The sequence below is a fragment of the Eucalyptus grandis genome, chromosome 2 (genome assembly GCF_016545825.1).
Source record: "Eucalyptus grandis isolate ANBG69807.140 chromosome 2, ASM1654582v1, whole genome shotgun sequence".
Lineage (NCBI taxonomy): Eukaryota > Viridiplantae > Streptophyta > Magnoliopsida > Myrtales > Myrtaceae > Eucalyptus > Eucalyptus grandis.
Genome location: NC_052613.1, coordinates 51209434 through 51279046, shown reverse-complemented (window position 1 = coordinate 51279046; position 69613 = coordinate 51209434). Strand labels below are relative to the sequence as shown.

Below are 69613 nucleotides of genomic sequence, written 5' to 3'. Positions count from 1 at the left end.
CCATGTCGTCGGCGTCCTCCGAGTCCTCCTTTCCCATAAATAGAGAGACACAAATTGAAGGTCAGGTTGAAAGATGAGAATTCTTCTCAAAAATGGAACTTCTGCAGCAAAAGTTCAGGAGAAGTTTTAAATAAGTCATAAATCTTTTGCTTTTGTGCCAATTTAATCATAAATCTTTTTATTTTATACTAATTCAATCTTTTCGACCAAATTTGGCCGGATTTTGCTGATTAAGCGACGGCAGGCTAACGTGGACAACTTTTAATAATATTTTAATATTTTTGATTTTTATTTTGATTTTGATTTTCTTTTTTTCTTTTTTCCTTCTCCTCCTCCTTCCTCCAGCCAATGAGGTCGAGGTCGACCTGACCAGCCACCTCGCTAGTGGCCTCACGCTAGGCAGCAACGCTAGCTCGAGGCCGCGAGGCTCGACCCTCGCTAGATTCAATGAGGGTGATCCTCGCTGCCTAACGCAAAGCCAGCTCGAGGGCGACCTCGCGCTCACGGCCACTGGCGAGGTGGCCGGTGAGGCTCACTAGTCACCAACAAGGTTGATCCTGACCTCGTCGGCCAGAGGAAGGAGGAGGAGAAGTAAAAAAAAAAGAAAAAAAAAAAAAATAAAAATATATATATATATATATTATTAAAAATTGTCCACATTACTAATCGGGCCACGTCAGCCGGCCAATGTCCAATCAGCAAAATCCAAACAAAATTAGGCGGAAAGACTGAATTGGCATAAAGTAAAAAGGTTTATGACTAAATTAACACAAATGCAAAATGTTTATGATTTTTTTAACACTTCTCCCGCAAAAATCCATTCCCTTGTCATGAGTATTTGCTCGAGACACAAAGTATAACCTCTATCAGAGATGGAGAATCCACACATACCAGGGATATTCAGCTTCAAATTCAGCAAAATTTTTCTCCTTTAACGTTTTTATGCCCAGCAGGCAGCAAGGAAGATAGTTCAAAGTACTCTTGAAACATATGGTTGTAGTCAATATCGGGATCCCAAACGCAGAGTTAAGAAACATGAATGTGAACAAAAGTAAGTCATCATGATCTGTAAAATGAGTTCAACTTAAACCAAAATATCAGACTCCGACTCAGCAAGAACTTCTCAGTATTTGTGCTCGAGCAGGTCCCCAGACATGCTGGGAATTTAATGTCCACACAAAGTCACCACATCCTCTAGAGGAAACTTTACATAGGAAAAAAACAAACCAAACCGAAACAAAACTGAGAGATAAAAGCATCAATAAAAATTGATCAGCGATCTGACTATATCTTCCTTTTTTTTGTGGCCTTGTGGTTTGGTTATAAGACAACCAAACCTCAAGGTTAAAGGTCGAAGTATAGTTTAGGACTTGATTGTACTTTGTAATAAGTTTTGAAATTTCTAATGCACTTATCTCGATATAAAACTATGTTTTATCTAATAGTTCAAATTTTTAGAATAATTAATAGCGGTCCCATAAAATTCTCACATAAGATCAAAGCATGAGGTTCTTTACATCTTTTCAAATCCCCATTTGCTTACCCAATTACATATTTCCAACTCCTCAACTACATATTTTCATGCTTTGGATTTAAGCCAAAATCCAGCCTATGTGTGAAAGGGAGTATAAAAATATTTAAATATTAAACCCCACAGTCCAATAAAAAATAAATTTCGGTGCCACTGCATCAAATTCACATGAAAAAGCCTTAAGTTATGATATTGATACATAATGCTATTAATAGTAAAGATCATTTGGACTATACGCAGCTAATGAAAAAATTGACAACTAAGCGTCAAATTAATGCATTTGGCTTCACCAAGCTTTATGCATTGAAAGGAGGCATCGCTTTTGGCATTTCAGCCTTGGAAACTTTACAAGATGCGATTATAAGTGATCTTATGGTAAATGAAGAAAGGCACGTGCTGAATCTTTTGCGTCATGGTAGGCAATTTGCACCAATCAAAGACTTCTTTTGAGGCCATCTTTGCACTCGTTTTTGAAATGGCATCTAACGATTTTATTCCTGATAGTGGAATCATATCCCTAACTGGACCGGCCTGGATTATGGTTTTATATGACACACGAGGTGGACTAAGAATTAGTGGATTCCTCTGTTTTTCTGGTACACGTGTTTCGTTTGGTGGTGTTGTACAAGGTTGACTGAAGCAACTCGAAACAAAATCAAAGCACGCTTTTGCTCCTACTGGGAGAACGAACAAATAGCCAATCTGTTGGGGAAATTTTAATCCACGTCTGGAAAAAAATAAAGTCAAATTTTGATGCATGACAACAATCATTTTAAAGAAATTATTTGCCTCATAACATCATTAATAATTATTGACAAAAATCCTTCAAGATATGATAAAGTCTCAATAAGAATACTAGCTAACAATTATGGTATTTTGTCAGAACTCTTAAAAGAAAATAATTAGAAACTATGGTTATATATCTTTAAAAAGAAAATGGAATTGGAAGAAGAAGATGATTATTGAACAAACACGTCTAGTAATTAATAGCAAAAAATATGGAGATATATTTGAATAGACACAACATTTCAAAGTTAAAAAGTTATGTTTAAACATATATGACCTTTGAAATAATCGCAATCGAAAAAATAAAATTCGGAATTAAATAAAACAAAAGTAAAAAATAATCGTAACTCCTTTGTAAATAATCATACTATTTCTATAGGATACCATGATTAATATTTATTATTTAAATCTGAATTTAAATAAAAAAATGTTGATTTGTGGGAAATGTAGCCTATATGCCTACTCACATCTTTTTGATATGGGATAAGGCACCTCTTAATTCGTCTTATAATTACATCAAAAATTTCCATTAAAGAAAGATGTAAATCCATTGGAAAATCAAAACTACGCATGTCGGATGAAATGGTTATTGCTATCTGCTCCAATAACGAATCATTGGTTGGGCTTTTTTGGTACAAAATGAGCCACTTCAAATAGGTTCATTGCTAAAGCTAAAGTTCCATTAAAGAGCGTTTCAAACTACTAAGAACATCTTGGGCCGGTTCTTGCTGAATATTAGGATTATGATTCTTTAGTCCCCATGTTTCTTGTGAAATTCGATGGGAGATTAGTTATTAGTTCTTTTTCAGATAATAATAACAATAATGAATAGAGAACAGAATTAGTTAATTTCTTGTGTTTGGGGTACAGAACAAAGTTGGAATCGGCCATAAAGAAGTATATATTGGCAATGGGGGCCTATCTTGCAGACTAGCCTGCTCATCTATATCTATATGACTACATCGTTAGACTATAGATCTTATTTGTTCTCCTCAATAGTTGTCGCGGGGATTGTTAAAAACTCACGAATCTGCGTAGAGAGGATTTCTAGAGTTCCCCCTATTTTATGCAATTTTCTTAATCGCATCAAAGAACTCCATACGATGGGGGTGAGCGTATGGTCCCTCGTGGGCAAAATGCTTTTGCAATCTCTATAGGGTCCTCCTTATGTTATTTAGCTTTCTGGGTGAGCATATGGTTCCCCGTGGGTACAAAGCTTTTGCAATCTCTATAGAGTCCTCCTTATGTTATGTAGTTTTCTGAGACGTACTCTCTCTCTCTCTCTCTCTCTCTCTCTCTCTAGTCGGCATGTCACTAGGTTTGGACAGATTCCATCGCAAGATAGCAGCAACTCTCCATCAATTCCGGCACTGATGACAACAAGGGGGAGGCGGGGCCATTGGCGACCACTACGTAGAACAACGGTTAATCATTTTCACGCTCATCTTTGCACATTAGAAGAAAGGACGGACAGCATACATTCGAAGTGTAACCAGAGAGCACATTTCATGACCTAAATAAAAGAACTTCGACTTCCGGTTGAAATATATCAATAAGCAGCATGTATTAATTTGCATAACATTCCATTTAACTAGGCCCGCTCTTTGATTGGCTGCGGAAACATCAACACCTTGTACATGCAATCATTTGATAGCCATAAAGTGGACAAACTTTTTATGTGGAGCTAAGCCGGAAGTAGCTCTAACCCGATTCGAATGTAGCCGGCGGGAATGACTGCCTCAAGATCCTTGAATTACATGTTTAAACTCTCTATTTTCATAGGTATCTATTCTCTACAGCTTTCCTTTTTTCAAAAAAAAAAATTATCATCATCATCAATTTTCCCCTCAACTACAGTTGTACCATATATGCACTTTGCGGAAAGTGTGCGCGTCCATTTTAAAGCTGTCTAGTGCTGTGTTTTCTGCATGAATCTTCGTGCCTATATCAAGCTGGATAATGCCGTGTTGATTGCCAATCAAATGTCATTATTACCAAGTGACTATATAGAATGCACGAGAGCTGAAGAGACATTATGGTTAGAATCTGAATGATGTAATATCTCAGGCTAAAAGCATCCTTTGTCGTGTGGAAACGATCAATAAAAGGAAACGTCGTATGGGTTGAGTTGATGCTGTCAAATTGGTTGCAATCTATGCGTGATTAATTTGTTTGAGATTATAAAAAACCCTGAATGCAATAACATTGTTACACCTAAGACGAAAGGATACATATACATACATACCCATACATACATATATGTGTGAATAGAAATATTCTAATTCTCTAAATATAGATGGTAAATTTACATGTTTTAAAGTGTTCCTCCTTGAGTGGACATATCAGCAACACAAATGACAGATTGTATTAACATGTATCGTCAAACAAAATATTTTAACTATATAAAAAGAGCGTTGCTAGTATAATGGTTCTGTTAGTGGCCTATTGCCAACTAGTAACGGTACAAGTTGGATCGTACATTCTATTTTCTATAGGATGGGCAACAGGAGCACAATATCTGTGAGTTAGTTTCAAAATTTCATATTCATGTCGATTTTATATAATTTTGGGGTTTACACCAAGAGATACTTTAATCGGCGACATTGTTCAAGCCAAAAAAAAAGCATTCCATAGGAAATTCTATAGTAAATTTTAGGTGATATTGCCAAAAAAATGGAAAAGAATAATAAAATTTACGAATTAGTAAATGCCAAAAAGTAGATATCTTATTGATACGTCTAAACCATTTCTTCCTAATTTGTTTTCGATATGGAGTTCCTTTTACAGTGATTGGATTGATGAAAATATTTACAAGATTGGATAAGACAAATTATTCAATTAAAGATGCTAACAAAGAAGATATCACTACAATAAGGAGTAAGGAATCTGTCTTATCCATAAATAGGTATAGAGTTCAACTCTTATCATGTCACAAATTTGATAATATCTATGCCAGAAAGCTATATTTGGCATTAGAGTTTTAAACTCGTACATACGGAAAAATCAACTTAAAACGTATTTGTAAGAATTAGATCAAGCGTAACCCCAAAATTAGTTACACATGAAACACGTGATAGATGGATATAACTACATTAAATAGATAATCAGCAGCAAAAAAACAGACATAACGTCAAGAGTAACGAACCCAAATACATGGAAAAGATAGTCGGGATTCGGACTCATTAACGTAGCCAGAAACCCCTGTCAAACAAGCAGTTTCTAAAAGTTCGGCTACCAAGAAATCAAGAACAAAATGAATGCCGACTTGACATTGGGGTATATGTTTGTTTGGAGGAAAACTTCATGATAGAATTACTTTTTGAGAAATCATTTGTCGGGAAAAATATTTTTTGCTTTTCAGGTTAGAGAATTTTTTTCCTAACTTTGAGAATGCAATTTCTTTATTCATAAATGATTTTCCATTAATAGATCATTTCAGCAAACCAAACGCAAGAAAATCCAGAAAACGAATTCACAAAAAATTCTTTGACTCAAATAAACACACCCTCAATTCGATATGAGAACACGTACCCAAGGATGTCAAGCACGATAAGATGAAAATCAGGTATTAAACACTGGTATCATATATAAATCTAGAGTGTAGAAACAAAATAAATACCTAATAAACGCTAAAACACCAGCAATTACAGCTTGGACATGTGCTGAAGTTAATCGTTGAATCCATAAGAGATACAAAAACAAATCCAACTTTCATTTCCATAGTATTCTCGTTCTTCTGTTGCGTTTGAGATCAAACAATACATACTACAGTCCCTAGACATACCGTTTGAAGTCAGAGAATCACAATACGCAATCTAGGAGGAAAAACACACACCAAGTTCTCGCATTCTCTCGCTCACATAGTTCAGAAGGCCACATAATAACGATTCAAAACATAATTGACATACCTTAGTAAGTTGACGCACCTTCTTTAACAACCACCTAATTAAACCACCTCAGACATGATTCAAATTTAAAGATAATATTAGATCCGTAAATATAAGGAGAAGCTCCAACTTAATAGATGTAGCTTTGCTTCGTACAAGACAACAAACTAATCGATCGGACCGTGATGCTTCGATTCCCCGGATAGAGAGAAGAGAAGATGACTAGAGAATATGAACTGAAGTTCCTTGATCTGGAAGAAGCAAAGTCCTTCCACTCACAAAAGACAGGGTTTCTTCTTCTTCAGCGTACCCATCGTCATCTCCTATCAAACCTCGTTCGAATCTGATCCTTTCTCTCTTCCTAGTTCTGGAATTTGGAGTGAATGATGATGATGATGACTTTTGTGGGTTTGGTGGAGGTTGAGAGATGGTGCTTGGCTGACTAATGTGAGGGATTAATGATGAGAGAAAGGAGGAGGAAGAGGAGGAGGAGAAGCTGGAGGACATGATGATGATGATTGCTTCAGGCTGTGTTTTGCCTTTGAATAGATGAGATATGGGTGGATATACGAGAAAGAAATGCCTTTTTTCTTTGGCGTACTAATATTGTCAAGGCTTTTGATGCCAACACATGGAGGTAATTATCTCTCTCTCGGGTCAAACAGCCCTTTTACCTGGAGAGAGATATCACATTACTTTAATCTCTTTTAATCAAAAGGAACAAAGGAACTCATGTGTGTTTTGTTGGCAAACAAAAGAAAAACCCATAAATTTTTTTGAAGAAATAATTCATTATATATTCCTTTTTCCATCGATTTTAATTAATTTGAATGCATCTCTTAAAGTATGAATTGAGACTCCATTCATGCTGCGTCTTGAAAACTTTCTCGATTTAACCTAACTCATTTGTCTAGTACGGTTTTCCTTTTAAGGTGGCACTGATTGAAAATGGCGTTTCTTCTCTGAAAGTCTACGGTAGAAACGGAATGATCTTGCTGAACTAATTGCTTAGGTCCTTAGGATTTTCTTTTTAAGTTTTGTCATGTATCCACCATTTGTGTTGCAGTAGAGATCGTAACAAGTTGTGAGAATCTTGATTTGTATGGGCGAGTAGGGTAGTGTCCGTGGAGATGTAGAGGCTCGCGGCTGAATCACTGGTCTCTTTCTTTTCAATTTGTCTAGCGTTCTTCACTTTTGATTTGTTGCGTCATTTTGCCCAATAAACGGAACCAGGTGCTTTGTACATGTGTATCCTGACCTGAATTTTCAGAACTACTTAATGTTTTGATAAAACCCTAGTCTCGTGCTATTATCGTTTTGCATTCGAATCGCTTCAGTCTCCTTTTGCCAAAGATGTGCGCGTGTTAATTGTAGAGATTTCATGCGAGTTGGTCGTATTAGTCAATCTGCATTTCTGGGGAGGAGCAAATCGATGAATCTCTGTAGAGAATCACTTCCTCCACAGATAGTCTGAGGTCAGCGCTAGCCCTAACTTGCGAGATCTCAGAAGTAAACATTACATACAGTGAAATGAGACTAACACGTTTCAATCCCCAACTAACCTTTAGAGTTGACCCTTTACAAAGTTGCCGTTTTCACCGGCTTTTATTATCTATCTGCTTGATTCTTAGGACTCTCTGGCGTGCCTCTTCGCTCTTAACTTTAAGCAACAGGTTGATCATTGTTGGCTTGGCCCTACAAGATTAAAAGGACAATAAAGACGTCAAATGATCAAACGGCGGGTAGTAAGCTGGTACCATGAGTCGCATCTTGGACTGGAAAAAGGGAGTCACGGAAATGTTTAACAAGATCGCTCGAGATAGATCGTATACTTACGGATCGTGAAGGTCATGAGGCAACAAGCTCACATGTGAAAAGAGTCGAGTCCTTGGTATGTTCATATAAAAAGAAACATTAACGACATGGGTTCTAAGCTTTCCATTCACACGCAGAAGTTCTTTTTCAAGGTGAGCTTTAAAATCAACCTATTTCACACATCACAAGTATTAACGATCAAAATACCTTGCAGGGCTCATCTGAAACAACCGATTTGGCATAACTGGTGCACTAAATATATTTCACTAAATATGATTAAGGAGCGTTTCAGATCATTCGTTAACAAGGGAATTTATGCAACGTCGACGGAGAGGTATGTGTCCCATGTCAAACCCACTTTGTCACTTGCGAAGGCAATGATGATGCCTCCATGTTCTGGGGCAAACAAGAAAAGGTGACAGGAATGTAGCTTTTGGGGTGGTGGGAGAGGTGAAAAATGATTGATGTTTCGGGCTCGTGAGGAGCCATGAGGCATTTGAGGCTTCACTTCCCCAATCATGGTGTCTTGCGCTTCCACCAAGCTTATTGTTCCTAAACTCGATGCTGTGTTGTTCCTTGGAATATTTGGCTCCCATTTCAAGCAAGAGCGATTTATAGGATGAGGAAAAAGATGCCTCTCTCTCTGTGTGACCCCTTTGAAATTATGGTTGGTTTCTGTGACCCCTTTGAAATTATGGTTTTTTCGTAGATTTATTATTTTGACTCTTTGACGGATTTGTCGAGTCAAATTACCTTGACACTTGCTATGGTTTAATAAAGATATATTGACACATAGCTTTTATCAAATTCAAAATTCTTGCCTCGAATGAAAACATGTTGCATTCATAAAATTACAAAGGTTTTTAGGTTTAAGTGACACTGAAATAGTCACTCCAACATGTTCACGTATTATTTGTCTTTTGTCGTTGAACAACCTATGAAAAATGTTGCAATTCCCCTCGACATACTTCATTTCTTAATTTTTATTTGACAGTGTAAATATTATTTTGTGATAGTGTTCAAGTGGGTTTTCTTTTTCCTCTTTCCTTGTATCGTACGTTATTTTCAACTTTCACATATTTTGAGTAATTTTCATTCATCTGTGCTTCATATTGGCATTTTCGACACAAAGTGAAAGAGAACTCATACATTTATTGAAAAAATTCAATTGGCAAGAAGCTTCACAGCTGTCCATGTACAGCAATTTTCACCATTGAGAATATTACCTCCATAAAGAAATAATGTTTCGTGACTCATTTCATGAGTTATGTCGTCAATAGGCAATGTAGAAATAATACAACACTTCGTATTCTACTCTAATGAATTTCAGTTGCAAATTTTCTACTTCAATATAGGATTGACTTGTTTTAGCAAAGATGAGTCGAGATAATACCTTGAAAAGAATCAGCAGAAATCTCTATCGCCGAGGGATTGTCAGCTGGACTCCTTTTCGATATGGCCATACTGGGTTCTTGCTTTCGCAACAATAAGAATGTTGGGTTAAAGTGGGGAAAATGATTGCGGGTTAGACTCAAAGGGCTTTTTGAGAGAGAGAGAGCGAGAGAACTTGATGAGCACGGACGAAAAGTTAGAAACGCCATCGTTGACTTGAATGCTGCGCATTTCCTTTTTCTTTTTTTTTTTGTCAGCTTCTGGAAAATTTTCAAATCTTACAATTGTTAGAAATCTGTGCAGAGGAGCCCTCCGAACATAGTTCCTAATGCTTGAAACAGTTGAAATGCCTCATGTTGGTGAGGGATGATATGATGTGGTGACTGGCGATTCTAAAACGAGGACATAAGATGAAGATTTTTCTGCCAACGCATGTGACAATTTTGTTCCCTAATTGCAATAATAAGAAAATTTTAATTGAGCTGATGAGATAACTATAACTTTGCATCTTAAGTAAAAACGCAGCTCGAAATGAATATCTACTTGACGTGATATCTATAAATTGCGTCCCAAACCTAAACTTTCCAAAGTTGTCTTGTAACATACAAGAGGACAAGAAATTCGTTGGTTATTTGACATTTCATTATTCTAGAGAAAGTAGTCTAAAATATGAATACCAAGAGAGAAACAATAAAATCTTCTGAGGAAATACTTAATCGGAAGAGTCATGGAAAGTACCAAAAAATTTTGCAATTAGTAATTTGTAACATCGGAACTCATTACCACCGCCAGTGGCGCGATGGTTTAGCAGCTCTTTCCCACTCACGAAGGGGAGGAGTTCGAATCCCCTCACATCGCTCTCTAGGTTTACTCGCCGGGTCTTGAGTGGGACGCCCCTTCCTAGGTCACAAAAAAATAAAATAAATAAGAACTCATTAAAACTATTTTTTTTTGGTTGATTATATTAAACGTGCTTTAAATGAAGCAAGCTTACGATCTTAATTAGCAGCAAAAGAAGCGTTCATTACAAGGAGTATAATCGACCTTTCGCTATCGACCTTTCGCTATCTAGAGTTTTACGTATCGATTTCAAAGACAACCCTTTGTGAAGGTCAGGTCTCGTCATGTATTTGTGCATATAGCTTTTGTCTTCCGCCTTGCTCGGTGACCACATGTGCATGAGCATCATTAGCTTCCTAATTTTGAACTCCAGCAACTCCACCGGAATGTGCGTTTGCTGGAGCTATTTGGTGAAAGGTAGCATAACTCCCTCTATTGATATTTCTCACCTTACCCAGAGGATTTTAGGTGAGGCTCCATAAATGCATACCGATTTGTCAAACGATATTGTCAAAAAGCAATATTTTCCATTTACCCTAATTGATATAAACTCTTTTGGATCGTACCTCTAGCTATTTGATTTCAAGTTATATGAATATCCCCCAGATACAATGTAAGGGCGGTGTCCATGCTTATGACCACCCAATCAAAGACGTGATTGGAGTGGATTTTCTCAGACTATGGTTTGAAGGGAAAAAAGAAAACGGCCCTAGAATTTTTGTGCAATGTCTTAATGCCCATAAAATTCGATAAATAATTATAGCCATACCACGAAAAATGCAGAGAAAATCATCTCCATTTATTTTGCCGAAATAAAATATTTAAAAGACATTTTCTTAAAAACGGCCATTTCTATAACTAACAAAAATGAATGAATAACAAATATATTCATTATTCACAAATATTTTTAGATATAAATTGTTATCGATAATAAAAACATTTTCTGTAGACTCACTTTTAAGTCAAATTATTTATTTTTCGCAAAATAAAATGATGATTATGTCATTAGCTTTGTATTATCACAGCAGCTCGCCATTCGTGTTTAGTTGCTAGTGGATTTGAACGGGGGCTGTCACATATTCAATGGAACACGCACGTTTTATATTCAAATGAAGAATCCATACGAGTTGTAGGGCCTTATGGGCCTTATGGGCCAAGAAGACAGGTTCGAGGCCGGCTGTTCTGGGCCGACCTTCGCGGAACGGGCTCAGACCTGTCCGACCCGACCGCATTCTTGCCTAATTACTGATTTAAAAATAGTAGTTGTTAAAAGCTGATCATAAGACCTCGTTCCCTTAAAATCAACGTCATGCTTGTGACTCGAGTGAACGAGCCTTATGGAGTATCTTAGTACGGAATGCTTGTTATTTTATACAACTAATCTTGGTGTCTTACACGTGTATAAATATTATAATTCTATTGATGAGGATGAAGCGAGACCTAACATGACAAATCATCGAAAGTCCGTGTCCACTTTGAATACATTTTATGCTTCCAAAGTTGACATGACAAATCCAACAAATTTAATTTAAGACCGTGCGAAAAATCATTCCTGCCTCTCGAGCTCTGGTATATTTTTTGAAGTGTTTATTTTCAGTTGATTCTATGTTGATTTTGAAAATGGCCTCTTGCAAGTAACAACGGGCCGAGGTGGGGGTTGGCAAGAGGAGCCACTGCCTCCCTCTCAGATTTCTTGGTGTTTGGTACAGTTTCTTACAAATATATTCTATCATGTGAAATTAAAATGAATTTTCTTGATATCGATCTCTTTGTCAAAAATTTTATATCCATCATTATTTGTAAACATCAACGACGACCTTTTGACAAGGATCAACCGGCATCGTCCACGTGCCCAAGATATAAATATTACGTGGACGCTTGCAAACGTCAGATAGTTTCTTTTTTTTTTTGGGTCGGAAACATTAGATAGCTCATTGATATGATATTGAACAGAAAAAGAAAGCCGGGATAACCTCAAAGTCCCTTTAACATATCCCTTGTTGTCTCTTCGCCATATATGCTCCAAACTTTAAGTGATCGTGTTTGAAAAGAAGGAAGAGAATTGATTGCTTGTCTGGTAAAGAGAGATCTGAAGTTCCTCCAACAAAATTCGATAGTACAAGAAAATATGAAGAGAGACAAAAAGAAAATCGAAAAAAAATATGATGCTCCATATCACACTCAAATATGTGAAAAGCAGATGCAAATCTTCCCCAAGATGATGGACGGCCCCCTAAACAATTTCAACCTTTTCCTCCTCACCCCTCGTTCCAACTTTTTCTTAACAAAAGAAGAAAGGAAGAAAGAATACGGCTTTGGTGAGCTAATATAGCTAAGCTTGTCAACTCGCGAAGATCCTCTCCAAGTTTTCATATCCTTTGGAAAGAAAAATGGGGTCTCTTTTGATCTATACAGTTGGTTCAGTTGGTCGGCCATACATCCAACTCTCACATAGGCCTCCCATAGGCCCACACATCACATTATGCACACATCCAATAATTAAATTATATCTTGGGGCCTCTTAAGAAATAAAGGCCAAGATAAATAATTCTCAAATCTTACGTGGTGGTGATCTATAGAACCGCCATGGATCCAAGCAGGTGAACCGGATCCTATGTTACCTCTCTCTCTCTCTCCCCCCCTCTCTGTGGTTGGAGAGGCCCCCACGAGATTTCGATTGGGTGAATTTGATAATCATGGAAAAAGCAAACGGGACAGTATAAATCAGTGGGGATTGAGAGAGATTCTGTTTGACTTGAGAGAGAGGGAGAGAGAGGTGGGTTTTCTTTTTATTTAATCTTTGGTAGAGCAATTGCGATGAGCTTTGATTGATCGGTCGGGTTTACATTTGCTTTTTCACGGATTAAAAGTCAAAACTAATTGTTAATGCCCTCGATGATTGATCTTCTGCTCGTGATGTGGCGCGATAGATTTGGCGGACTGTGCAGTCGGCCGTATAATGAAATCTAAGACGTACTATGAGGTCAAAATGCATGCGCCTCTCCGAAACATTAAAGCTTCGAATTTCTTGTTTGAAAGCTTGACACTTCTCGATGGCGTGTGATATGGGCTGTCTTCTAAAGTACTTTCTGGATAGAAAGCGACCCAACACACTCGAGCCATGGCACTTGAGTTTGGACTCCGATTGGTTAAGGGAATTAATGCGGGTCTGTCTTCCCCCTATGCTGCACGGTGAATGGTCAACAATTCTCTCTTTTAGTACAGCAATAAACTAATTGAAAAAGACTAAGGAGACCTAGAAAGGAGGAAATAACCTTAATCTTTGGGCTCCGAAAACCCCGCGAAAAAAGAACAATATCATATAAATTTGTTTTACGGGTGACACAGACATTCACAACAACACGAGGAATGTGTTTGTGTTTTTAGGGAACCTATTTAGATTCTTTGTCCTTTTGGATATAATTTGTTTGATTTGGTGAAATGAATATATATTATAGTAAGATTCATTTGATGTCTCGTGATGATGTGATCAAGTTCTTAGTAGGGATTCTCATAACACATGATCGATAATTCTCGTCATAAAATTCACCAACATTAATAAACCCTATTCTCTCTCCCTCTATCTCCCTCTCCTCGCCCTTTGGAGCCCTTATTCCCTACCCCTACAGAGCTGCTGTCGTTGCAACGGTGAAATCCCTCCTGGAGCATCCAAATCAACCTGCCATCGGAAGTGATGGGAACAGGTTTGCTTTAAACAAGGTTCTTGTCTTAAGCGTGTTCTGAGTATTTTAGAGGAGGCGGAATTGAGATTTTATTCCCATATCCGCATGGTTTGGGGACGGGATGTGGGGTGGCAATCAAGAGTCATTTGGACGGGTATCGGGTGACGTTAACTGTCCTAAACTTGTTCCACTTCCATTCCTAATCATCATGTGCTCTCGTCACACCCCCCCCCCCTCTCTCTCTCTCTCTCTCTCACTCTCAATTGGCATGTGACCATCGTACCGGGTCGCCCCCGCGCTTACCGTCCACGAGAGAAAAAGATAGGAATGGTCTCCTATCTTTTTAGGCATACCCATCGTCTGCCACTAGACAAATCGAGTTAGAATTCTGCGTGCATCACTGAAACAAATCTAGAAAATCAATGACACCGCAGGCAGGCCAAAGAGACGAAGACGAGACATTTCAGAGCCCATACATGTCAAGAGAGAGAGGGATCGAAATGGTCTCCTCGGCGAAATTAAGGTTAGCTAGTTTAGAAATCTGAACTAAGGGCGATAATTTTTTACGCAATAGAATAACACGGCAAGAGGTGAGTAGGATCGGATCGAGGCTAGTTTTGTTCGGGTCAATTTTGGGACAAATTTGTGATCACGATTAATAATCTATTTTTTAGATATATTCACCGGTTAGATTATAAATCAATGACATTTTATTTATTATGCATATTTTACTAATATGACTTAATTTTTTTATTAAGTTAATGCGATTCTTATTTTCTAAAAAAATTGAGCATATTTTTGTGTGGGGTTTATGTAGATTGATCTCCCGTCATATCAAGTTATTCAATCATGTCTATGTTAAGTATTTCAGCACTATTAATAACTCTTGTGATTTTATTTGGTTATCCACATGACACATGACTTGCGAGTACAAGTTATTAAGCTTTTAATGGGGAAATTGTCCAAAAAATCATAAGTATATTAATTTTTTGGCAATTCAATTAATTAAATTTCATAATTTTTTCACTTTTTACCATTTGAATTTATCCAGTCAACTTTGGTTGAAAATTGCTAATATAGACGTTAACCGTGTTATATAGCATAACCAACTTTAACGTGGATAATCATCAATAATATTTTAATTTTTTATGAAATTTATTTTTTATTTTTTCCTCTTCTTTTCTGACTCAAGGTAGTTGCTAGGTTTGGCGATGGTCGACGATCGACTTATCTTGAGATGAGGACCGAGGTCAACCTCAACAGACGTGATGTTTAACTCTTTGACAATTTTCTCGCCTCCTATTTGATAGAAGGGGCTGAGCACTTACTAGCCTGTAATAAGAAATTTTGCGGATAAATTTTGTAATTAGAAGTAGCAAATAGAGATGGAGTCACGGAGTTCCGACGTGACGTTTAGCTCTTTCGGGATAAACATCCCATGAAAAACGCGAGAGAAAGAAGGGGTGAAATCAATCTGGGGAGGACTGTACAAGCGATCTCCCAAAAGATTTGATCCGCTAGAAGGCAAAAAAGTCCAACGCCCACATCCAAAAGAAAGAGGCGATGCCCTGGACCCCACTTCCAGATCGCTTTGTCTCTAAGGAATACTTATTAAAGAATAACTCCTAATGAAGATTAATTATGAATTTTTTTTCCTCCGTTTGACCGACCACTCCGGATTAGACGAGCTTGAGGTGAGTTCGATTAAAAATAGCATTGGATTCTCGTAGCATTTTTACTCTTTGCTCTCACTCAAAGTTTACAAATAATTATTGAGAATTACTCAATCAATTCCTTCATAAGTACATGGCAGAAACTCGTCAACGAAACTCATTTTTTTTGTGATTTGTATTTTGTCTTTTAAAAGTTTCTGAGCTAAAGGGAAAAGAATGAGAGAGAGGAAGAAATAGACCCGAGCCTGTTCGCGCTGTTGTCCTGTCCACCACGGCGGCCAAGACAACGCGTGTTAGGCACTGACAGTGTGGAAAATTTGGGTACAATCGCAGAGATCGCGTCAAGATCCTGTCTGTCCCCCTTCCCCTGTCCTAAACCCACGGGCGAATCTCATCTGTTCACACGGTTCGAGTATGAATGCTTCAAAAAAGCGTGAAATTACAGTACGATCCCATGTGGGGGCGAGAGGAGAAATAAATTCGAGAAAAATGGAAATTCGCGACTCCTTTGTCAATGCCGCCGATCAGGAAACCGGGTTGCTTGTCTCCGACTCCCTTGATTTGACGGCGGTGGTCCTTGCCCTTTGATTTTGGAAGATCTCGCCGAACCCCCAAAAGAGGGAAGCTGGATTTCGGAATCCCAGGACCATTATTTAATCGAAACCTAACTTCCGAGAAAATGAATAAAATAAAGAAGAGGGAGATTTGAGATTTCCCCTGAAAGCGAAAGAATCGGGGAGATCTTGGATTTCGGCCTTCTCTTTCCACGATCTTGTCTGTAAAGAAAGATGCGAGACGCTGACGCGCTGTTATTGCAATGACAACTCTCGACAGGGTATATAAAGCGAGGTCACGACTGTGTCCTTAGGCCGTGCTTCGAAGAGAAGGGTAATCGAAAGGGAGACGGAAAATAACAGCAAAAGGAAGAGCACGAGTTTCGCTTCAGCTCTTTCTACCGGCGCTTCTTCAGCAAGTGGTATGGCGAGCAACGGCTTGGTCTCGCCGCGGAGGAGGTCGTCGGACCAGTTTGACGGCAGCGACCCGTCTCCGTGCGGTTCCGAGGAGGTCCACGTCCTCGCCGTCGACGACAGCCTCGTCGATCGGAAAGTCATCGAGCGCTTGCTTAAGATCACTTCCTGCAAAGGTACCGCTCGTGCACGAATTTGCTAAAGACGATGTCGATTCCTTTTGAGTTCTTCTAAGTAAAGCTCGTTCTGTTTTCATGGAATCCGCAGTGACAGCAGTGGATAGTGGACTCAGAGCCCTTCGATATCTTGGTCTGGATGAGGAGAAAACGGCTGGAGATTTTAACGTGAGCTCAAATTTCCATTCTTTTTTCTGGTTAAAGATTTCAGTTGTGAAGCTTAGTACAGGTATTCTGAACCGGAATACGATGATAACTCCTGTGTGCTCTGCTTCGAAACAGGGGTTGAAGGTGGATATGATAATTACCGACTATTGTATGCCCGGAATGACTGGTTACGAGCTCCTCAAGAAAATCAAGGTAATGAAAACTTCTTTTTTCTACCGCAAATCGCCTCTACATATATCGAGAAAGAGAACAAATCATGGGATAATTGTTTGCTAAATTATGGGTCATTTGTTGTTGAGCAGGAGTCCTCTGCTCTGAGGGAAATTCCGGTGGTGATCATGTCGTCCGAGAACGTCTTGGCGCGAATCGACAGGTAAATATTTTCTTTTTGTTTAGACTTCTCTACTCTTCTCAATCGTTATGATAATTTCACGGGTCAAATTTCGAATTTTCGGTCAAAAATTGATCTTTTTTGGGGATTTAACATATGAATCCAGGTGTATGGAGGAAGGTGCGGAGGATTTCATCGTGAAGCCGGTGAAGCTGTCGGACGTGAAGCGGTTGAGGGATTTCATGACGAGAGACGTCGGAGATGGAACGAGCAGCGACGGGGGAGGCACGACCCACAAGAGGAAGCTGCGAGAGAGCTTCCACGAGTCTCCACCCTCGTCGACCGTCTCTTGCGCGTCGTCTTCGGCCCCGGCGGCATCCACCACGCGGTCTCGGTCACCGTCACCGTCACCGTCGGTTTCTTCGTCCAAGCCAGTAACTGCAACGACTGATTTCGATTTCATGGGCTTCTTTTCCATAAGGGGGAAGAGCAACAACGGTCGCCACGTTGAGGACAGTGATCAACATTTGAATTGTCTGAAAGAAGAAACGGTTGCTTGAAGGAGACCAACAATAAACCAGCGCCAAGTAAATTTTCTGGATTTTGTTGCCAAAGACGAGTAACTTGCAATTTGCAATAGCAAAGACCATCGACATAACTTAGGGTCAGAAGAGGGGAAAGCTCTAAATCGGAGAGAGAGATTCCTTAGACCCAAACATTCCTCGGAGATGAAGTCCTCGTGAATTGAAAGATTTTCTCGTGGAGGATGAGGAAAACAGCGATGAAAAACTAGGGACCGTGCATGGATCTGAAACATGATCCAGGAATGTTAACCTGGTCGGGGTCTTCGTTGGTTTTAGGCTGCAACGGAAAGATTCGAGCTTGAAAGAGACACTGGAAGGAAGGAAAACACTTGAGCAAGAGTAGCGAGGAAGACGAAGGTGAAAAGGCGCGGTTTTTGGCACAGTATATGGGGTAATATTATTCAAAGGACGAGACGGTTCGCAGGACGTGCGATGTCGTGGACACGTGGTGACTTTCTAAAGGGGGAAAAACGAAAACCTCATGTGCGCTGATGCCCGTCTCTGCAAATTGTTGGAAGCAATGATGTTCCTTTTTAAATATTTTATAGAATTGAAAAATCAATAAAAATTATGCAATCCTTGGTAAAGGACATTGGGAGAATCGATGACTCCAAAATATGATTATCGCTTTAGGGCGAAGGATGATAAAAAAAGATCATGACTTGACAACATAGCTTCTGTAAATTTTGCCAAGTGCTCGACGTGGAAAGGAAGGGAATGTTTGAATTATGAATTTCTAGTGGAGGCTTCTTTCCAGGTGGCATTTTTCCACGCGGCATTGGAAGTTATAACTTTCATGATCAATGTAAGAAGAGCGTAATATGTCCTGGAGAATGTATAGCGGTGATGGTATTTAGAGTAACAACTGCTTGTTTGAAATCATGGTTAGTGGCCTATAAATACCGACGGCCTATCGTAAAAAAGGACAAGCCGCGCTTTTTATATTTCTCATTTTACTTAAACTCCTCTCCCTTTTTGGTATTTTGATTATGTTTTCCTTTATATGACCCACGACTTCTAGATGGTTTTCTTTTTTTCTTTGGTCGATTCTTTCTATTTTACTTCTATTCTCAGGTCCCACTTTCCTTCCTCCTCTCTTGTTTCAATGCCTTTAACAATCTCAGTTCTCTGGCTCTTGCAAATTATTACTCTGTTCTCTCTTCTTTTGATGGTCATTGTCTTCTTTCTTCACCCCTCCCCCTCCCCCAAACAAACTTCTTCTCATCTCCAATCCCCAAAAGAATTGCTCTCTCTCTCTCTTTATTCCAAGTGGTTTTGATTTCCATATTGGAGGTTTTGTTTTGTAGTCTATGAGTAGGTTGCTTTACTTTTCCACACTTTTACCTGAAATTCAAAGCTTAAGCTTGTTGCTTGCCGATAAAGAGTTGGTGATGATCTCATTTAAGAAAAGAAAAACATTGAAATATGTGTAGAACCACAATGGACATCTTAAAGAGAAAGCAAAGATCTAATGACCTATAACTTCTTGATTTGGTCGGCAAAAGCCAAAAGTCCTGATTAAGTCATGTTACCAATGGAAAAATCTTTTATTGCGCCACTCCTCTGGATGATAGGATGCGAAGTTCCAGTTGAAGGAGGGCCTGTGGTTGAAAGAAGTCGGAATAGCAGAGGAGTGTGATATGGATAGGGAGTAAAAAAGGGATAATGACACAAATAATTCATGAATTTTGCCCAAATATTTAATCCCTAAAATTTTAGTAAATATTCAAATATAGTTTATGATAAAAATATTTAATATAATCCTTCCATTAACTCAACACGAAGCACAATATTAAATATTTTCATATAATCTAGAAACGAAATTGAACATATGCAAAAGTTCACGAATGACATTGTACATTAGACTAAAATTCGGGAATCATATTGAATAAATTAAAAATTCATAAATCACATTACACATCGAGCCAAAGTTGAGAGAATGCTTTTGTTGAAACTATGTCAAATGCCTAATCGCTTTGTAGTCTGTAGCATCCTTGCGTCCTATAGACTTTTGTTCCCTTTACAATCACTTCCTTAAGTTCGTCATCATTAGTTTTAGGATGTTATCATTGCTTCTCATTAATTGATTTGGTCAGCAAAAGCGAAAAATGGCTTGCAAGACAGAAGATAGAGAGACAATCTATAAGAGTCGAGAATTGAGACGTCAAAGGCGTGGTAAGAAAGAAAAAGAAAGAAAGTGGGACACGTAAGAAAAAGAAGAAGAAGAAGAAAAAAAAGAAGAGTTTGTATGGTAAAGCAAATCGAAGCAAAGCAACGATTAGAATAATACAAAACAAAGCCAAATCTAGAAAACAAAGAGAATTAACAAAGCATCGGCAAGGTTAAGCATACACTTGTTCCAAAAGAATGGATTTGTCAAGCAAAATATTTGGTGGTCAATCATTGGATCTCGTATCATCATCAATGATGAGCACATGCTAGAAGGCTTCATTTACACTATTAGTGTACGGAAACAACCAAAATAGATTGAATAAATACATATCTAACCTTTGGAAACGCAAATCTTCATAATTTAAGAAGATGTTAGAGTTCTTATGATCATCATTAAAACTGAAGGCATATGACTTGTACAGGACAGAGCATGAGGGTACCAAATCCCCGAAAACATTATTAAACTCCCAGATCTAAATTGGGAAAGAAAAATTCCTAGGTCTAGAACTAGACTTGGAGAGTTCAAACTCTCAAATTCAAAGGCAACTGATTCGCCAAGGAGGTGGACAACTTCATATGGAGCATGGAGCAATACTTTGGCACCGTCAACATTTAAGACAAGTTGATCTAGGTAAGAATAGCTTCAATGTTCTTCACTAATATTGCAATGCTTTGGTGGCGCAATAGGTGTGACGAGACCAAGTGTGGCATCGATCCCGTGGACACATGTGATGATTTCATGAAGGACTTATGAGACTACTTCTTCCCCAAGTTTGCTAAACAAGAAGCCAGTAGCAAGCTCCATTACCTCGAACAAAGAGGGATGATATGAGAGTACATGAAAGGATTCATCGAGCTCAAGCTTCAAATCCGCAATCTAAGAGAGGAGGAGGCTCTCGAAACATTTATGGATGGACTCAAGCTGTGGGTGCAACTCGAACTTAAACATCGAGATGTGAAGAGTATCGCGAGGGCGTTAAGTGTAGCCGAGTCCCTCGTTAACGTCACCAAAGCCGACTCATCGAAGGACCGAGCAAGGGATTATAGGTCGAATCAACACTCCGAGGACGAAGGTGGTGACACTCCCCAAACGTCGAAAGATCAAGGTGGCCGAGTCAAGTCATGGGGAGAAGGAACGTCCAAGCCGTCCTCACTATCCTCTCTCCAAAAGGGTCGATCCCAAGCGGACTACACCACAAGTAAGTTCAACTCACCCCCGTCATCTCCTTGCTTTATTTGCAAAGGTCCACATTGGACCCAAAAGTGCTCAAATAAGGGCAAAGAAGAGAAGCGGCAAATCCGGCTTGGAACCATGAAGTACGTCAATGCCGTTCAAGCCCGGTCCTCATCCAAAAAGAAGGAAACTACCTGAACACAAACATGTTCTTTGTGGAGATTGAGGTATGTGGGCGAGCCCTATACGCCTTAGTTGACACGAGCACGTTCATGTCCACCAAGGTAGCTAAAGCCTTGGGAATTCAAGTGGAATCAAACGAGAAATCATTCAAGGCCATCAACTCGGACGGGCTTGCAAGCGTAGGAACAACTCCCGACGTGGACGTCCAAATCAAAGGATGGAAGGCAAGCTCTCCTTCGAGGTAATTCCCCTCGATGACTATGATCTCATTTTTGGTAGGCAAGTTTTCCATAGTGTGAGGTCCATGATCGATATGAGGATCAAGATCATTATGATCCTCGATCCACAATGCTCGGTGATGATCCCCATGATCAAAGGAGCGCTCAACACCAAGACCATCGCCACAATCCGACGCCTCGACAAAAGTCTGAAGGCTGAGAAACGCACAATCAAGTCACAATCAAAGCCGCCGTCCTTGAAGAAGCCGAAGGTAGGATTGGAACCTCTTACTCCAACTCGCGACATGCTGATCCAAGCACTCTTCCCCGAGGTCGAGCGCTTGTTGTGTGCCATGCCCGAGCCGAAGTTGGAACCATATTGTCCACCGTTCGAGAGACTTAGAATCAAGTGAAATCAGAACAAGAGAGCTCGTACTTATTCCAAGAAGACCAGTCTCCTAGCTAAGACCAATAAGGGCATCGAGACCGTGCATTTTCAAGGAAGACCTTCCAATATTGCCAAGGTTTCCTGCAAGAGCTTCCGGAACATTTCAAGAGCGGGCGATACGGTAATTGCATTAAGATCTAGAACTCTCTCGGCATAAATGTCGATAGTTGGTAGATTAGGAGATGCGATCTCGTCCGCTGGATCAAAGTACAATCAATGATTGTAATCTGAGGGCCTCGGGTATAAAAAGGGGTGCCTTCCCCCTCATTTATATCCATCTAACAATTCGGTAATCTAAGCCCCTTTCTCTCTTTTAGAGTTTTTTTCTCTAAAAACTTTCTTCCTCTATGATATGCATGAGTGAGTGATTAATCCGAACAAGGCTTGGTTTAGGCACCTCGACTATCCAAGTGATCCAAAAGAGCTTAAATTGTCGCACGGTCATCTATGACACATACATATGCAGTAGTTAAATTCCCACTTTTATCAAAGTCTTTAAATTTCAATTTAAAGAAAAGTCTATTAGGGATTTACATTTTAAGAAAGCTTCACTTTGATGAGCCACACAAAGGATTACATGGTCAAAACACATAAAAGGGAGCGTCTAAGTTAAAAGAGAAGTGGAAAAAACGCGATGCAAAATGATTTGATTTTAGAGACATGTAAACAATGAAGTTTTTCATCTCCATTTATCTCTAGGAAAAATTTATTTCTCTGCATTTTAAATTCTTGTGTTCATTTCTTCATTTTTCTCTTTAGAAATTAAACACTTTCCTATTCAAAATTATCATGGAACTATTGATACAAATAAACTCAAGAACAAATGTTTTTTGTGAATAATTTTTCATTATTTTAGTGAATTTTTATTTTCTGGTGAAACACACGTGTAAATATGAGTATCCTTTTGATGAGGTTGAAAGGAGACATAATATGACAAATCACCAGAAGTTCATGGACACTTCACATAAGTGTTTGTATTTGAAGTTGATAACAAATCCAATAAAGTAAATTAAGATGGTGTGCAGTATGATCCTTGATGAGCTCTACCGTGTATCTCAAAGTGTAATTATTTTAGGTTGATTCTACATTGATCTTGAAAATGGTTTCTTGCGAGAAAGAGAAGGGGGTCACATTTAAACCCCTTGGTAAGTAGTCTTTGATGCAATTTCTTAAAATGTATTCAACTTTATAAAATTTCACATATATTTTCTTTTTTACAACCCCGAGGGGCCCGGGGGAAAAGCTTAATGCCTTTCTTTACTACATTATCTTCATCAAAACTTCTGCATAGATTATTATTTTAAACGATAAGGACTATCTTTTGACAATGACTCGGTTGGCATCATTTATGCGGACAAGAAACATATGCTAGATAAATGATGTAAACATCAGATAGTTCTTTTAAACATATCATTAGTTGTCTCTTCGTCATATATGCTCTAACTTTTATTGATAGTGTTTGAAAAGAAGGATAAGGATTGATTGCTTGTCTGGTAAAGAGATCCAAAGGTTCCCAAACAAAATCCGATAGTACGAGAAAATATCAAGCTAGACGAAACAAAACAAAAAATCGAAAAAATATGATGCTCCATATCACACTCAAATATGCGAAAAGCATATGCAAATCTTCCGCGTGATGATAGACGGCCCCTGAACAATTTCAATCTTTTCCTCGTCACCCTGATTCCAACCCTTTCTTTAACAAAACAAAGAAAGAAACAATACGACTTTGGTGAGCTAATTTAGCCAAGCTTGTCAACTCGCGAAGATCCTCTCCATGTTTTCATATCCCTGGAAAGAAACACGGGATTTCTTTCGATCTATACAGTTAGTTCAGTTGGTCTGCCATACATCCAACTCTCACATAGGCCTCACATTGGCCACACATCACATTATGCACACACAAATAATTAAATAATTACATAAATCTCCGGCCTTTTAAAAAATAAACGTGGTGGTATATAAAACCACCATGAAACCAAGCAGTTGAACCGGATCCTATGTTATCTCTCTGGTTGGAAAGGCCCCCACAAGATTTGAATTGGGACAATTTGATAATCATGGAAAAGTAAACAGGACAATATAAATTGGTGGGGATTGAGAGAGATTCTGTTTGACTTGAAAGAGAGAGAGAGAAAATTGGGTTTTCTTCGTTAATCTTTGGTCGAGCAATTGCGATAAGCTTTAATCGATCAGTCGGTCTAGCTTTGCTTTTTCCACGGATTAAAAAGTCAACTAATTGATTAATGCACTCGATGAGAGATTCTGCTGGGAAGCTTGTGATGTGGCGCGATAGATTTGGTGGACTGTTCAATCGGGCTGTGCATCGTGCTCGGTTAGAGATAATGAAATCTAAAGCATATAATAAAGGCAGGTCAAAATGCATGCCAACATAAAAGCTTGAGATCCATATATCTATTGGCATGCGATATGGCTGTCTTCTAAAGCTTGAACTCCAATTGGTTTAGTGAATTAATGCGGGTCTTAAGCGTCTTTCCCAATAGTACATGGTGACTGGTCAACAATACTTACTTTTAGCACAGCAATAAAACTTATGGAAGGACTAATGAGAAATGACCATAGTCTTTTTGACTCCAAAACCCCGCGAAAAAGGAACAGTATTATGTAAAATTTGTTTTACGGGCGACAAAAACGTTCAAAGCATGAGGAATCTGTTCAGACTTTTGTTTCTAGGGAAATTATTTAGATTCTTTGCTCTTCCTAATATAAGTTGTTTTATTCAATGAAATGACTATATAAATAGTAATTTGTGACCGTGAGGTTAAGCTTTTATCGATGGGTCATAAAACACAAAATTGATAATTCTCGTCACAAAATTCACTTACCGTAGTGAATCTTATGCTTTTCTCACCCCGGCCGTTGCATTCAAATCATCCCGACACCATAAGTAATGGAAACGAGTTTGCTTGAACGAGGTCCTTGTCTTCCTGTTAATGGCATCCCTTGGTTTTCGTATCTCACACTCTTCACCCTTTATATTCTATAATTTCTTAGATTTTCAAAGTGTAAAGTGTAGGTTTTTCAGAAAACTCAGGGTGGAAGGTGTTTATTTCAGAGATACAAGAAGCGAAGTGTAGAATAAGTGAAAATTGAGAATTTGTGTGCGAACACGTATGCATGTAAACAAATTATTCACAAGAGATAACATTGTATACAAATCAAATGAAGGTGCAAAAAACTATATTTAAGAAGTTAAATATGCTCTCTAAGAATCTTTAACCCAAGGCAAGTCCATAGTATTTTGGAATGCTGTATTTCCAGAAGGTAAATAGAATTTTTTTATTTTTTCCAACTTTACCTTCGCTGAACTTCATAATTAACTTAACTTTGCCTCAGCCATCGGTAAGTAATCGACAAGCAGCCAATGTGCGATTGGCGTATGGTTGGTGTGTCACTGACAAGCTGCCAATGGGCTGCGGCTAGCATTGCCATTAGTTCTTTTATAAAAAAGAAATTAGCAAAAATCCTTTACAAAATGTAATTTTTAGTAAATGGTATTTACGTTAAAAAAATTCAACATGTCATTAAAATGTACTTAACCAATTATTATTTGCATTTTAAAAAACTCTTTTAGCCCAAAAGCCTTCACATTTTCCCAAAGACATTCCCCATAACCAAACTAAAAGCATCCTAATTGGACTTCAATGTGTTTCAAGTACTTCAATGAGGTGGGATTGAGATCTTATATCCCAATTGGGAAATCCATGACACATACTTGCATGCCTAAGAGACAAGGATGAAATATATGTGGAGCCCAAAAATGTCGAGAGAGAGAGAGAGAGCTATCTAAATGGTATCTTCGGTGAAATCATGGTTAATAACTTTATGCATTGAAAATGCAATTAGGGTGGTAATTTCTAACAACATATGATAACACGACATGAGATTTGGATAGAGATAAGATGTGTTCAGATCAATTTCGATTTAAACCGTGATGATATTAAATTATGTTATTGTATATGTGTCCAACTAATATTGAACTTATTGATAGAGTTGACAGTTGACACGACTTATATATATATATATATATATATCATTTTGGCATAATTACTAAACCATTGTTCTTTTTAAGATATTCTCTATTAGTACTTTAAAGTGATGGTTATGAATATTCTTCAACTTGATTTAACGTCGGGATTGGACTATCGTGATTCTTGTTTTCTGGAAAATCGAAGATAATCCGTATCACATTCTTGTCGGTTGATCGATTTTTCATCAATACCAAGTCGTGCAGTCGGGCTCGTGTCAAGGGATTTCGGTCTTGTTAATTACTGGCGCCGTAAATCTCGAGAATTAAAGTCCGTAATTACCGAAACAAATAGGGACGTAGTCACGAGTTCCGACGCGAAGTTTGACTCCTTCTGGGATAACATTACGTGAGGGCGGGGAGGGTGGAGATGGAAATCAATCTCGGAAGGACCGTAAAAGCGATCTCCCAGAACCAGAAGATCTGATCCGCGAGAGGCGAAAAGTCCAGGCGATGCCCCCGATTTCCCCTCCTCCTCCTTGTCCTCTTGCCTCCTTCCAAACCCCAAATTCAATAGCCTTCCATTTTCCCAGGAGACATTTTCCTCGGTTAGTTTACTCATATCGATGGCCGGTCGATTAACCAATAGAAAAGCACAAAAGAAAGAAAAAAAAAATTAGAAAAGAGGCGGAACACGATCCTCGGCGAGCTTCCCTGAGGCCGGCCGACAGCAGCCCGAGGGGTGCTGGCAGCAGTGTTGTGGCGGCCGCGCCACAATTAATGGGCATTTTTCCTGCTGTGATAAACCGTGCAGATTGAAGGAGATGAGGGTACTCTTGAGATTGAAAAAATAGCTTCAGGATAAGGCAAGGATAAAAATATTTAACTAGTCGAGAGGAATTGTTTTCCAAAATTCCGAAGTCAAAGCAATTAGTACCTGCCTTGGGTTTTGCCTAGGCAAACTTTAACCCAAGCTGTCCAAAGTATTTTTATCAAATACAAAAAATTTCACTCCGGCTATTTTGGAAGGTTGAAATTATCGTGTAAAGCAGCAATTCCAAACGCACCTTAAGTTGTTGTTGGGTTAAATTTTATTTGATGCGGGTACTCTAGATCATTTTGCAAAGAGGTAATTCTTTGAGACTCTTTAGTTTCAAGGCAAGTATTTTTCTATGTTTGATTATACCGGAGAGATTGACTTGAGTTGAGTTTGCCAAAAAAAATTATAAATAGTTTGGATTCTCAAAGCAACTACTCCATGCTCTTGCTCAAAGTTTAAAAATTGTTTTGGAAAATTCTTTCAAACTCATCCTGAATCGGGTGCGTGAAGATAGCTCATGATCACAACATCAAAAAAGTCAAAAGCCATTACAACTGACTAAAATTTTTTATAACGTTCCATATGCTTTATGAAATTTACTATTAAAAACAGTTGAGAGCATGCTATCAATGATTCGTTGATTCTCACCTTTTCAATCTTTGTTTCTCTGTAAAGTCTCATTAATAAACTTTGTAAAATATTTAGGTTCAATTATTTCGCATAAAATAAATGATTTAAAAAAAATTTCCTTAAAAAAAATCACTTATATTACATTAAATAATTACTCATGAAAATGGACAACAATTTTTTTCTGCTATTCTCATTGACAATAAAAAATATTTTCATTAATTTATTTTTATAAGCGATATCAGTAATTAGTTTTAAGAAAAAAATTTCCAAATCAAACAAAGGAAGTCCTAAATTATCGTTTTCATAAAAAAAAAACAAAAGCACTTATTAAATATTCTTAATTTGAAAACATTCAATTTAAGATAGTGATCGTGCATAGCACGACTTAGCTATTTAGAACTGCTTAATTAATTCCTTAATAAGTACCTGCTTGAAACTCAGTCAACATTTTATTTTTGTACGATACGCATTTCGTATTTTTAATAAATAAAAAAACAAATACAGCAACTTCTCCTGCCCGTTTGAAAAAGCTTTCCGCACAGGGCAAAAAACGAGAGAGAGAGAGAGAAGGAGACGAGCTCTGTTCGCTCCGTTGTCGTGTCCACCCCAGAGGCCAAGGCAACACGTGTACGTCAGGAAGGGCGCACTGACAGTGTGGAAAATTTGGGGTAAAATCACAGAGATCGTGTCAAGATCCTGTCTGTCCCCCCCCACGTCCTAAACCCCGTCGTGCGAATCTCATCTGTTCACACAGTTCGAGCATGAAATTACAGTACGATCGCAAGTGGGGGCGAGAGAAGAAAATTAAACCGAAAAATGGGAATTCGCGACCTCCTTCGTCAATGCCGCCGATTAGGAAACCGTGATGCTCGTTTCCGAGTCCCCTTTGATTTGACGGCGCTCGTCCTTCCCTTTGACCTCCGGTCAACCCGCCCTCCCCCCGTTCCCACCTCCGGTCCGACCGAATGCACCGACACCCATCTCGAGACTGACCGGACCCTCAGCGGTTTCCTCGAAACGCCACGGGACGACCCGATTGGGCGTGAAACACACGGGCTTTCTCTTTGATTTCGGAGGTCTCGCCAGAACCAGAAAAAAAATAAAAAAGGGGCGTTGGATTTTCGGAATCTCAGCGCAGGCAGGCTGTTGTTAGTTTATTTATTTTATTTTAATTAAAGCTGAACTTTCGAGAAATGAATAAATAAAGAGGAGGGGAGATTTGAGATTTCCTCTGAAAGTGAAAAGAATCGGAAGATTTCGGATTTTGGGTATTTTTCTTTTTCTCGCGATCCTAGTCTGAAAAGAAAAATGCAAGACACTGACACTGACATGGAATTGACTCCGTGTTATTGCGATTAGAACCCTGTTAACAGGGGTATATAAAGCGGAGAGCACCATGCGGCACGGCCTTGTTTTTGCTTTGCTTCGAAGATTAGAGTTCTGAAAAGAGAAGCGGAACAGAGTCTAGGCTTCTGCTTGGGGATCATTTCTTCCTGCGCTTCTTCAGTAAAAACTGGTATGGCGAGGAACGGCGTGGCCTCGTGGCGGAGGAGGTCGTCGGACCAGTTCGACGACCCGTCGCCGTGCGGGTCCGAGGATGTCCACGTCCTCGCCGTCGACGACAGCCTCGTCGACCGGAAGGTCATCGAGCACTTGCTTAAGATCTCTTCCTGCAAAGGTACCCAACTCCTGCACGAGTTCGCTAGAGATGATGTCGTTTCCTTTGAGTTCTCGTAAGAAAAAGAATCATTCTGTTCTCATGGAATCCGCAGTTACGGCAGTGGATAGTGGAATCAGAGCCCTTCAATTTCTTGGCCTGGACGAGGAGAAAGCAGCTGGCGATTTTAACGTGAGCTGAAATTTCATTCTCTCTCTCTCGTTAAAGATTCCAGATATGAAGCTTAGTACAGGTATCCTGAACCGGAATTTGATGGTTACTCCCGTGTGCTCTGCTTTGAAACAGGGGTTGAAGGTGGATTTGATAATAACAGACTATTGTATGCCTGGAATGACTGGTTACGAGCTCCTCAAGAAAATCAAGGTAATTTAATCATTTTTTTTCATAAATATATCTTCAAAGTGGGCATCAAAGCTTCGGAAATTCCATCGAATGCATGCAAATCTCCTCTACATATATCGAGAAAGAGAACGAATCATGGGACAATGGTTTGCTAAATGTGGGGTTCATTTGTTGTTGAGCAGGAATCCTCTGCTCTGAGGGAAATTCCGGTGGTGATCATGTCGTCCGAGAACGTCTTGGCACGAATCGACAGGTACATCTTTCTCTTTCTTTTTTTGGTTTCGATTCCTCTCCTTTTCTCAATCGTCGCGATAATTTCACGCACGAAATTTCGAATTCTCGGTCAAAAGATTTGATCTTTTTGGGGATTTGACATATGAATGCAGGTGTTTGGAGGAAGGTGCGGAGGACTTCATCGTGAAGCCGGTGAAGCTGTCGGACGTGAAGCGGTTGAGGGATTTCATGACGAGAGACGTCGGAGATAGAGTGAGGAGCGACGGGGAGGGCACCACCCACAAGAGGAAGCTGCAAGAGAGCTCCGACGTGTCCTCATCCTCGCCGTCCGTCTCTTCCGCATCGTCGTCCTCCTCCTCCTCACTGCCTACAACGCCGTCTCGGTCGCCGTCGCCGTCGCCGTCGGTTTCTTTGTCCGAGCCGTCATCGCCGTCGCCATCTACGGGGTCCTCGGGACCGTGTTCGCCGTCATCGCTGGAATCTCCCACGAGACGGCTCAAAATGACCAGCTGCTGTGACTAGCCTCGTCCCAAGTTTTAACTTTTTTTCTCTGTTTTCAATTTTTTTTCTTGGTTTGGGCTGGAATTGGCAGCTCAAGTTTACAGTTATATCTGTTGCGTCTTATCTGTCCACTCGATCTGTTTCGTTTTTCGGGGTCTCGACCGCCCTAGTCTCTATAATTTTTTTAGAAATATGAACCGATCGTGGATGCATGGATATCGATCGCTTTTCTCCTCTTCTTGCTAATGACGACGCATAATGTATGGATCCGCTAATGGTGGGATGGTCAAGATCTCCTACTAGAATAAAATTAGTCGAGTCTATTTCCCACTAAGATCAAAAACAGGTCTTTTTTAAATTCGAATGGACGGGTTTTATAGAAACCCCACACGTCGTTTTAAGTAATCGAGGAAATTTCAGTCCATGCACTATCTGGATGTATAATTCACATCAAGGAGGTGAAACAATTATGAGTCGTGGACAGTTTCTTCTTTACAAGAACATGTGCTAAAACTGAGAGAAGAGAGAGAGAGAGAGATGGAAGGAGACTAGAGAGGGAAGAAAGAAGGCGGATACGGTGTGATATGATATGATATGATATGTCTGGTGGGAGAGAATATTTGGGGATGGGAAATGGGATCATGAGATGGACGGACAATTCTCTGTAAGAGCATGTCATGTGTTGCCCTGATCCAAGGTGGGGCAGTGCTTTGTGTCCGGTTGTCTCTTGCTGTGATGCGTCGCATGACGAGAACACACACACATTTACCGGCAGCTGTCCTGAAGTGGGTAAAAGAGCAGGTGAGGAGAAGGGGGAGCATGCGCATTGGAATCGCCCACGACTTTCCTTCACGCCTTCAACAGCTTCAAAACGCCTACAGTGGACCCAGAAACGGGGGATGAAAAAGAAGGGGAAAGGAAGATCTTTGGACCCTACAAATATATCAGATAGAGAGAGAGAGAGAGAGAGAGAGGGATTTGTTATGATTGTGGATTTGGGGGGATCGTGTTGATTTTCCCCTCAAACAAGGGATGTGCTGGATGGTTGAAGATCGCACAGCTCACAAAGGGGAGGGGATGGACCATCTGGAAAGATATGAAAGCAACTCTCCTTGCCGGTACATCCACTTACATCCCCCGATCTTTGCCATGTGTTTTCCTTTTCCCCCTCCAGGTCCCCCTGTTCTAGCCTGTAACCGAGTGTTTGGAGCAATGGAGGAAAAATGAATTGAGCTTTTGTCGCTTTGATTCTTCTCATTCGTGCATTATATAAGAAACATGATGAATTTGGTCTGCTTTATTTCCGCGAGCTTGTTGGTTTTTTTTAAGCAAAAATTATTTTTTAGCTCTCTTCTTTTTGTTCTTCTTTTTCCCTGAAATTGTAGGTCTCGCTATTTGATATTTGTTTAGTGAGCAGCACTAAAATCTCGACGTGTATAATCATATGCAGTTTTTTTTATAGGTGTTGAAATCGTGGCACAATTTCATTTTTTGAGGAAGTAAAATGTTAGACAAACCACTTTTAAGGGCCTAATTCTGAGAAGAAAAAAAAATCTGACTCTAGGTCTAATCTTAATTTTACCCCAAATTTTAAGGCGAGTCCCAAATCTATCCTGAGTTTTTTTTCCTAAAAAATCCATGAACTCTCAATTTATCCTCAAATTTATGGCTGTGATTCAATCCCATTTGACGTGGCATTTCCATGTCAATAGCAAATTCACATAAATAAAGTGACATGGAAAATTATTTCCAAATTTGGAAAAAAGAAAAAGTTCAGACCAAAATTGGAATTGGACCTAAAGTTAAGAGTTTTTAAAGAAATTAATCCCTTTTTCAAGATCTTGGTACTTTTCTTTTCGCTTCTAGTGAATGGTACGATTTTGAGGCAGAATGAAACAATTAACATGTCATGTCCTGATGATTTTGGTAACCAAAACTACTTTCGCACCGTGGGCACCTTTCAATCGAGCAAAGATAGGTTTTGTTGTCGGAATTGATAGACAAAATCACTCTATGAAAACACAAGGTCGCGATTCTCAGATGGAGCGACCCCTTCCTTTTCTCTTTCTATATGGTGGTAAACCTCCCTGTACCAATTGTGTTATTCTGTCCATCGATCATCACAGTATCACGTGCACTCCCTTTTTCCCCACATTAAATTAGCTGGGCCGGCTTATTGGGCTCAAGGCCCAAAGTTTGAAAGGAAATGATGGGCTTCCTTATGCCTTTCTTTTGTTTGTAATTACTAATTAGTCGTTCGGTGATGTTCGAGTTGGAGCGTTTTCTCATGGCCTTCTCTTCTAGTGCAAGAGTTCCAAAGTACAATTTTGACTATTTCCTTCATTTTTCTGAATAGAACGTTCGTCGCTCTTGCGAAATGATTGGATAAACATCAACAAGAGTGGAATGCAGTTTTTTTCACTATGAGATGTAAGCAAATCGACTGAAGCATGCATTGGTCGAGACGCATGTGATCACAATGTTGGGATAACAATAACAATCCAAACATTATCGGATTAGCACAGCGAAACAAAACAATCTCCCATGTTGTGCAAACCTAACAAGAAATGATATAATAGAGTAACATAAATATCAAACACGCAGATACAAGGTGATTTTTTTAATATGGAAACCCTCTTTGATATAAGAAGATAAAAAAACCATAGGACCGGAGTATACCCAAAAATCTTCCCTATCAACAAAACTAAGTGAACAAAGTTCTTCTCTAATAAACACTAGAGGTACATAGCAACAAAAACTTCAAAACATCATTCTTGACAATATGCATAAATTTCACAAGAAATCAATGATAAATTTCACAAAAAGCGTAGGTTTTGCTCAATCCACAAAAAACTAATGTAGGGAGCTTCAAACAAAAATCAAACTGTTCAAATTCAAGAAACATACGCTACGAACACGCTAACTAAATTTCAGCTCAATCAGATCACAAATCGACCTCTTATTTAGTTTGGTGAAAATTAGACACTGCCTTGAATCCAGATTTTTTACTTTCTCTTTATCTCTTGTTAATGCGTCTTTACTAAACATTTTTTGCAGTTATCATATAAATAATAGTGAGAAATCATATTTCTCTTTATGATTTATCATATGGGCTCAAGTACTTGGGCTCATAATTTATTGGACTTCCTTCACCAACACATAAGGCTTGTGCCACATGCCACCTTGACTAATGACACCATCAATCTGCTGGATTTCATCAAAATCGTGCTCAGGTCTCAAGTATAGCCAATGGAAAATGAAATTCCTAAAACCCACCGAGAGATCCGAATTTATCTTGTCCTACTCATGATTTGCACAATCAACGATCTTGCAAGCAAATCCACAAATTGTATCCTCGTAGAACAAGCCCGTCAATGAAAGGGTTGATTGTGTCATGCATGGCTTATCCATTCCACTAGCAAGTGAAATCAAAATCAAACTGAATCAATCGCTGCCGCGTTGTCCCAAAAGTTGCAAACTTGCAAAGGTCTAATTGGAACAAATTTAAGTGGAGCAGGCACACGTTGTTCAAAGGCGCAAGAGGTGCTTTTACAGCAAGGAACCCATTATCCTCTATGATCAAGATGGTGATGAGCCATGTGCCTGCAACTGCATCAGGTGGCCTTTCAAATGAGTCAGCTGTGTACAGCGCAATCCCTGTAGCTAGTGCCTCTCGGCCAGTCTCTTTCAACTTTCAAGCACTAGTGCACGGAGGAGCGATAATCACGGGGATTCAGTTCTTGCGTACCAGAAACTCTCGTCCATTCTGCGATGCGTCAGGCCTTCCTAGCAAGTCAAAGAATCTCTTCGTTGCTAGACCTCGAGAGGTCAAGTCGCGCTATCGTTCATCTCGCGGTCCGTGAGAGGTGGAGTTTGCGCAAACATGGATATAGCAGATAACAAAGCTCAATTAGCAATAGCAGTATGAAAACATTTGTGAACTCCCCAGTTACGATATTAAGTCGTAGAATCTTAAGAATGATGAATTTACTGTTGATTTTCTCATAATAAGTTAAAAACTGTTACATAATCATTTATCTTTTCTCAATCGTCTTACTATAATATCTTGGAAGACCTTCCTAAAGAAAAATCCGACATTCTTTAATGCGCTAACCAACCCAAAATAATCAAATTGGTTGACGAAGAGCGTTCCTTTTTGACCGGCATCTATGTGGTTCATTAACTAACATCGAATACCAAATATGCAAACTTGAACCCGCGATGTGGGCTGCCACGTTTCACAGCTGGTTTGACTTTGCCACTATTGCAGTTGAGAAACTCTGCAGGTTGATTGGAGAGCAAAGTATAGTCATTAGGTATCGACGGAACGAAGGTCTCCCCTAGCTTTGCTTCTCGTTCTGACGTCTGCTTCGGAGCAGAAGTATCATATGCCCAGGACTCAAAAGCTTAGATCGGTCGTCATCAGCACGCTGGCGGTGACGACGAATCGATGGGGACCGAAATTATATCCGTGCCTTCTTAGGTACGTACCATCCCCAACTCCTCCTCGTCCTAGTCTGACGGAGTAATCACCGACCACTTCTAGAATGACATCGCGTGTTTTTTTGTCGAAGAGCAGAGGAAAGAGCTTAGGGAGTCACTGTGCGCGACTGGTTCTGCGTCGGTGAGAACGGTCGAGACTTAAATTGCTGCACAGACAGATGAATTGGGTACTGACCTAAAAGGAGACGGAAGAAGAGGTCAACTGGGCGACCCGGGTGGTTGCGGTTAGGAAGAGAACCACTTAATGATAAAAAATAGAGAAGTGACAAAAGAAGGTTCGAATTGCGTGCTCGTATGGAAAGGGTCAACGGTGCCCCTAACGCGACGATGGCTTTGAAGTTGGAGCGTTCCTCGTTTTGCCGGGACTAGATAAAGCAGACGACTCGGTGTTACCACATGTTTTCTCTTCTCTTCCTCTTCAAGGCCAGATAGCAAACCGCCATGTCTCCGATTCTTCGCCTCGAGCCCAGGCTCTTGCTCTGTAAGTTGGTACTCCTTTCGGCTTGCTGGTTTGGCCTAGCTTCTTCTCAACAGAACATCGAAACCTTCTATCCTCCAACCGCCGCCACCGTCACCAACTCTCCTCCTCCTCCCGTAATAGACTCGCCGCCACGCCCCGCCGCCGGACTCCTCGTCATCCTCAAGCAAGACGATCGTCAAGGCGGTGGCGGCCACTGCGGCCAGCTCGCTGGTCGTCGCCACGCTGTTCTTCTTCGCAATCCAAAGGCGGAGACGCCGAAAGGGTCCGGACCGTGGGCCGACGGAGGCGGGAGGCTTCGCGCCGATGCATCGCGGGGACTTCGCGCGGTTCGGAGGGCATATGATCAAGGGGCTGATCGTGGATGAGAATGGAATGGACGTTATTTACTGGCGGAGGCTCCAGAGAAATGCGGAGAGGACCGGGAGTCGCCTGATGAAGAGCCTGAGCAAGGTGGTCGTGCGGAGTTCGGGAGGCCATTATGAAGCGGGGGATGCGAGCGGGAGGAGAGACGGGGACATGCGTTTGGACAAGCACGTTCAAGAAGCGCCCTTGCTGAGAGAGATGCTATCATCATCTTGGGCAGATGACGATGTTCGAACTCAACGAGAGAGAGTCCATGAGGTTGAAATTAGCGCGAAGGGAGCTTTGTATCCATTGCCACCCCCTCCGTCGGCCCAAGTAGCTGCCCTCATGGCCGTCGAGAGACCCAGACCGATTCAGCCGCCGCCGCCGCAGCCAATGCCGTCGGTGAAACGACGGGAGCCATTGACTTTTTCTGCGGTTTCAACTGCTGAACGGCCAGCGCCGCCAATACCAGCAGCTCCATCGCGTCCGCCATCAGCAGTGCCGCCCCCGATGGCGGCACCTCAACCACGTCCGCCGTCGGCAGAGCCACTGCCGCTGCTGCAGCCCCCGGCAGCCCTATCGCGTCCAACATCAAAGGCGCCATCACCGCCACCAACACCAACTAGGAGACCACAAGAGCTATTGACTTTTTCTGCGGTTTCAACTGCTGACCGCCGCCGCCATCACCACCAGCACCACCTACACTACGTCTGCCATCATCAGCACCGCCACCACGGCCACAGCCCCCGGCAGCTCCATCACGTCCGCCATCAGAGGCACCACAACCGCCACCGACACCACCTAGGAGGCCACAGGAGCCATCGACTTTTTCTACGGTTTCAACTGCTGAACCGCCACGGCGATCACTGCCAGCAGCACAGCCACGTCTGCCATCAGCAGCACCAGCGCCGCCGCGGCCGCCGCCACAGCCCCCGGCAGCTCCATCACGTCTGCCATCAGCGGCACCACCACCTCCCCCAGCGCCAGCAAGACCATCACCAGTAGCACCACCACCACCTCCACCGAGTAAACTGCGCGGATTGGATTCATCAAAAAGACCACCGGCTCTAACAAAAGGACTCGAAAAGCAGGGGAAACAGGGAGAGCCTTCAGCTTCGCCTGGTCAGGTGAAACTGAAGCCTCTTCACTGGGAGAAGTTTGACGCCAATGTCGATCACTCCATGGTTTGGGACAAGGTCGGCGATGGTTCTTTCAGGTAAAAAGTCTTTTCACCTAAATTGCAGAGTTGTTTCTGAATTAATGTCTGCAAGCAGTTACATTTATGAACATCACACCTACACATGTAGACTTCAATCAAAAACTCGAGTTGCGACAATTCAACCCTGAAGCTCAGATAATGTAACAGTTCGATCATGTCCGAAATTATGCAGGCTCGACGAATCTAGGATTAATGTAATTTTGGGTGCACTTGCAGGTTCGATGATGATCTTATGGAAGATCTGTTTGGGTTCGTTCCAGGCAATCAGAACTCCGCTCGAGAAAAAGGGACCTCCTCGGGTTCGACTTCTACTGCCAAATCCGTCTCGAACCCATCCTCAAAAATTTTCATACTGGACTCTCGCAAGTCGCAGAACATTGCGATTGTGCTCAAAACCCTGGGAGTTTCCCGCGACGAGATCCTCTATGCGGTCACAGAAGATCAAGGCCTAAGCATCGAAGTCCTCGAGAAGCTCAACAAGGTAGCGCCAACGAAAGAAGAACAGTCTCAGATCCTTCAATTCGACGGAGACACCGCCAGACTTGCGGATGCAGAGTCCTACCTGTACCACCTCCTCAAGTCAGTTCCATCGGCATTTGCTCGCTTTAACGCCATGCTTTTCAGATCGAACTTCAAGTCGGACATCCTCCACCTGAAGGGATCTATCCGGACTCTGGAACTCGCATGCGAGGAGCTTCGTACCCGCGGACTCTTCGTAAAACTTCTAGAAGCGATCCTCAAAGCCGGAAACCGAATGAATGCAGGAACTTCCAGAGGCAACGCGCAAGCATTCAACCTCAATGCACTGAGAAAGCTGTCGGACGTCAAAAGCACCAACGGCAAAACCACATTGCTTCACTTTGTAGTGGACCAAGTTGTGCGGTCCGAGGGGAAGCAGTGTGTTCTCAATCGGAATTATAGCTTGAGCCGAACGAGCAGTCGTGGAAGCACCAGCTCAAGCACAGATTCAGAGAATTCGAAGCCCAAAGACGAAAGAGAGAACGAATACATCATGCTGGGATTGCCAATAGTAGGAGGACTCAGCGCCGAGTTCTCTAACGTGAAGAAAGCAGCGATGATAGACTACGACAGCTTCGCCTCCTCTTGCGCGGAACTAGCACGCGGTATCATGGAGATCCGGCAAGTTGCGGATCTATGTGCAAGTGACGGCAGTGGATTAGGCAAGGAGCTGGGGAGATTCATTGAATCGGCGGAAGAAGAATTGAGCTCTTTGAGGGAAGAGCAGAGGAAAGCGATGGAGCTCGTGAAGAGGACGACCGAGTATTATCAATCGGGAGCATCTGCACGAAATGGAGAGAAACCGCTTCACTTGTTCACCGTGGTCAAAGATTTTCTACGGATGGTCGATCAGGTGTGCGTCGAAATCACTCGGAACTTGCAGAGGAGGAAGACCGCCATGGCAAGCTCTGCACTGCCGCCGTCGACATCGCCAAAGTCACCGGCAAAGTCTCCCGCAAGGTTTCCAGACTTGTCGTCGCATTTCTTGCAGAAGAAGTTTAAGAGAAGCACTTCCAGCGACTCTGATGCGGAGTTCTAAAGAACCTCAACGACAACGAATTGATTGCTGTACATAGTTCTCATTCACCATATTGATGAATTGACCAAAGCGATTTTCACCCATCCAAGATAGACATCAGATTCTTTCGTAAATCATCAATGTACATCGCCCTTTTTGTGATTGTCAACTACTAGAATCATATCTTCTTTCATTGAATACCAAAGATTCTTTCATTCGGTCTCAGCTTCAGCATAGCATACCTCCCTCTTTTTGGCTTTATGGCTGGATGGATTACAGAAACACACATGAACTTGTTTCATTACTGAACAGAATTCAGTTGGTATTCACATCATTTCCATGATGTTCATGTCTCAAATCAAGATCATATGAAGAAATCTTGGTAAGATTTCATAATCGATATCATATAAGCATCAAAGTTCACTTGCCCAGTGCATATAATTTCATGATAAACTAGAGACATGTAATTTAGCTAATGACACTAGAAAGAGCGCTAAGCCTTAACTCCATTAAATTATTGAGACAGTCACCGACTTATCGACACTGACTGTTATTATTGTCTATGCTCTAGATATCCCTATGTACAATCCGCCACTCACCCTGGACTCAATGTCAGATAACTGAGTCAAGGCATCGGTCCAACTTGTTCAGCTATATTTTCCTGTCTGCTTGAGCAGTCCAAGCTTCATATCAGTAACAAACCTTTCGGTCTCTCTATCCGATCATCTGTTCATGGAGAGCTTGTCTTTCTTCCCAATTCAACTTTGCTCAACCACGAGTTTCACTCTTGTAACCTCCCTGTAAACAAAACACGTGCCAATCTTGTGAAATTGAATTCATAAAGATCTTTATCAGCAGTGTTAATTCTGATTCTGAAAATGGCAAGCTTTAAACACCATAAGCTGAATTCATGCCAAAATTATGTGATGTTCGAAAACCTAGTGGTGGTGCTTTGTGATGTGTAATTATGGATTCTCTCTCTCCATAGCGATTAACAAAACCAAAAGAAAATAAAACCACTATATTCTTATTGGGGACATTAGGACAACTTATCAATAAATAAGGGTTCGTGATCTCTCGGAAATTGTGTGTAGCGAGTGCCTAGAAAAATCAGGGTGGGATTTTGCCTTACTCCGAATTGGCAAAGCAATGAAGGGCTGCCAAGTCTTACTAGATGATATTAGTTCTTAAAGTTCCAGAGCTGAAGAACAATTCAACACGATGCCCAATCTGTGCAAACTATATGAATAGAGATCATTTACCTTAGCAAGATAGCTCTTTGATTTAGCTTGCCCCTGGTAGAAAGCCGGCAAGGGTGTTGCCTTGAAATTGAGACTTTGCCTTAATTTTTTCATCTCCTCCTCCTTTTTTTCCTGGACAGAATCATTCGGGTTCAGGAAAAAAGGCCATGAATCTTTATACTTATTGCACAACCGTTTGGACAGAAGCAGTGGATCAAAGGAAAAGTAATCATCCAAAATCATCCAGGCCAAAGTCATTAAAGCTTCATCACAAAAGCTTTCAAAATATACCACAACCAACAAAATCATGTGAATCGTTTATTTGTACCTTTGGTTTTGATTGAAGGCGTGTTTTCTCTACTTCCTTGACAATAGATTTCTCCTCCAGGCTCTTCCTAACCTGGTGTGAATTCAAAAAGAGAGATAAATTCATGCACGATGACAGAAAAATGAGAGGGGAACTGCAAATGATATTTCCTAAAATACCTCTTTCCTCTTTTCTGCCCGCCCATCGCTTCTCAACCCAAAAGAAGAAGGAAGAATTTTAGGAACCTTTTTGCCTACACTTTCAGTTTTGGTTTGCCTGTTGTGCAAGTTTCCCACAGTGAGAATTTGACAGAATAAAAGGATGAGACTGGAACTCTAGACCAGCTAGCAAATCGAATCGTGCAAAAAGAAATGTGCAGTCTTATAAAGTCTTTAGGCATAACATGGACCCTGTTTTTGACATATCTCCACTTCAGGAATGGTGTAAATAGGAATCAACAGAAGTTCCTAATTTCCCAAACTATTGTGTTGCTGATGCGTCAAACTCATGCAACGGGACCATTAAGATGATTAGGTCTATAAACAAAGAAAAGAAACAAGCAAATGCAAACATATTTTGACAGAATATGGTTGCCGAATGTCAAATACCAGAAAGACACAGACATTCTCAAGAATGGTTAGTATGAACGCATTTATTCTTGCTGGACCAGATTAGGAGAAAAAAACAACAATAAGATAAAAAAATTGAACTGGACAGTCTCTCATAATCCAAGAAGCTGATATGGAAAACAGGTATATTACACATTACATAAAAAGAAACATTAATCACATCTGGGCGCTCAAGGGACCAGATCCCATGAACCAACAAATTTGCTATAAAAGGAGAAATTGTCATAAGCTTTTGGAAATTTACTTGCAAAAGCCAGTACTGGATCCATAATTTCGTCATCATTATTGTTGTGAAGGAACTGAGACTAATTTCCTTTTCAGTCCTATAACAAAGTAAGCCTGCTAGCTCTTTCTATGAGCAACCAAACTATCCAAACGAGACTTCTTGTAAACTAGAATCAGGTAAATGATTTTTTCAGTTTGAACCTAAGGAAAATACCATGTTGACTATATATTAGCTGGTCTGCTTTATATTAACAATACAGAGGAAGACAAGTTGCTTAATTACATCACATTGCCCCCATTCAGGAGTTTCAGTTTTCTGTTAGTAAGTTTCTTCAAAACGATCCCCTATTGTTATATTCAAAGGGTCTATGATAATGATTGCTTAACTACTATTTTACAAATTAAAAGGTCTATCATAATTACTATAAGTAAGTAAGCTTCTTCAAAATGATCCCTGGCTATTATATTCTAACTTTACCCGTCTTTGCCTTTCTGTTTGGTCGCAGAATTAGAATCCCTTGCGTCAGTCACCAGTGAAGGGGCCTGCACGTGGAAAATTTCAAGAGAATCACACATTGAAAGTTTGGTTCAACTTCTTGCAGAGTGACATACACCAAAGTCTGGAAATGCAAACTAGAGCAGCTCAAGAGTTCTTTTGATAGGATTAATGAAAACTCACTGGCTTTGGCACAGAAGATCTCTCTCCACAGAATGATTTCGACAATGCCGGACTGCCCTGAAAAGTCTTGAATGCCCGTTTAACAATGTCCTTATCACCCATTGTCTCCATAATTAGAGATTTCCTCAACGTGGAGATATCGGATCGACTGAAATTTGTGAAATCTGAACTAATGGACATCTTCAGTGATTTAGGAGGAACTTTCTTGATCTCTACATTGAGAGGGTTCTTCTTCCGGGGTAACGTCGGGACTGTTTCCTTCTTTGCCGAAGTATTCGCTCCAGATTTTGCAGTGGAAGCGGAAGTTGGCTTAGATAACCTGAGGAAAGATGCCTGTGATGATGACTTGATAACCAGCGAATCCGGCGTTTTCTTTGTTTTCGTTGTGTTTCTCACCTTACTGGCTGGATTGATCTATAAAACATAAGCACAGAGAGATTAATGACCAGGTCAAACTTAGAAAGCATATAAAACCTGACTATATACAGTCATGATTCAGTAGAGAGAGAAAAAGAAAACAAAGAAAGACACTTGATTGCCTTACCTTTTGAGGCTTTCTGATCAGATTCAATCTCACATTTTCCTGTTGAACCTTTTTGGCCTTGACCACGTCATTCTTAACATTTGGATGAAGTTCCTTCGCTTCTGAAGATCCATTTGGAACTTCTTGTACTACCTCCTTCACAAATTCATCATCTTCTAGCTTTTCCAAGTTCAGCCGATCTACGCTCCGGCTCGAATCTGGTTCTTCTTTGACTCCCTCAACCGGTCCGATTTGGTTTTCCACTGCGACGACAACATCATGAATTTGCTCTTCGATAGAATTTTGACCGACTTCATCAACCGAGTCCTCGACTTGCTCAATCACCCCACCCAAATTCTCATCCTTCGACCCATCAATCTCGAAAATGCCCTCATTAATTTCACTCCCCGGATCTTTGCATTCCCGGTCATCTGATCCGGGAGAGCCATTCTCCATCTGCTTCTCCAGATTCAGCAGCTCTGCTTTCCGAGCAGCAATCTTCTTGTAATGGGCTTCGAAGTAGGCCTTCTTCTGGGCAACTGATCCAGGAGTCGCACACTTCTCGACCTCTTCCAAGTACTTATTCGGCGAAAAAGTCGACCATTTTTCCCAAGAGAGCGAATCGTTCTCGAACCTACCGAACGAAACCGACACTTCGAGATCAGCATTTGAAGCTCTACTCTCACCCATCTGTTCGGATCACAGACCAGAAGAAGAAACCACCAAGATGAACAGAGTTTACCCACAGTCCAAAAACTAATCAGAACAAGATTGCACCCCATATCAAAGGAGAAAAGAACAAAGATATGCTCATACATCAGGTACAAAACCAAGATTCAACCAACTGGGTTCTTCACTCTTAACAAATTCCAAAGCGCAAACGGGCGTTACCTCAATCAAGATCTCACCGCCTCAGGGTAACTAGAGAAGGGACAAACTTCGTTCAACTACATGCACGGCGACAGGACGATGAATGAGGCGTTTTTCTTAAATGGGTCAGAAGGAGAGATCATCGGGAACGATGAGGACAAAAAGAAGAAGCGAACGAGCATGTGTTTGGGGTTCGTGTTGCTTGCCTGCAAGGCTTTGCACCCTCTCTCTCTCTCTCTCCCCCACAGCTTTTTTTTTCCACACTGACTCGAAGAGAGAACCTTGTCCGCTTGCGGTACTTGTGGAGACACCTAACATGATGATGAAGCCCATGATCAGAAGATGGAGATTTTCGCCACCTCCTTTTTTGGCTTTTGTCATGTTTACTCCCTCCCTGCTTTCCGCACAAAGGATGGGTGATGCCATTTTGGTAAATAAATGTCGTGAAGACATCCTTTTTATCGAGCAACCAAATAATGAAATATCTATGATTTTTTTAATGTTGCTGCTATTTTTAGTGGTATGGATAACTAACGGTATGAAAATCAAAATGTTTATTATCGAGTATATTTAACAAGTGTCGAAATCATTTCTTTAAGAGTACCCATTTCTAATGTCTAATTCTCATGAAATATCGGAGTAATTTGATCGAGTAACGACGGTCTCTTGTGCATCCCTAGTGCTTATCGTGTGATAGTCGCCTTGGCCAGATTTCAGACCCCTTCCTCACTTCCTCGGATGCAATCTTTAATCAAGCCAAGTAGCGTTTTCCATAATCAGAAATTAAGCACATTCCTTAGTACTGTGCGAACTGTTGCGGCTCAATGATGAAGCTGGGCAACAGGAACTCCTACTAAAATTCCAAATATGGGCACCTCTTTTTGGCTTTTTGCAACCTTTTCCTATGGCTCCCCCTTAAACTCTTCTGCATCATTCGTTAGGATCAAGCTGAGGCGCACATCTTATTATTAGAGATTTGGAAGGAGATGATGGTAAGGCGAGGCCCCACCACCGATAGGGACTGTCTGAATTACATTATGAGCCTCTGATTCAATGACGCATCTCACTGCTCAACTCCTGTGGGCCACCGGATTGAATTGGTTCAACTAATGCGACGTGGACACTCCATCCCCTCGAAAATTGAAATCTTTATCGTGGTAATGAAAACACAGAACAAAAAGGGCCGTTCAGTCAATGCATCAGGATGGCAAAATACCGTGAACTCGCCTCCGTCTCAGAAGAAATTTCTTTGGATGTTGGTGCCGTTGTCAGTGGGATCATAAATACAAACGACGCTTTGAATTGATTGCAGCCGACGGAGGTTAGACAGCTCAGTAGGGAGGGGTCTCTGTGGGGTTACGCTTCCGGGTGTTACGACTGCGAAAATTGAAGTCCAGCAGAAAAGGGAAAAAAAAATGAAAGTTGAAGCATAAGCAAAGAGTGGGGTACGAATGGGATGTTTATGGGTAGATGGTGGATTAAAGGAGGATTTGATTTTGGTACTTGTTCTCGGTTCGAGTCATTAAATTTGTCACCATTTTGATGGTTTTAGTATGTCGAGTTCGATTATTCACCTCGTACGTAGTAACGTCTATCATTGCTTCATTATTTTTGGCAATAAGCCCTAATCCAAGCGAGAGTGCCGCAAAGACTCGTTAATCATTCTTATGGATTTCTAAGAAAGTGAGTCAAAATCGATACACTTTGAAAAGTTGAGGGTTTGACTTTGGACAAATGAAGATTTGACCCTCCTTTCCACTAATTACCGATATCTTAAATGAAAAGGCCGGGTCCTAATCTCCAGCACGTGTTTCTGACATGCACTCCTGGTCCTGTGCTCCTGAAAAGCTTATTAAACGCCGGATTGGATGGTCAAGTTGTACAAGGTCTTAAGTTGGGCACTTATGTATGTTTAGTGTAACATCGAATGGTCACAAGTCTTATATAATGTAACATATAGATTTTGCCAACGTATTAGATCCAAGCATTTCGTTTACTGTGCTGGTTACTGCAGTATCCCCTGTTCTAGTTATGAAGTGATTAGCTTTTCATTTACTATTTTCTTAAAGTGGTATGCGAATTGTTAGATTATAGCGGGTATCGAGACAAGTGAGCTACACTCAACCACTAATAAGGATCAGTAACATTTCTTGATAAGCTAATTCTTAAGTCTGTTTGTTTGAAGGAAAACTATTTCCACATAAATTGTTTTCCGATTTTTTAGTATTTGGATGATGAAAATTAATAGATCTACACAAAATGTCATCCGTTGACTAAAATCAACAAGCTTAATTATGTGAAAATGACTTTCTTTTCTAGTAAGATGGAAATCGCTTTCCCAAAATTACCAAACAAATAAAAATTAACTATTTTCTTTGAAGATAATTCATTCGGAAATATTTTCTTTGTTATTAAGTTTTCAATGAAACAAACGTATCTTAAGATCCACACCAAACGTTATCCTCCACAATAAGCATAGTTGAGTCCAACATTCACTTGCACAAGAGATACATTATGACCCAATTAATTTGATTCAAAGTAAGGCTAGACCCATCATACAGATGAGTCGAATTGAAAATGGTTCGACTCAACTAGACTAATTTAACTCGTTTTGACTTGTTTTTATGTAATGTAAATCTAATGACCCATACCAAACCCAACCCATATTATTATAAAATCATACCCAAACTAAGATGAGAATATGAAGTAAGTGAGTACGAGATTGAGCAAAAATGATAATAATAATAAAAAATGAAGAAAAAGTCATAAAGGTGAGCTAAGTTTAGGTATATTGTAACCCTGTTTATGACTCTTTTAATGCACATATTATATCCAAACTCACTTGCGAATTAATTTATTTAATATAACTAATCCATTTATGATTCAATTAACATGGGTTAAGAAATGGGCCCAGATAAAAACTTGTCTGTTTATTTCTTTGCCCCCACGTAATTATCAAACACACTTTCATTTCCTGCATCTTTTGGCTGCAGACATTGAAGTGAGAGCATCCTAAAGAAACTTCTGCTAGTTTGATCCCACTTGACCAATAGAAATATAGCACGTGCCATCACAACTTGTGGCCCTTTTTGTGACTTGAAACTCAATCCCTTTAGACTTGCCTTTGCTCCTTTTCCCCTTCTTTTTTATGCTCTTAAGTTACTCAATCCCATGACATCACAAGATATTCTTCTTATCGCATCAACGCATCACCCTCCGACAGCTTCTATATATAACATGCGACGGCTCCTCCTAACTCCTATCCGGGCGCCAAAAACCCATATCTTTATATCAGACCAATGGCCTTCATTAAGGTTACACCTTCCCCTCTTCGGACGCTGGTCGTCCTAGCTCTTATATGGAGCCATGCCCGAGCCGACCCAGATCCGCTTCAAGATTACTGCATTGCGGACATGAGAAACCAGAGTCCTTATTCGGTCAATGGTGCGCCCTGCATCAACCCAAATTTAGCTAGCATTTCCCATTTCACCACCTCTGCTCTATCCAGGCGAGGCAACACAAAGGCCAACCAATTCGGGTTCAATGTCACGCTCACAAAAACAGCCAATTTGCCGGGGCTCAATACCATGGGCTTGACCATGGCTAGAATTGATATGGCGGGCAACGGGCTGGTGCCACCCCACTCGCACCCAAGGGCCTCGGAGGTGACCATTTGCCTTGAGGGGGTGATCGGTGTTGGCTTTGTGGACACTTCCTACCGCCTGTTCACGCAAATACTGCGACCGGGCGAGTCATTTGTATTCCCTAAAGGTCTGATTCATTACCTCTACAACTATGATTTGAAAAACCCAGCATTGGCCATCTCAGGACTCAGTAGTCAAAACCCAGGTGCTCAGATTGCTTCAGTTGCTGCGTTCATGTCGAAACCATGGATACCTGACGAAGTATTAGGAAAAGCGTTCCAGATTACGGGGCAAGACATTGCCAAAATCCGCAAGAACCTTGGAGGATGAAAGCTATCTCTACTAGTAGAAACCACAAAATATACAGCCGTTGGTTGAATTATTCTAGTAGCAGGAAGAAGCTATCCAATTCTCACTTGTGGAACAGCATGCTCCTCATGATGAGGCTTTTAATTATGTAGGATGGATTTGATCAGTTGACTTGCATTAATGGTGAGCTTGAATATGAGAGCTTGTTACGCTGTACGATGGCTTAATATTTACAGAAATGTGGTGTGAAAATGCTTTGCACTACTTAACAAGCATCGCAAATGACATGCCCAGCAAGCATATAGGAGACCAACTAAACATAAGCCAGCATGAACTTCCATTTCATTTTCATACAAAAAAGTTTTTATGGCAATTTTCCGAATTCTGGTAACCATTACTCTTTCTTCGGAGAATATGCATTTCAACACTCAAATCAACATAATAGTAATTGAAGCTATGGCTCTATCTAGTGTGAAACCGTCCACAACGAGACCATCAGAGATCTAATTACCTCCCGTAACATCGTCCAGCCTCAGAAATTCCAGGTCACAGAAAAACGAAAATTGAGTTCTTTCAGTTGGAAGACCAATCTCTTTTCAGACATGCCCAAGAGCAAGTAAACAATACGCCTCAACCAAATATCAACAGATTCGCCGGTGGCTACTTACTGCATTGACTACGTACACTTGCCGTTATGTCAGGTAAAGCCAGTAAGGGTACCAAGATACTCACAACCACTAGAAAGTATACTCCCTACCGAGTAGACCTACCCTTTATCTCACTATGAATCATTTGCCATAAAATTATAAGAAGCAGACTCTTCAGTAAGTCTGCTTGGAAAGACTGAGAACATGCCCAAGCGTTTTCTCTCCAACTTCTTTTGCTGTCAGCATGGATTTGACAGAGAGAAGTCCATAAGCCTATTAGATGAAGAGGGCTCATTGCCTGTACTTGGTGGAAAGAAAGAATAAAAGTAGAATATGTTTAGTTACCAATCCATGAAACGAAGCATCTTATTATGCAAATATTGCTCAGGATTTCCAAATTACCACCCTGAATCGATATCACAACAGTTTCCACTGGCAAACATAAATTAGAGGAATTCTACAGGAAAGGTACTGATTAATTTAACACAAGGAAGGTAACACTAAAAGCTGAGAGATCCCCAGAATTGCACCAAGGATGGCTAAGGAAATATTCAAATACTACACGGGAAAATCAAGACTCTGCTCACTTCAGAGCAGTATAACCTGGGAGAAATTCACAGGACTTCATTGTAGCACTCTTGTCCAACCAAGAAATGAAAAAAGGGAACCAATGTCACCTAGCGGCCCATCCAGGCAACAGCCACACTAAAGGAGCACAACCCAGAGAATGTGTGGAAAGATTCATAGCCCTCAACCGCTGGTCCAAAACTCTTATTGTGCTCAGAGTAAAAGTGAATTTCATCAATGCTCTTTTATTTTGGCAGAACACGACCAGCATGGCAATTGCTAACGGACCTTCGTAAAGGTCACTATGATATGTGTTCAAAATAACCTCGGCACGTTCATTGAACCTTTCCAACCCAAGAAAAGAGGTAACCGGGAAACCCCAAAAAATAGACAAAGCATAAAAGGCAAAGTGAAAAGTAAAATATTATTTTAGTTTCCCTCTGCTACACATACCAAAAGAAAAAAAGAAGACAACAGGGAGGCCACAAATTGGCAATCATCTTGGTTCCACCTGTTATTCTTCCTTTTGTTCGTGACTTTGGCATCTGCATCTGCAGAGGTCAAACACTTCTTGATGCTTCCCAAAAAAATTCACTTTTACGGAAGCACAGCTCTCACTTCTTTTCTATCTGCTCCGAAGCTCTGCAGTAGATTCAGAAACCAGGATTACAAATTGAAATATAAAGATAATCATCTATATTTAAAAATGCATTTCTGGACCTTATACACACACGCACGCTTATCTTCTCTATGAGGGCTACACAGTGAAAAACAATGAATTAATCTTGATATCAAATTTATTTGCAGTAGGTCTCCTAGTTAACCATGTTAAAATTCGACCTTCGCTCAGTCATTCCTTGATTGCAGATTTCTTCTGCATACACAAGAAAACTTCCTACATCCAGGTGCAGAAATTGACCCAATTCCACTCCTTGATTTGCCTCATTCATACAAAAGATTTAATTCAAATCCTAAAAGAAAAAAGTCCCAGCAACTTCACTTGTATAGTATTCTTATGCAAAAAAAAAGTCATCAGTTGGATAACAAAGAACACTGAGATCTCGTGTTCATCCGAGGCGAAAACTAATACCAGAGCATTCTGACACTCAGATAGCCATGGAAAAACAGGACATTCTTCATCTGATCCAACTGATTCCATTACGTGTCCTCAATTCATGTTGCAAGCTTGTTAAATAAAAAGACTCGCGTTTAATAAATAATTAGTTTGATGGTATAGTTATGTGAACATGGAATTATTTCTTTTTCAAGACCAAAAGCAAATTTTCAAGTTGAACCCTCAAAATGGTGGACCACAGGAGTTGTATCTCCAATTCCTTGGCCCACAGATATCGTAAAACATTATCATACAAAGTATTCAGGCAATATTTGATTAAAAGATATCTGTAGAAGCATGTTTCAGCATATCAAGTATCTGCTTTAATAAGGAAAACACGTTTTGTTGTAGTTGGAATTTGGAAGCGCTACCAACTTTCATATAGCATTGTGCCCCATCTCACTGGCCAAGCCAATAGCAGGCCCAAATGAAAAATTCTGAAAGAAAAACTCCTTAAACACGATAAATGACATGAGACAAATATAACAAGAATTACCTCAACTCCGTAACCTTTCACATACACATTGGTGAACAGTTCAGATGGATCAGGCATTGGACTTTCCTGGAGAAGAGGAAAAAACACATGTGATGGCATCAACAATAATAAGTGAGGACAATTACTTCCAACAAATGCTAAGCAAACTGACCAATTAGATTATTAATTTTGTTCAAGATAGTTACCTCCCAACAATCAGAATAATCTAAACATGATTCTTACCTTGGCTTGAGCAATGGCATCATCAACCTCTTTTCTTACTTCCTTCTCGATATCCTAAAACATGGAAATATGGACAGCAAATTAGAATGAGAAAGGAAAGTAAAGGCTTCATATCCGCATTACAACAATCTTTTGAACTCCAAAATGCTTCTTCACTATCCTCAGCATAAATGAACTTTTTAGACATTTAACCATGCAAATTATGGAAATTTGGTGCTAACCATGTCCCACGTATACATGAATCAAGATTGAGAAAGTTACCTTCAGCTCCTTTTCTGTTGCCAGGTCAAGAGATAATACCAGCTTTCTAATCCTTTCAATTGGATCACGCTCCTAAAGGGCAAATAATATCAATATTAAATCCTGAAGTCAATAATGGCAAAACCCTTATCAAACACAACCACGTATTCACCTGTCGGACGCCACTGATTTCGTCACGAGTACGGTATGTGCTCCCAGGGTCAGACATGGAGTGGCCATGATACCTATAGGTGTCCATTTCAAGAATCTGAACACAGCATCAAATGTCATGATGAATTGGTATTTGCACTAGTTTGTAAACTTAGAAAAATCCATACTTTCCATCTACAGTAAATACACGATAAAGAACTCTTAGCTGAGCATGGCTATAAATAAGTAGGTTATATCAAATTTAAATGTTTTTAAATATGAGATTGAAGGTACAGATTACAAAAATCAAAGAAGAGAGTTAAACATAAGCTAACAAAAAGTTCCCCGGCAGCCTCAAGTATTCTACTCACTCGCTCACTCAAAGCAAGAGCACATCGTAAACAAGGGACACTGATGCTTCCTAGTGTCGCTCGAGACCAGAAAAGAAAAATGCCAAATAGTGAGAGAAGATTCGCTAAGCTTCAGACAGATGGAAGAACCAGCTGCCTAAAAGAAAATTGCAAGGGATGCCACCAATTCAGCACCTAATAACATCCATATTTCTTGGATTGAAGATACAGGTGCCATGAAAAAATGGCTCTTCAGAGAACATCTATGTTCGATAGCATGAATCCTCTAAATAAATTATTTAGAAGCCTGTATCTGTGGATACATTCCCGTCAGAGAACATCTACAACGGTGTGGATGATCTCCTGAAACTCTGTAAACTTCAGCATTTCTCTCCATCATTTAAGCATGGCATGATTTCATGCAAGAGTGAGTCCATGATGAATTCTCAAAAGGCATGCAGTCCTTGAGATAGAGAGATGAAGCAGATGCATACTCCTACCTATCATGTATGTTCTATTGTGTCAAAGCAAGTGTGTGGGGCCTAATAGTTGGAGTAACAGAGGTTAGAGGGAAAATCAAGTACAGCCAAGGCAAGTAATTATCAGTAGGAATAACTGACTACTTGCATCTCAATTTGCACCTTACTAGAAAGCTCAAGTAAACACCAGAAATTTCATACTACAATTTCCCGTTAAAAAAAAAACAGTGGACAGAGAACAAGCCAAGTACCATGAGTCTTTGGGTTGCATTCCTATGAACAGGACAATATGACAACGAGGATGCTATGATAATGGCCAATCAACAACTCCAGGACCTTCTTATTCTTCAACATTCTATACTGCTTTTAATGAATGAACATGTATCCCCCTTGGCCTTTCCTGGCTCTACATAAGCAAATACTTTTGTGTACTTAATCACAGAATGACAACCTGACTATGCAGCACCAGCAGGTGAAAAATGGATGCTGCATCCATAAAACCCAGCTCCGATGTCCCAAACATGCTCAACACCTTTCGAGCCCACACATTCCCATGAAGTTGGGCTGAGTTACAACTCACCTGCCACTATTCCCTTCCAAGAATGTCTTAGACATCACATCCTTAAGTGAACAGTACCTCAAACATTCTACTTCTACACTGCCTGATGCTGGTAATGACCATTTAATAGCTCCTTCAAACAATCCACGTCATTTAGGAACCAAAACATACCTTCAATTTCTGTGTTTATGTTGTTGGAATCTCAAGCAAATGCTGGTTCGCATCTCTAAATTCGATCAAACCTCTATCCATGTGTGATTCACTTTCAATAACATGGATGCTAGAAGCCTCCAACCTATTCTCAAGTCATCGAGATACTATACCCTCATCATCCTCCACTTCTTTTGATTTGCAGAATCCAGCAGTCTATCGTTTATTGCGGAACAACATCCTGGCAACTATGGAAGCAATTTGAATATCTCGAGAGGGCACTAACTAGTAGTAGTAAGAGACAACCAGTTAGTCGGCCAGATACTAAAGAAGTGTCACTTTTACTTTGATTAGCCTAGCAAAGAGGGGAAGATATAGACTGCACCAATTGCAAATAAATTGAAACTGTCCTTGTCTCGATGACTTACAGCCTCCTCATATAACTAGTGGACACTCCAAGAGGAAGAAGAGGCTATCTCTAAAGCTAACACTAGTAGCAAGTACAAGCATTAAGATCGTGAAAACACTAGTTTATGATGATTAACAAGCAGGTAAACATGTAAAAACAAAATAAATCACTCACAATAGGGCCATTCTTCAAAGCATGCTCCTTAGCAAATTTGCATGCCTGTTTCACAGCAAGGGCATCCATACCATCCACCTGCCGTAAGGTATAAACACTGGACTAAGTGAGTAAAAAGAAAGTGAACATTGCAGAAATACTCAAGTATGAGAAGAAGTATATGACAAAAGCCTGGGTCTATGAACAATGATCCAGCACTAGAATTGTCAGAAAAGTAGAGTACATCTTCCACTAATCAGTTAAGAAGATAAAGACATACCTTTGAACCACCACTACTCCACAACATCAAACATCTAAGTATAGTGCAAGCCGTTTTCTTCCTAAAAGTAAACTACCCATGTAAATTCTGTGCACTACCATACTTCCAAAAATCATTCATTTCAGTACTTCAGCTGTCAGCATACCAAACAATTCGTAGAAATATTTGGACCTTCATAACAGCTACAAGGCAAGATCAATCAAAGGTCCTCCCGAATCTTGAAGATTAGCTAAAATTCTGGATTCTAAGCCAGCACACACTGAATCACTCTTTTAGGTGATAACATCGATATGCTCCTATATTGAACAACATAGGACTGTAACTGGAACAACTTTAAGAGCAAGGCCAGCAAGGTAGAACTTGCCTACATATGATTTATTTCCACCCCTCCCTCATTTATCTGCGAACAGTACAGGACAACTCAACACAAGAGAGATCCCATCTCATTGACATCAATCAATTCACCTCAGCACCTAGTGATATCGTAATATGCATGCTACTGCTCAGCAAGATCAGAATCCAAACAATCCTCTCGATGTACATGCACACAAGCACAGTGCAAACACAACATCTAAGAGAGTTAAAATTACATAAACTAACCTATCTACAATCCCTTATCTTGATATCTCTTCAGTATACATTGCACCAACTCCGAAAAAATCGGAACTATTCATGAACACCACAACAACTCCGAAACAATTGGAACAGCCAGCAGCAAGTGAAAAACCAAAAATAGGGCAAAAGAAATGAAAAATTAATTCGTTAAACAAACAGAAAGCCTATCGATGTGAATGCGAACAACCGTTGGGGAAGAATCGAATGAAACTTAGAAATCACCTTTAAGCCCGGCACGTAATCTCCACGTTTGTAATATGCAGGACTCTTCGCAGCTCTCCACTCGGCCGTCCCCATTCCATCTGCAAAACGCATACGATTGCATGACCGTCTATCCACCACCGCCAAAGCAATCGCACAAAATCAAGACCCTCAAAATCTTACAGTGATTGTTCTCGCAGACCAAAATAGCCGGCAAATCCCACAGCGCGGCCATGTTAAGCGCCTCGAACAACTGCCCTTGGTTCGCAGCGCCATCGCCATACAAGGCAAAACTCACGCTCTCGTCCTTCTTATACTTCTGCGCGAAGGCCAATCCAATCCCCAACGGAATCTGAGCCCCGACGATTCCATGACCGCCGTAAAATCCAGCATCCTTCTTGTAAAAGTGCATGGATCCTCCCTTCCCCTTGGAACAGCCGGCCTGCCTCCCCATGAGCTCCGCGAACACCTCCAGGAGCGTGCCCCCGCGGCCGAGGTAGATGCAGTGGTCGCGGTACGCGGTGATGATGCAGTCCTTCTTGGTGATGGCGGCCTCCATGCCGATGGCGACGGCCTCCTGCCCGTCGTAGAGGTGGCAGAACCCCCGGATCAGCTTGGCCTTGTACAGGGAGTCGGCGGCGATCTCGGCGCGGCGCATCAGGGCCATGGTGCGGAAGAAGCCGACCAGCTCCTCCGCGGTCGTCTCGACGGTCCGGGACGGGGCCTCGCATCGGTGGGCGGTGAAGGGCACGGAGGTCTCGACGGTGATCGGCGTGGTGTCCGTGGAGATCGGGCGGCGGAAGAGGGAGGAGGAAATGGCGGCGGCGAGGGGCTTGAGGAGGGCGGCGCGCGACGGAGACGAGGCTGCCCGTGATAAGGCCATTTCCGGTCGATTCGGGCGTCGAGATGCGGAGGCGAGAGCCGGGAGATAGCGACGGGGGTAGGGGAGGGAGGTCTGGTTTGGTGGGCGAGGAGGCAGGTGGAGGAGGAGCACGCACGCGGAGGTTCAATAAAATAGAAGTCGCGCTGCCATTGGCTGAATATAGATGAAGTGACATCGTTGCCCTCGCAGGCTTTTTCAGCGCTGTACGCTGAAACGTCTGCGGCGAGCTTAGGAATTGAGTTCGTGGATGCCAGAAAATTTACAGGTTTAATAGTACTTTCTGGGATGTTTAGCGCTTGATTAGGTTGTGTATTAGGGTCTTTTTTGGGATTCTTCTTAAAGTATTTCCTATTTCAAAAAAAAAAAAATTACAGTACACTTTTATCGAAATAGAATTGCCATTTTTATACTTTTAAAATAGTGTTCGTATCGAAGTCCCCGATTTTTTCTAATTATGATTTTTGTCAATATGGTTATATGGACGAACCTAAGCATGGCATTGCTCGGCTGTTAGTGAGTCATGCTGGCTAGCTCGACGTTGATAAGTCCCTAGGTATCAACAAACAAGCTGGACCTATTTTGTGTCGGACTCATTTAGTCCATGAAATTTTATCAGTCCTCTTTTCGTTCTCTCGAATGCCGTTTCTCAGTTTTTTTTCTTTTTTTCCTCCCGTTTCGATGCTGAAGTTTATTCATTTCCATGTCTTCTGTCAGCCGACTTTTCATCCCAGTTGCATTATCAAATTTTTCACCGGGGAGAGTTGACCTTTGACCATTCCGATCGACGGGGGCAGGATGGGAAGACGGTTCGCACGAGCAGGGACGTCGTTGGGAGAGGAGAGCCATTCAGATATTTTATAATCACGGAACGGCGTCGTTTTCCCGGACATGTTCCTCCTGAAAGTAAACAAAGACGTGCTAGCCTGGCATTGGGCAAGATGGTTGGTCTCCGGCGACTGCTTTCGCGGCTCCGGACGGACGGCGACAAATGCGCCCGAGACCCAGAATCGTGAGAAAGGACATGGGAAAAGGCTAGTGGGGCCCGAAGCTACGAAGGATAAGATGCGCTAAGTTATTTTAGGCTCTAAAGAAGAGCAAGAGGATCGAAGCCCATATAAATAACATGGGCTCATTTTATAATTTTCCTGCCCATCTAAATCCAACGGGGAAAAGAGAGAGAGAGAGAGATTCGCGATTTCTTCCCGCTTTCGGGTGATCATCTGGTGTTGATTATTGCCAACTCACGAGTCACGACCATTTTCAATTTTGAGAGAGCACATCCCGAAGTGATTACGGCTCTCAGGCGACCATCGTCTTGGGCCGTAAGGGGAGGCTGCACTACCAGCCAGAGAATGATAAGTTACAATACAATATTAACGATCACTTTAGGCCGCCCAATTTGATAATATCACATTCACTTTTTTTTTTTTTTATGCACAAATGCATCCAATTTACCCAATATTCTTTTGCACGTGTGAAGTTGTTTCCATCAAAGAGGTGACACTCACCTTCTCTTTGCTCAAATGTGTAGATTACTTGTGTAAAATCTCCTTGAGATTGAAAAAAAGAAATATTAATATTGAATATATTTGTGATTAATTTTCAAAATTAATTTTTACTCATAAAAACATCTAAATTGGTTCACTTATGATTAATTTATCATTTTATTAGTTTTCGTTAAATTTTACCATCAAATTAATAAGTTACATGACTTCATATATACATTAATTTAAAGTTTTACCTTTCGTTTATTACAAATGTACTAATTTGTGATTTTTCAAAATTAATATATAATTTAATGAAAACTAACAAATGCTAAATTTACTTTAATTGTTTAGATAAAAAAATTTTTTTAAGAATCAAAATATTAGTTAGTTTAGAGTTTTTTGTGATTAAAAATTAATTTTGGGTACTAATTAGGGGTTTCTTAGGCCCTGATTATTTGTGTTCTTTTTTCGCTCATAACACAATTTCTATTTTTTTGTTAGGGGAATAAAAAAAAACGCATTTTGTTTGTGTTTTTATTCTAAATCTATTTTTTTTTTTTTTTAAAACAAATTTGGAACAGTAAATAAAAACAATAAAAACTTGTTTTTTGTTTCAAAACACTTATGAAACAATTTTCTCTCTTCTATTTTTTTTTTTTTTTTATTTTTTTATTTTTTTTTTGGTGATCACCGCAATGGCCGAGGCCGGTGACTGACCAAAAGGAAGAAAAAAATATATTAAAGGTTAAAATAAACAAAAAAATTATACCAATTTAATGAACATATTTTTATTTTTTTTTCCATTTAAAAATGACAAATCCGGAATAAAAGCGACATGGGAGTTTCTACGGCGGCGGAAAAATCTCCCGCCATGCGCAGCCTCTCCTTTATCCTCTCGCCCCTTCCTCTCTCTCTCCCGATCTCCGGCATCAAGACCGGCCACCTCCCCCTCCGCTTCCTTCCCTCCCTAGGGTTTTTGCGCACCAAGCCACTCCTTCGCGCTCGCTACAAAGCCCCAACCCCTCTACTTCCCGATGACTCCCAGCTCTCCGACGCCGACGAGGAGGCGGAGGAGGACGACGACGACGAGGACGAGGACGGCGAAGAGTTCGCCGCCGACGAGTACGACGACGTCTCCGGCGACGCCTACGACGGAACCGAGCAGAGCGAGGATGAGATTGAGGCCGCGGCGAGCGTGCGCGCCTCGTTTAGCGAGTCCAAGTCGCGGAGAGTGGAGAAGCTCTGCGGCGAAGTCAGGGAGTTCGGCGCTCAGCTCATCGACTTCGACGAGCTCGCTTCGGTCTATGACTTTCGCATCGACAAATTCCAGGTTCGCATCTTCATTGTGTTTCGCCGCTTTTGTGTGGTGAATTTTTTATTTTTTTTTTCCTCTCCTTTTTGGAGGATTGTGTCTTGTAGGCAAGACTTATGGAGCTTTCTTCGAACTTTCCGGTTTTTGTAGTGATTTGTGAATTGGTTTTGGTAGCGATTGGCGATCGAGGCGTTTCTGAGAGGGTCTTCTGTCGTGGTTTCGGCGCCTACTAGCAGCGGAAAGACATTGATTGCGGAAGCTGCGGCAGTGGCCACAGTAGCCAGAGGGAGGCGATTGTTCTACACGACTCCTCTCAAGGCACTGTCTAACCAGAAATTTCGCGAGTTTCGGTTGGTGGATTGGAGTTTCATCAACTGTTAAAGTCACTGCTCTTGTTAATCATCTGCCACTTTTCATTCTGTATACTTGCCTGGTGCAGTGAAACATTTGGAGACAATTATGTTGGCCTTCTAACAGGAGATAGTGCAGTGAACAAGGATGCTCAAGTGGTAATCATGACTACAGAGATACTGCGGAATATGCTGTATCAGAGGTGCACATCTTCTTAAGGAAGCTGTTAGTTTCAGTATAGCTGTACTAATTTGAGACTTTGTGGGTTTAATTTGGTTGTGTGTGACTAGGATGTTTAGGTATAATCAGGTTCTAAGAACAGCCTTTGGGTATCGTGGATATATCTCTCTCTTGTTTAGGATCCACAAAAATCATTCAGTAGTGCTTTTGATTCTTGATTGTTATGCCTACTCCCTGTATACAAGGGATGGGTTAAGTTCTTAATCATCGTTTCCACATTGCTATATTGAATTTTGATATTCCTTGCATAACTTTATCTTCCTTTGTGTATTTTGAATTGTGCAATTTGTCTTCTTGCGCAGTGTTGGAAAGGCCTCTTCAGGGAGTGGACTTTTTCAGGTGGATGCTATTGTCTTGGACGAAGTTCACTATTTAAGTGATATATCTAGGGGGACAGTCTGGGAAGAAATAGTGCGTAATCTCCCTCCCTCTCTCCCTCCCCCTCTCTCTCTCTCTCTCTCTCTGTCTTGCGTCCTCCTCCTCCTCCTCCTCCTCCCTTTTATCCCCATTATATTCAGCAGCTTGCAAATTTTCTGCTTAAGCTTTTATCCATGGAAACTGAATAGGCAAGAATACGCCAGGTTATTTATTCCCCAAAAGAAGTTCAACTTATATGTCTGTCAGCAACAGTTGCAAATGCAGATGAGCTTGCTGGCTGGATTGGCCAGGTACTGCTAAGTGCCCTTCAATGCTTATAAATTTGAAACTGTCAATTGCTTTGTCCCATTCAATGCCCAAAAAGGAACATCTTGCTTAAGCAGTCCTTTAATACACTACTTCAAATGTTTGTTAGATTACTTTCCTTTTGCTTTTACCCAGTTGCTCGTGCTGTATCTGGCAGCTTCTTTAAAAAGATTGCAGATTTTCCAATCGAACAAACATAGAGGAAACTGCTCATCTCTTGGTTCAACTGAACTCCTTAATAGAAACCTGGTAAAAACTGGTTTTACCGACTAATTGCCAACATTGGCAGATCAATCAATTCTGTCGAGCCTATTCAGAGTCTTCTCTTCATCCACCAAAAAAAAAAAAAAAAAAACTCAAGTATATATGTTGGAATACAATTGTCATAATGTAGGACAAAACATAATTGAAGTGTTCTTAAAAATACTTGTGTTCCTCTGCCTCATAAGTCCAATGATGTTATGGCAATGGCACAGATGATTTGCTGTGAGCTCAGAGCAGACAGTTGGGTCACGGCCTTACCTTTGACAAGTTATTTAACAGAGCTAGTTTTAAAATCATTGTCATTTGTTGTGAAACTTTCGCAGATGATTGTTGTCAAACCATGCTCTAAAACTTCTTCTGCTTTTTCAGGCAAAGTTAGTTTACTGCATACTGATAGCTATGTGAAAGTTAGATTCAGGGTTGCCGCTTCATGTGAAATGCAGATTACATTTGCCTCCAATATTTTCTTCTTTCCATGCATTGAAAAGGGAGTCATTTATTTTTGAGGGAGAGTTCTTGATCCAGAATTCTGTTTGATTTCATACTGGGAAGACAATTACCATGCTAATATAGGAAGTATTTGTCCCATTTATGATCTAACTAAAGCTTACCGACACCCATTTTCTTTCTCATCAACATGGTACTCTGCCATGACTCACCCCTTCATATCACCAGCCTTTTTTATTTGGCTTGACATTAGCGATGATCCTTGTCAATTTTTGAGATAATGTCTTGAAAATGTCACTCCCTCATAGTATACTTGTAAAGCAAATTACAAATTCACATAAGTTGCTTATTCTACGTCAAAGGTAAGTCAAAAATGATATCATTAATACCACGTAGTCTATTAAACTGACTCTTTATGGAGGTAGTAGTTAATTTGTAATGCTCTTTTTGGTGATTCTTCAAGATAATACTGAAAAATTGATACCTGTTAGGGAGGGATGCTACGTTTTGGACCAGGTTCTTGTGAAGTTTTAAATGGAAAGTGTCTAAAAATTGAGTAGAACTTGAGGCTAAAAAATTCTGTGAATTTGTTCATGTAACGGTTGTGAAGGACATTTGGAATTATGTCTAGTAAATTAGAGTGGGAAGTACCATCCAAAGCTGGAGTTTGGAGTTACAATGGGCTTCCCAATATATGAGAGGGAAATCCATCTCTCTTTTGACCTTTAAGATAGCTTGGTATGTTGCAGCTTGTCATATTTGGGCTGCTAGGAATTCATTGATTCATGTGGCTGGTTTCAATGTTGATGGTAAATCTATTTTTGGTAAGATCCTTACTGATGTATTGTATAGATTGTCTGATGTTAAAGGAGATAGGTCTTAGTTTGCAGCATGTTGAGATATGTGGGAACTGGAGGCTGCTATAGTTTCTTTTGCTTACACATCATATGCACATATAAAAAAGTGAGACATAGATTGATAATAAGCAGATTGTAAGAGTTACTGTAATTTTAACGGGCTTGATCCACCTGTTAATGAGTAGCTATTTGGAATACAGCACTTGCTTAGCAAGCAAAAGCAAAGAAAGGATAAAAAAGACTCCTTGATTTTCCTGGAACCAAAGCATAGAGAGAGGTCTAGAGCTGATCTGTAGAGATGGTCTTACTCTGTCCATCTGCACCCCTCGGGGCTGTGCTCAATCCAAACATATCGATTCACCCATACATACAGGCACTTTAAAAATTTCCTGGTGTAGCATCATTTACATGCTTGCATTTTTGTTCTCAGATCCATGGTAAAACAGAGTTGGTTACCTCATCAAGACGTCCAGTCCCACTGACTTGGCACTTCTCCACAAGGACTTCCTTGTTACCCCTTCTTGATGAAAAAGGAAAGCGGATGAACCAGTATGTCATACTTAATTGCAGGGCTTTATATTTACCTTGAATGTGTACAGAAATGTTACTCCTTCACTAAGATGCTCTACATGAACATTCTATTTCGGTCCACTCACTCTTAGCTTGTGGTATTCATCAAGAATGTAGATGATGCTCTTTTTGTAGTTCTTACCATTTTTCCAAGTATGGTGGATTTGGAGATGTGAAATGAGAAATGAAATAATAACCATTTTTTATCCCAGATGGTAGTTCAAAATGAGTTAATGGCAGCAGTCATGGCACCTTTTTTCCCTGGTTTTGTCTGCACACAGCTGATTATAATCCTTTTTAATTAAAAACTTTGCAGTGTGGATGATGTGCTTTGCTTCTCTATGTAGATCACGTTTTGTACTCTCCCCCACCCCTCCTGAAAAGAAAATTATTCATCATAGTTATCTTAATTTTTTTTTATTGTTTCTGAATTGTATAAGTAATATACTATATATGCTGATGATATGTCGTCTCTTCCCATTAACCTTGGAACAGGAAACTATCACTTAATTATCTGCAACTTCATGCCACGGAGCGTAACTCATATAAGGATGATAGTATCAAAAGAAGGAAATCAAGAAGACGCGGGGGTGATATTAACATCAACAATGTTGATGGTATCACCATGGAAGCTCCTCTTTCAAAGAACAACATGAATGCAATTCGCCGTTCACAAGTATGGACTAAGTTCATCAATGGGTTAGACAAAATTGTCTTACATTGCCGCAGAAAAGAAAAAGTTGTCAATAGTCTTTTTCTCCAGTCTCTCTTTTTCTCAAGTAATATTAGAGAATTTATATGTATCCAACCCTTATAGGGTTAAAAAGCATGATCATACCAATAAAACGAAAATATATTTCAGGTTCCTCAGGTGATTGACACTCTGCATCAAATCGAAGCAAGGGATATGCTTCCAGCCATTTGGTTCATATTCAGCCGGAGAGGCTGTGATGCAGCTGTTCAGTACCTTGAAGGATGCAACCTCCTGGATAGCTGCGAGATGAGTGAAGTTGAACTAGCTTTGAAGCGGTTTGGTATTCAGTATCCTGATGCCGTCAGGGAATCAGCTGTGAAAGGACTTAGGCGCGGTGTTGCTGCACATCATGCAGGGTGTTTGCCTTTATGGAAGTCATTTATTGAACAACTTTTTGGACGAGGACTTGTCAAGGTTGTCTTTGCTACAGAAACACTGGCTGCAGGAATCAACATGCCTGCTAGGACAGCAGTAATTGCAGCTCTCAGCAAGAGAAGTAGCAGTGGACGTATTCAATTAACCTCGAATGAACTGCTTCAAATGGCCGGTCGTTCTGGTCGCAGAGGCATTGACAAAAGGGGTAATGTTGTCCTTGTCCAAACTGCTTATGAGGGTGCTGAAGAGTGCTGCAAGCTGCTTTTTTCTGGGGTAGAGCCTCTGGTGTCACAGTTTACTGCTTCATATGGAATGGTGCTGAACCTTTTGGCTGGTGCCAAACTTACAAGTCACTCAAGTGAGTCGGGTGAAGTGAAAATTTCTCGAGCAGGACGAACACTGGAAGAAGCTAGGAAGTTAGTGGAGCGAAGTTTTGGCAACTATGTGGGCAGCAATGTTATGCTTGCTGCCAAGGAGGAGCTCTCAAAAATAGACAAGGAGATTGAGATTTTAACGTCTGAGATTACTGATGATGCTATAGACCGAAAAGCAAGAAGTACTTTGTCAAATGCAGCCTATAAGGAGATCGCTGATCTACAGGAAGAACTAAGGACTGAGAAACGCCTTCGGACTGAACTACGCAAAAAAATGGAATTGAAAAGAATATCTGCTGTGAAACCTCTACTTGAGGAGTTGGAGAATGGACAGTTGCCCTTTATATGTTTGCAATATAAGGATTCTGAAGGAGTTTTACACTCTATTCCGGCTGTTTACTTGGGGAAGGTTGACTCTCTCAATGGGTCAAAAGTCAAGGACAGAATTCTTGGTGACGATTCTTTTGCAATAAGTGGAGTGGGAGCAGAGGGATTTGAACCATCTTATCACGCAGCCCTTGGTTCAGATAACTCATGGTACTTATTTACAGAACAGTGGATTAGAACAGTCTATCGGACTGGTCTTCCTAATGTGGCCTTAACTGAGGGAGATGCTTTGCCTCGGGAACTTATGGTGACACTTCTAGATAAGGATGATATGCAGTGGGATAAGCTTAGTGACAGTGGATTTGGGGGTTTATGGTACAGAGAAGGGTCACTGGAAACGTGGTCTTGGAGTTTAAATGTGCCTGTCTTGAACAGTCTTTCAGACAAAGACGAGGCATTATACATGTCTCAAGAATTCCATGATGCTGTAGAATGCTACAAAGCACAAAGGACTAAAGTCGCACGGTTGAAGAAAAAGATAGCTCGTACAGAAGGCTTTAGAGAATATAAGAAGATCATAGACATGACCAAGTTCACCGAGGAAAAAATAAAGCGCTTGAAGACTAGATCGAAGCGCCTAATTAATCGTATAGAGCAAATTGAACCGTCTGGATGGAAGGAGTTTTTGAAGGTGAGCCATGTTATTCATGAATCTAGAGCACTTGATGTCAACACGAACATTATATTCCCTCTTGGGGAAACTGCTGCTGCGGTAAGGGGAGAAAATGAGCTCTGGCTTGCGATGGTTCTGAGAAGTAAAATTTTACTGGGCTTGAAACCAGCCCAGCTTGCTGCTGTCTGCGCCGGTTTAGTTTCAGAAGGGATCAAAGTCCGACCTTGGAAAAACAACACCTATATATTTGAACCATCCACGACGGTGACTGATGTCATTGATCTCTTGGATGATCAAAGAAATTCTATTTTGAATCTGCAAGAGAAACATGGAGTGCAGATACCTTGCTGTTTGGACAGTCAATTCTCAGGCATGGTCGAAGCATGGGCATCTGGATTGACATGGAAGGAGATCATGATGGATTGTGCGATGGACGAGGGGGATTTGGCTCGTCTCCTAAGGCGGACGATCGATCTACTTGCTCAGATTCCTAAGCTGCCCGATATTGATCCACAGTTGCAAAAGAACGCGCTTGCCGCATCCAGCGTAATGGATCGTCCACCCATAAGTGAGTTGGCAGGTTAAATTGGTGCTCGCCATTCGACATTTGTAAAAGTCCTTCCTAATTGTTTATCACAGAAAAAGAAAGGTTTCTGTTGCGATTTATTCACTGACAAGGCTGCATCAATTGCATGGAATAATCCAAGCAAGTATTTCCTGTCAAAATCTTGCATCTTCATCGAAGGAGATGATGCGAAGACTTCCTGTGAAGATTTTGCATGTTCATCGATTATTTCCTGTCTGGTTCCGAGCCCACGACTTTTAAGACAAAATAAAGAAGGACCAAGTAAAGCGTGCATCAAGCTCTCATCCCTGCTTATCTATACCAGCAAGTTATGTCAACCCACCGTCCTAAGATCGCTGTCTGCTATAAACATTGTTCCAAGTTGATCCACTCTATTACGCTGGGCTGAGCATATGGAACCACTTAGCGCCGGACCGAAGCGGCTGATTCTGGGTGGTTTCAAGAGGTGTCGTCCTGCTTTCAATTCTATAAAATTGAAATGTTGATTTTCAATTCGATTCCCTATTTCAGGTGTTAACTGGATTGGACCAATTTGTATTTTTGTATTTTTTTTTTATTTTTTTTATTTCTTAAACAAGTAAAGTGCAAACTTGAACCCTTATCTTTTCTCGCATATTGCTTGTTCTAAATGATTAAGCAAATCTTTGTTTCTTTCGTATCGCTACATTGATTCATCCAACTAGCTCATTTTGTCTCTTGCTTGTGTTTTTCTGAAAAACCCACTAATTTTACCTCCCTTGATTCATCCAACTAGCTCATTTTGTCTCTTGCTTGTGTTTTTCTGAAAAACCCACTAATTTTACCTCCCTTATCTTTGTTTCTTTCGTATCGTTACATTGATTCATCCAACTAGCTCATTTTGTCTCTTGCTTGGGTTTTTCTGAAAAAACCCACTAATTTTATCTCCCTTACTCGCACCTTCTTTAAATTAGTGAGTCCATTTGTGGAAAAGAAACCATTGAATCGTCCTCCTTGTTCAGCTTTCCCCTATGATCATAACTCCATCATCTCTCAATCTTCTTTGCAAATCTTGGATAAATTCCCACCTTCAAATTGCGACACAAATTGACAATTCAATTAATCCAAAAAATTATGTGAATCCACCAATTCTATTGAACCACTTGGGAACTGGACTAGGCCAATCAGTCTAATTACTAATTGTCGGATTTTTTGGATGGGACTAGACCGGATCGAGAATCAATCACCCCTTATAATGTGTGTAATGGTTCTGCCTCAATTTTACACGGGAAAAAGAACCCAGAGCCGAATGCAACCGATTGCACAAACAATAAGAGGAGCAACAAACGGTCAAACAACTGCAAGAAGATCCTTCATTAGCTTAGTGACAAAAAGATATCTAACAAGAATGGTTGATGAATGAAAAGAACCAAGTATCTCAATTTTACATCACGATATGACATTATTTACACAATGGTGGATCAAAATCCCCCACGAGATTATGCTACTCTACAAATTCTGAACAAGGTTGGCTTTCCTCTCGATCCCTTATTCTTTCGGTGAGACAGTAAAATGAACTGTCTGAGTGAAAGATAAAAACCTGAAAATCTTACAATCCCCACGAAAGGATTTCCCAACGTGGCACCATCAATAAGTATGGCTCTCGCGTACTCAATGCTTGCGGAATGATACTGCAGAAAAATGAAATCAAGATTTGGCTTTAATGTCTGAAACAGAAACCGAAACCAAAATGACCAATATAAACAACAAAACCCCATGAATTGTATAATCCACGGGAAATTAAGAGCATCGTTCTGTCATTTGAGAAGTTCACACTTTCCATATTGTCAAATATCGCTGAACTGAGGAAAATATCACATACCTAATTGGAGAAACATAGTGATATTACGTTCTGCTATGAGCTGCAGAGCAATCTATGAAACCTCTGTATTCTAATCGAATCACCATTCTGAGACTTTGTCTGGTCCTGACACGAGTTCTTTCCAATGGAAGCTTTCCTTTTCCTTTTAGTGCGGAACAAAAAATCTTCAGTATCCAAAACATATGATACCTGCTACATTCAGAATTCCAACTCACAATGTGGCAGTGATCTCCACCAGTAGATTTCTATAAAAGATTGACAGTTATATCTAAAAATAATGGAGAGACTGAGGAATCAGACCTTCGATGAATTGCAAGCGATCTTACACTCCAAACCATTGATGACTTTAACTCCTTCCAGAGCATGACCATCATCATCGGGCACGGATTTCCGTTTATTTCTGCAGCCATGTGCAACAGTTAGCCAGAGCCAGATGGCAAAGATTGTTGAAAATTCACAATTATCTACCTCTTCAGAAAAATCCCAAATTTCTCCTTTTTGTCAGGAACAATAGAGAGAAAGTCATTGTGCAGATAGGCCGCAAAATTAGGATCCATGGACACTGGAGTCACTTCAGGTTTATCGTGTCCATTATCCATAAGTTGTATTGACAAATGCGCTGTCAACTGCAAGCAAATAAGATTTCACAAGTTCAGCTTCATGCAGATATTGCAAGAAGATTCAGGAACAATGACATTAGACCTACACATTCAATGCGGTATATGTTCTCATCCTGAAGGAGAAAGCGTGCATTTTCGTGATATATAACATCAACAAATCTTCCACGTTTTCTGGATTTTTCATATGAATATAGTTGGAGCAGCTTGTTATCCATCTCATCAGTCACAATGGTTTGAAGCTGGAAAACACAAGATTGAGAAAAATTATCCATTGGAAAAAGGAGGAACATCTAAAAGTTTGGAAAAGAGAGAATACTAGCTCACCTGTTTAACTAGCTTGTATATCAACTTGTCTAATGTGAACAGAACGTAGGACTGAGTTCCAATAATAGCTCGGCAGTCGTCCTCAAATTTTGTATTATCCGAAGAACCATCAAGCAAGTTGTAGAGAGCACTCATAAACCTGGGGAAAAAATAAACGAGCTTCAATTTTACATGCACAGTTATGACCCCTTATGACAAACTTTGTCAAATTTCCAGTCTCGATTCAGTTCCCCCCACCAAAAAGGAAAAAAGAAAAGAAAAACACATGCTACCTGGCATAGGAATCAGTGGGACAAGGGTCACTTGAAGCCCTCCATTTCTTTTCGGCGGATGATGAATTGATTTTTGCTGATTGTATTCGCTCGTACAATGTCTATGGCGTAACAAAATGTTAACACGGTAACATATATAAAAGTATAACAAGAATATCAAACACTTCAAATGGATAACAAAAGGAATATAGACAGAAGAATATGAAGAGCCATACTTGATGAAGCCTAAAAAGCACATAAAAGGAATCATTTCCATAGAAAACCCGAGAATCCCCTTCTTTTTCACGCAAAGCCATGGGGACATGCTTCACCAGAGGCTTCACAGTGTGAAGGAAACGTTCTGAACCTGGTAATATAATTCCTTCTCCTTCAGGATCATGAGCATCTGCCACCCCTTCAGCCTCACCTTCACTCTCTGCCCTGTTGTCATCATGGTCACCATCTTCTTCATGCTCTTCACGAGAGCATTCCTCACTGCCCGAGACTTCCCCATTCTCAGAAGCATTATCACTGTCATCTGATGACCTCTGTGCACTTTCCTCACCCTCATCATCTGCATCATCATCGTTTTCTCCTGCCACCTCAGGACAGTTAATTGCATCTCCATTTCTGGTCTGGTATTGCCTACTGGTTGCACTATCCTTCACTTTATGCACAGCTTCTAAAGCAGCTTCCCCATAAGCGGCAAAATTATCCTCCTCAAAATCCCCATTAGGAGATAATTCACCCTCTTCTCTTTCAACTTTTGAGTGCCCAACTGATTCTTCATGGTACCTATGAATGCTGCTGGTATCCTTCACAACACCATTGGCAGACACATTGGCCCGCGTACACTCATCACCCTGATAAATGCAAAGAAACACACATCAACAAACACAACACATCAAATGCAAATGCTGAGATTTTTTGCCTCTATAAAATTGCAATCTACAACCCCAACACAGGTTAAGCAATCTTTACAGCCACCTGCCCTGACTCACAAACCATGCTCACACCTCTAGCTTTCAATTTTAGCAAGACTGTAGTTCCATGGTACCCAACTCAAAACTCAAAAGCCCATCAAAGGAACAGATATAAACAGTAAAACAAAATCTATTTTTTAAGGGAAAACAAGATGCTTTCGATGTAGAAGAGAAAATTGCATCAAATCATACCTCTGATGAAGGTAAGTTATCATTACTTGATCGCATATCCACAGCAGTCTCTGCAGCAACAGTACCAGGTCTAGAAGGGGCAGAATTCAGCCCTTTGAAATCAGGGTAAATTAAAAAAAAAAAAAAAAAAAAAAAAAACTCAGAACTTCAGCCATCGTATGAGAAACCAAATGGTATCAAGATAAGTTTAAGGCAGCTTGTCCAGCATCAATCATCAAAGGGCAAACCTGGTGTATTGTCAATGCCAGTTTTCCCCTTACTTTGCTCCGCCACTGCCAATCTTTCATTTGAGTTGACTGGTCTACTAACACCTGACATTTCATCAGCTAGGGATGCCAGATCATGTACTTTTCCTTGTTCAGAAGTTCTACAAGCAACATGATCCACGCCAAGAGAAGGGACTTCAGCATCCCTGCCATCCCCATTTTCCAATACCCTGCAAGTAATTGATGGTTCTGGAGGAATCATGTCATCCTCATTTTTTAGATGATTTGCCTGTCTGGTGTTCAGACCACCATCATCATGCCCACTATTGGCAGTACCACCTCTACCAGCTTGTCTTTTAGCCTTTACCCCATCTTCTGTGTCTTCGACACCCTGAGGCCGAGAAGGAACACCCAGTAATGGTTCCAAAAAAGTGGTCCAAATCTTCAAGACTTTATCCACTTGCTCAGTTGTACAAACTTCTCCACAGGAAAATTTGATAATCTTGTACAAATCTTCATGAATGTCAGGATCTGGGAACTCAAATTCCAAATCTGGAGCTACGGTTCGTCGATTTCCAGCAGCGACAGCCAGAAGTATATCATCTTCGTTACGTTTTTTCTCATTAATTTCTTTTATCTCAGCCAACAGGGCTGCAAAACATTATAGGAGACATCAGAATTTGAAAACTTTATTCAATGTACTGTGTCATCAAGCAAATGGGACAAACTAGTCCAAAAATTTCAATAAGCATGTGCTAGACATCCACACTAAATCCATTTCAAGAAGTAACTAATCAAATCATTAATGCAAATAAAGCAGCTTATAGAAGCTGACAAGCTGCTGACAAATAAGAGGTACACAAGGATAATTTGGCCCAAGCCCAGGAAGAGTTATTCAAAGGAGGAACATCTTTAGCTTTCAAATGTTCAATGGGCCACGTACTTGCTTTTAACAGTAAATACTAACTTCTAGTAGACTAACAGGAATCACAAATAATGAAGCAGTTATGCATTGTATTAAGTAGACATTATAGAAAAATCACTATATATCCAGTACCATTACCTTTTGTGCTCAAACTTTTGGTATCCTGCTGCTTAAAGTAGAAACTACGATGATCGAGTGATTTGTGATAATTCTTGGCATAAATTTCAGCCCAAACTTTATTGAAATCTGAACGACATCTTGCCCACTCTTCTTGCTTCTGCTTCAAACGAGTTAATATTACAGGCAGAGCAAGGGGTGCATTCTTCCTTAGTACATCCATCACGTCAAGCCCATGGTCACCATACAAGCGCTCAATGCATCTCAAATTAAGAGCTGAAAGAACAACAAACCAGGAGCGCTGTATCAGAATGCGACATAAACAGGACATAACTAGATTATTTACACACAAAAGGTCAATCGGTTATAACCTGTAAAGTGCTCCTCAATACGAACTGGGCTGTCCGGTTTGATTGTGTTGTTATTAATCTTCTCTAGCAGTTCTTCAACACGCTTAGTAGTTACATTCACAGACTCCAACAACATGTCCAATTCAAACCTGAAAGGTTTTTCAAAGACAAAATCAAAAAACAAAATCAAACTTGCCCATATCATTTCAAGCAAATCATGCAGTTGACTAGAATGCACATCGTTTGTAAACCATG

General features: G+C 40.6%; 8 protein-coding genes across 9 annotated transcripts in view; 5 read left to right on the top strand and 3 right to left on the bottom strand.

Annotated features, from left to right (window-relative positions):
- The first annotated feature begins 16112 nt into the window (after positions 1 to 16112).
- On the top strand, positions 16113 to 18776 carry LOC104433566 (two-component response regulator ARR6). Its single transcript, XM_010046362.3, has 5 exons — positions 16113 to 16751; positions 16843 to 16919; positions 17034 to 17111; positions 17222 to 17292; positions 17417 to 18776. The coding sequence occupies exons 1-5, from the start codon at positions 16586 to 16588 to the stop codon at positions 17808 to 17810; spliced, it is 786 nt and encodes a 261-aa protein (XP_010044664.2). The 5' UTR covers positions 16113 to 16585; the 3' UTR covers positions 17811 to 18776.
- A 9904-nt stretch (positions 18777 to 28680) lies between these two features.
- LOC104433567 (two-component response regulator ARR5-like) lies at positions 28681 to 30552 on the top strand. Its single transcript, XM_010046363.3, has 5 exons — positions 28681 to 29145; positions 29240 to 29316; positions 29431 to 29508; positions 29670 to 29740; positions 29874 to 30552. The coding sequence occupies exons 1-5, from the start codon at positions 28986 to 28988 to the stop codon at positions 30241 to 30243; spliced, it is 756 nt and encodes a 251-aa protein (XP_010044665.1). The 5' UTR covers positions 28681 to 28985; the 3' UTR covers positions 30244 to 30552.
- A 5670-nt stretch (positions 30553 to 36222) lies between these two features.
- On the top strand, positions 36223 to 38532 carry LOC104433568 (formin-like protein 16; the record flags this gene model as incomplete). Its single annotated transcript, XM_010046364.3, has 2 exons — positions 36223 to 36767; positions 36987 to 38532. Coding segments are annotated over 2 exons (1887 nt in total), but the record flags the coding sequence as incomplete, so codon positions are not given.
- Positions 38533 to 38674: 142 nt separating this feature from the next.
- LOC104433569 (protein WVD2-like 7) lies at positions 38675 to 43183 on the bottom strand. Its single transcript, XM_010046366.3, has 8 exons — positions 42803 to 43183; positions 41933 to 42601; positions 41389 to 41802; positions 41188 to 41252; positions 40035 to 40131; positions 39877 to 39948; positions 39570 to 39680; positions 38675 to 39105 (listed from the first exon to the last, which is right to left on the bottom strand). Exons 2-8 carry the CDS (start codon positions 42599 to 42601, stop codon positions 39076 to 39078), a joined length of 1458 nt encoding a protein of 485 aa, XP_010044668.2. The 5' UTR covers positions 42803 to 43183; the 3' UTR covers positions 38675 to 39075.
- A 2867-nt stretch (positions 43184 to 46050) lies between these two features.
- Positions 46051 to 46900, top strand: LOC104433571 (germin-like protein subfamily 1 member 1). The gene has a single exon (XM_010046367.3). It carries the CDS (start codon positions 46081 to 46083, stop codon positions 46753 to 46755), a length of 675 nt encoding a protein of 224 aa, XP_010044669.2. The 5' UTR covers positions 46051 to 46080; the 3' UTR covers positions 46756 to 46900.
- A 1213-nt stretch (positions 46901 to 48113) lies between these two features.
- LOC104433572 (pyruvate dehydrogenase E1 component subunit alpha-1, mitochondrial) lies at positions 48114 to 54365 on the bottom strand. The gene is made up of 8 exons (XM_010046368.3): positions 53550 to 54365; positions 53388 to 53467; positions 52292 to 52369; positions 50193 to 50288; positions 50042 to 50113; positions 49781 to 49834; positions 49559 to 49624; positions 48114 to 48590 (listed from the first exon to the last, which is right to left on the bottom strand). Exons 1-8 carry the CDS (start codon positions 54247 to 54249, stop codon positions 48546 to 48548), a joined length of 1191 nt encoding a protein of 396 aa, XP_010044670.1. The 5' UTR covers positions 54250 to 54365; the 3' UTR covers positions 48114 to 48545.
- Positions 54366 to 56565: 2200 nt separating this feature from the next.
- On the top strand, positions 56566 to 63735 carry LOC104433573 (DExH-box ATP-dependent RNA helicase DExH15 chloroplastic). Its single transcript, XM_010046369.3, has 8 exons — positions 56566 to 57066; positions 57223 to 57398; positions 57488 to 57601; positions 57942 to 58050; positions 58221 to 58307; positions 60322 to 60440; positions 60957 to 61137; positions 61324 to 63735. Exons 1-8 carry the CDS (start codon positions 56572 to 56574, stop codon positions 63547 to 63549), a joined length of 3507 nt encoding a protein of 1168 aa, XP_010044671.3. The 5' UTR covers positions 56566 to 56571; the 3' UTR covers positions 63550 to 63735.
- A 1122-nt stretch (positions 63736 to 64857) lies between these two features.
- The window catches only part of LOC104433574 (paired amphipathic helix protein Sin3-like 3), a 9675-nt gene continuing 4919 nt past the window's right edge, over positions 64858 to 69613 (bottom strand). For both annotated transcript variants that reach the window (XM_010046371.3, XM_010046372.3), the window contains exons 13-24: positions 69380 to 69507; positions 69030 to 69284; positions 67988 to 68617; positions 67761 to 67852; positions 66822 to 67448; positions 66607 to 66707; positions 66335 to 66473; positions 66097 to 66249; positions 65859 to 66016; positions 65691 to 65790; positions 65391 to 65579; positions 64858 to 65199 (exon numbers count right to left, since the gene is read on the bottom strand). In XM_010046371.3, the coding sequence (XP_010044673.2) occupies positions 65424 to 65579; positions 65691 to 65790; positions 65859 to 66016; positions 66097 to 66249; positions 66335 to 66473; positions 66607 to 66707; positions 66822 to 67448; positions 67761 to 67852; positions 67988 to 68617; positions 69030 to 69284; positions 69380 to 69507 (2539 nt within the window). In that variant the 3' untranslated portion in view covers positions 64858 to 65199; positions 65391 to 65423. The remainder of the gene's footprint in view (positions 65200 to 65390; positions 65580 to 65690; positions 65791 to 65858; positions 66017 to 66096; positions 66250 to 66334; positions 66474 to 66606; positions 66708 to 66821; positions 67449 to 67760; positions 67853 to 67987; positions 68618 to 69029; positions 69285 to 69379; positions 69508 to 69613) is intronic.

Excerpts from the sequence above, each read along its gene's own strand:
- LOC104433567 (XM_010046363.3), top strand. The coding sequence starts at position 28,986 with ATGGCGAGGAACGGCGTGGCCTCGTGGCGGAGGAGGTCGTCGGACCAG. Across the intron at positions 29,317-29,430 it reads AAGCAGCTGGCGATTTTAAC|GGGTTGAAGGTGGATTTGAT; the intron begins GTGAGCTGAAAT and ends GCTTTGAAACAG. Across the intron at positions 29,741-29,873 it reads GTCTTGGCACGAATCGACAG|GTGTTTGGAGGAAGGTGCGG; the intron begins GTACATCTTTCT and ends ATATGAATGCAG.
- LOC104433569 (XM_010046366.3), bottom strand. The coding sequence starts at position 42,601 with ATGGGTGAGAGTAGAGCTTCAAATGCTGATCTCGAAGTGTCGGTTTCG. Across the intron at positions 41,253-41,388 it reads GATCTTCTGTGCCAAAGCCA|GCCCCTTCACTGGTGACTGA; the intron begins GTGAGTTTTCAT and ends TTCCACGTGCAG. Across the intron at positions 39,949-40,034 it reads GGGCAGAAAAGAGGAAAGAG|GTTAGGAAGAGCCTGGAGGA; the intron begins GTATTTTAGGAA and ends AATTCACACCAG.
- LOC104433566 (XM_010046362.3), top strand. The coding sequence starts at position 16,586 with ATGGCGAGCAACGGCTTGGTCTCGCCGCGGAGGAGGTCGTCGGACCAG. Across the intron at positions 16,920-17,033 it reads AAACGGCTGGAGATTTTAAC|GGGTTGAAGGTGGATATGAT; the intron begins GTGAGCTCAAAT and ends GCTTCGAAACAG. Across the intron at positions 17,112-17,221 it reads AGCTCCTCAAGAAAATCAAG|GAGTCCTCTGCTCTGAGGGA; the intron begins GTAATGAAAACT and ends GTTGTTGAGCAG.
- LOC104433573 (XM_010046369.3), top strand. The coding sequence starts at position 56,572 with ATGGGAGTTTCTACGGCGGCGGAAAAATCTCCCGCCATGCGCAGCCTC. Across the intron at positions 57,399-57,487 it reads CAGAAATTTCGCGAGTTTCG|TGAAACATTTGGAGACAATT; the intron begins GTTGGTGGATTG and ends TGCCTGGTGCAG. Across the intron at positions 58,051-58,220 it reads GGACAGTCTGGGAAGAAATA|GTTATTTATTCCCCAAAAGA; the intron begins GTGCGTAATCTC and ends AGAATACGCCAG.
- LOC104433571 (XM_010046367.3), top strand. The coding sequence starts at position 46,081 with ATGGCCTTCATTAAGGTTACACCTTCCCCTCTTCGGACGCTGGTCGTC.
- LOC104433572 (XM_010046368.3), bottom strand. The coding sequence starts at position 54,249 with ATGGCCTTATCACGGGCAGCCTCGTCTCCGTCGCGCGCCGCCCTCCTC. Across the intron at positions 49,835-50,041 it reads CAACAGAAAAGGAGCTGAAG|GATATCGAGAAGGAAGTAAG; the intron begins GTAACTTTCTCA and ends TCCATGTTTTAG. Across the intron at positions 49,625-49,780 it reads ATGCCATTGCTCAAGCCAAG|GAAAGTCCAATGCCTGATCC; the intron begins GTAAGAATCATG and ends CCTCTTCTCCAG.